The sequence below is a fragment of the Cervus elaphus genome, chromosome 29 (assembly GCF_910594005.1).
Source record: "Cervus elaphus chromosome 29, mCerEla1.1, whole genome shotgun sequence".
Lineage (NCBI taxonomy): Eukaryota > Metazoa > Chordata > Mammalia > Artiodactyla > Cervidae > Cervus > Cervus elaphus.
The window spans coordinates 44,806,832-44,878,920 of record NC_057843.1 but is presented as its reverse complement, the minus strand read 5'-3'; the positions used below and the strand labels follow the sequence as shown (position 1 = coordinate 44,878,920).

General features: G+C 42.7%; 2 protein-coding genes across 2 annotated transcripts in view; one reads left to right on the top strand and one right to left on the bottom strand.

Annotated features, from left to right (window-relative positions):
- Window positions 1–20,729: 20,729 nt before the first annotated feature.
- KLF9 (Kruppel like factor 9) lies at window positions 20,730–49,056 on the top strand. The gene is made up of 2 exons (XM_043891208.1): window positions 20,730–22,530; window positions 45,650–49,056. Exons 1-2 carry the CDS (start codon window positions 22,026–22,028, stop codon window positions 45,877–45,879), a joined length of 735 nt encoding a protein of 244 aa, XP_043747143.1. The 5' UTR covers window positions 20,730–22,025; the 3' UTR covers window positions 45,880–49,056.
- Window positions 49,057–63,796: 14,740 nt separating this feature from the next.
- Window positions 63,797–72,089, bottom strand: part of LOC122686103 (10 kDa heat shock protein, mitochondrial-like) — a 12,515-nt gene continuing 4,222 nt past the window's right edge. The window contains exon 2 of the mRNA XM_043891209.1: window positions 63,797–64,243. Within this exon, the coding sequence (XP_043747144.1) occupies window positions 63,905–64,213 (309 nt within the window). The 5' untranslated portion in view covers window positions 64,214–64,243 and the 3' untranslated portion in view covers window positions 63,797–63,904. The remainder of the gene's footprint in view (window positions 64,244–72,089) is intronic.

Below are 72,089 nucleotides of genomic sequence, written 5' to 3'. Positions count from 1 at the left end.
TCAAGCTAATTCTTGTATGGAGCCTCAAAACACAAAAGCCTTTGTCTACATGGAAAAGTTTAACCCTCATGGAAGGGACAGGGATGTCATTCCAAATGTTGATTCAAAATCTGTGTTTGTAGACCTGAAGCTCTTTTTTTTTTGCCCCATCCCATATGCTCATTAAGAAAAAAAATTTTTTTAATGAAGTATAGTTGATTTACAATGTTGTGCTAATTTCTGCTATGCAGCCAAGTGATTCAGTTATACATTTATATATATTCTTCTTTATGTTCTGTTCCATTGTGATTTATCATAGGATATTGATATAGTTCTTTGTGCTGTACAATAGGACTTTGTTGTTTATCCATCCTATATATAATAGTTTGTATCTACTAACCTCAATCTCCCATTCCATCCTTCCCTCAACTTCCTCCCTCCTTGGCAGCCACAAGTCTGTTCCCTATGACTGTGAATAGTCTGTTTCTATTTTGCAGTTAGGTTCATTTATGTCATATTTTAGATTCCACATTTAAATGGTATCATGTGGTATTTGTCTTTCTCTTTCTGATTTACTTCACTTCGTATGATAATCTCTAGGATCACCCATGTTGGTGTGAATGGCAGTATTTCATTTTTTATGGCTGCGTAGTATTCCATTGTATACATATACATCTTCTTTAGCCATTCATCTACTGATGGACATCTAGGTTGTTTCCATGTCTTGGCTATTGTGAGTAGCGTGGCTATGAACATGGGCAAACATCTATCTTTCTGAATTAGAGTTTTGTCTGGATATGTGCCCCGAAGTGGGATTGCTGGATCATGCAGTGATTCTATGTTTAGTTTTCTGAGGAACCTCTATACTGTTTTCTTGTGGCTATACCAGTTTACATTCCTACCAAAAGTATAAGAGGATTCCCTTTTCTCCACATCCTCTCCAGAAGGTTTTATTTGTAGAGTTTTTAATGATTGGAGGCCCGCAACTTTGAGTGCTGTCCCACATATTCTCCCTAAATTTGGGTGTAGGGGTATGCATTAGCTTAGTCTTGCGGTAATTGTGTTCCTGACCAACAGTGGAAGTGATAGCCATCACAGGGTTTACCCCAGTTGCCCCACTGTTTACTGACCCCTTTGTTTGGTAGAAAAATCCTCCCTTGAAATTTCCAGTCAAAGAGAGTTTGCAAACTGTTGGTAAGTCAACACATGTTTAAATTATTAAAACCCCAAAGATCAATTTACCCTTGAACTCATAAGGATATGCATCCTAGTTAGGAGTATGTGGTCATATGGCAGTGATGGAGGTGTGAACTATACATGAAGCCATTGAATAACTAACTCTACACCCAGTCTTCCTAGGGGGAAAATTTTACCATGACAATTTAGGTAAGAAAAAAACGTACATTTTTATATTAAAATACACATAGATATGTGGCATCAATACAAAATTCCTGTGAGTCATTGTAATACAACACCAGTCTTCAAAGAAATGACAAGAAATTACTTTTCCTTGGAGTCAAGCTCTTAGAATCTCAGAAGTTCACTCTTCTGGTTGGTTAGGATATTTCAGTAGAAAAGTTGGAGAAGAATCATCATAAGTGAATAAAGTAAAATATAAGGTGGCATGAACTGTCCATTCCTTACTCATTCATTCACTTCAGATTCTTTTTTTTTTTTTTAAAGTCGCTCAGTTGTGTCCAACTCTTTGCGACCCCATGGACTGTAGCCTACCAGGCTCCTCTGTCCATGGGATTCTCCAAGCAAGGGTACTGGAGTGGGTTGCCATTTCCTTCTCCAGTCACTTCAGATTCTTATTTTCCTAACTTTTTAACCAAGGAGACCAGGACTTGAGGTAAGAGGTAGTGGTTAGGATGTTGTTTAAAGCCCAAGAGTTTAGTCTTCTTTACTTTAAACATTTCTAGTTAAATCTAAAACAGAAACAAAACCTATGTGCAAAGCAGTAAGGATAACCCAGAGTTAAATATTCTGCTCAAAAGTATGTCAGCCAGCAGTTGTTCCCTTTCTTCTTTCATTCACACCAAAAAATTACTTGCCCTGTCCTAGGTCTGTATAGTCTCCCTTTGAGTGCCATATTTCCCACAGTATGAAACATATGACCTGACAATGAAGCAGAATATCTGAAATTAATACTGTCCTAGAAACGATTTGATTCACTGGAATTGTACTACCAAAAAAAGCCAATGATTGAATAGTATACAGCCTTCCACACAATGACAAGACATGAGAATGAAATCTCAAATGAGATCATTTTGTCACTATACCTAACATGTACTAGATGGTCAATAAATGGTGGCTAGAATTCTCCATATTCTGTTCTCTGCACCAGGTTCCTCTGGGGATTCCTCACTTCTTCCACCATAGTCTGCTCCCCAGTATTCTCAGGCTTATCTTACACAACAAGGGCTCCTACTGAAAGAGGGCCTGACCATTATTCATTTATTCAGTTTTTCAGAGAAGGCACTGGCACCCCACTCCAGTACTCTCGCCTGGAAAATCCCATGGGCAGAGGAGCCTGGTAGGCTGCTGTCCAGGGGGTCACTAAGAGTTGGACATGACTGAGCGGTTTCGCTTTCACTTGTCACTTTCATGCATTGGAGAAGGAAATGGCAACCCGCTCCAGTGTTCTTGCCTGGAGAATCCCAGGGATGGGGTAGCCTGGTGGGTTTCCGTCTATGGGGTCGCACAGAATCAGACACGACTGAAGCGACTTAGCAGCGGCAGCGGCAGCATTCAGTTTTTATGTTTTCCTTTACATGTTAGCAACTTTTCACCATCCCAGCCTTTGAAGAGTTATATCACTTTATTTTTGACATAACTTTTCACTCAAAACTCACAAACAATGAATAAGAAGTAATATTTCTTCATTTGGGTTTCAAGCAAAAAACCTAATCACCAATTTTCTTGACATAGGTTTATTGTAGGAAATATCATTTGGAACCAATTTACATTGTGAGCCATGTTTATATAAACCCCAGACATTTGATTTTGCCCAATGAAAGGACCAAAGAGGTCGCAGCATATATGACCCTTTGACCTGTTGAGTGCATTCACTATTTCCATTTATTTTGAAGCACTCTCAAGCTTAACCTTGATTCTGCCATAAAGGTATTGTTCTGTGCTGTAATTTTATTTTCAGCCCCATGTAAGTGCAAAAGTCACCAAAGTGTTGAAAAAGTGAACAAGAAAGAAAGAAAAAGAACAATAATAGTAAGCCTTTAATACATTCTCTTTTGTATAAATGGTATTGATTTAATTTTTGACTTGCTGCTTATTACTTAATTAAATTTATTTTTATTGTTCAATTGACATGTTATTTTTAACCTGTAGAGTCGTTTGGTATCTTGGGATGGGATACAGCACAATTTTTCCCATTAGAATGAATAGGTTTTTTTTTTTTTTTATGTAACCATTTTTCACACAGCAGAATTTTCAGTAAAAATGACAGTCATGAGTGAGAGATGGGTATACTCTGTTCAGGGCGCCCCACAAGGCATTGGAAATCCAGAGATGAACTGAACACAGATTGTGCCTAAAACTCATAATCTGTTAAAAGACGCTGATGAATCAACATACACCTTAGAAAGCAACGAGATGAATGCTATAGTAAAAATGCAGGGAGAAAAGTTTCAGTCAGCCAGAGGTACGAGGATGAACTCTAAGAGAGCATATGAATTTGAGGCAGGAGATTGTTCAGGACTTTTACTTAGGCCTCGCTCCTTCAGCAAAACAAAAGTATCTTATTCCTTTAGAACTTTACAAATTAACTAGATTGTTAATCTGTAACAAAGTAATTTAAGGTGAGGAGTTAGTGGCTAATAATTACTCAGCTATCTACTAGGCAATTCCTCTGGACTGTCCCACAGACACTGTGAACTGTAAAATATTTTTAAAAAATATTTATTTGGCTGCTCTAGGACTTAGTTGTGGTATGCGGGATCTTTAGTTGCAACATGAGGCATCTAGTTCCCTGACCAGGGATCAAACCTGGGCCCCCTACATTGGGAATGTGGAGTTTTAGCCCTGGACCAAAGACAGATCCCCAAACCTGATTCTATATCCTCACCTACAAATCTATGTTTGCCACAGTTGTTGAACCCAGAAACCTGGGAAACATCCTTAGCCCCTCTGCCCTTCTCCACCAAATCTGATCCCCAACCTTTGTCAGTTTTTCATCCTAACTGTATCTCGGCATACTTCTCTCGACTCTTTTGCCACCATCTTATTCCAAGCTACTTTCACCTCTTCCCTGGATTCTCATTTCCCTTCCTCTAATCTCGGTTCTTTTGATTCATTCTTTAGACTACAGACAGAGTTGTGTTTCTAAAATGCAAGTCTGTATCTCTTTCTTGGATAGAGCCCTGAATGACGTCCTATTGCACTTAGGATAAAGCCATATGGGTATTCACAGCCATTTAAGATCTGCTCCATGCTTGCCTTCCCAGGCTCAGCTCTCTCCACTTCTGCCTTCCCAGGCTACACTTCTTTCAGTTCCTTATATGTAGCCTGGTCTCTTACCTCAGGACCTTTGTACTTGCTATTGCCTCTTCCTCAAACATTCTTCCACCCATTTCCCCTGCTTGCTTGCCTAACTCCTCCTCAGCTTAGCTCTGAGTCCTTCCCTGATGCTCTTATAAGGCAAAAGGACCCCTATTATGTTTTCTTTGTAGCACTGTTTAATTCTCTTGTCACAGCATTAATTATACAGTATTACATTTGATTATCCCTCCCCCCACCCCCACTTCTAGTATATAGGATTGGGAAGACAGTAGTCGTGTGTCTTCTGTTCACCGTTATATCCATTGTGCCATTCTGAGTGAAAGCAAAAGTCACTCAGTCGTGTCCGACTCTTTGCGACCCCATAGGCTATACAGTCAATAGAATTCTCCAGGCCAGAATACTGGAGTGGGTAGCCTTCCCTTCCCCTTCTCTAGGGGATCTTCCCAATCCAGGGATCGAACCCAGGTCTCCTGCATTGCAGGCAGATCCTTTACCAGCTGAGCCACAAGAGAAGCCCAAGAACACTGGAGAGGGTAGCCAATCCCTTCTGTAGCAGATCTTCCTGACCCAGGAATCAAACCAAGGTCTCCTGCATTGCAGACAGATTCTTCACCAACTGAGCTATCAGGGAAGCCTTTCTGAGTAGCGTGATGAAATCTTGTGCTGTCCTGCTCCATCCCACCTGGTTCATGAATTGTGCCTTTGTCCAGAGTATCCTGCCATCTTGGTTATTATGTGTGGTATCTCAGTGCATGTGTTCTTGTCACCCTATTTTACTTACTAAGGGCCCCAAAGTACAAGTTATCCTGGCCATTCGGACATGCCAGAGAAGCCATAAAGTACTTCCTTTAAGGGAAAAGGTGAAAGTTAGAAATTTAATAAGGAAAGAAAAAGTTGTATGCTGAAGTTGCTAAGAGCTGCGGGTGAGAACGAATCTTCTGTTCGTGAAATTGTGAAGGAGGAGAGAGAAGTTTGTGCTAGTTTTGCTGTCACACTTCAAGCTGCAAAAGTTACAGCCGCAGCGCATGATAAATGCTTCCTTAAGATGGAAAAGGACTGATGCTGAAGCTGAAACTCCAGTACTTTGGCCATCTCATGCGAAGAGTTGACTCATTGGAAGGCACCCTGATGCTGGGAAAGATTGAGGGCAGGAGGAGAAGGGGACGACAGAGGATGAGATGGTTGGATGGCATCACCGACTCAGTGGACATGGGTTTGAGTAAACCCCGGGAGTTGGTGATGGACAGGGAGGCCTGGCATGCTGCGATTTATGGGGTCGCAAAGAATCGGACATGACTGAGCGACTGAACTGAACTGAACTGAACTGAAGATGGAAAAAGCATTGAATGTGTATAATAAGATAGTTTGAGAGAAAGAGGCCACATTCACTTGTGTTTTATTAGAGTATATTGTTATCATTGTTAGATTTTTAGTTATTGTTAATCTCTTAGTGTGCCTAATTTATAAATTAAACTTTATCATAGGTATATATGAACAGGAAAATACATATAGGGTCTAGTACTCTCCATGGTTTCAGATATCTACTGCGGTCTTGGAATGTATCCCCTGCAGACAAGGGGTGAGTACTGTATAAAAGAGGTGTATCTGAAAGTGTCTTTTCCCAGAGTGACCTCTTCTTGGTCCCTGAAGGGCTGGAATATTGATTCTAGGTTCCTGTGAGGCCCCTCTAATTCTCTCCACATCACCTGCCCACCTCCTTCAATGACATGGCACTCTCTGTCCTTGCTGTAATGTAGCCACCGTACCAAAATCTCAAGACCCTTCTCTGAACAGCTTCTGCATTCCCAAACTGCTGCTGGGTTATTCAGGGCCTGTGTGCAGACTGGTATCTGCCTCTCGGAGCATGTCCAGTAGCCCTGCATCTGGAAATTGGCCTACTGAGCCTCACAAAACTCCCAAGTGCTGCTGAATATCTGACTCACCATTTTTTCTGCACCAACAAGGCATAGAAAGAAGCATGATAAAAGATAAATATAATGATAGACCAGATATGCAAATACAAAAGCGATTATGTAATGAACTTTATGACAGCTAACACATTCCCCAGTCAGATCTGTTTCCTCCTTGACGGGGTGAGGCAAGAAAATTACATATCAAATCTCATACAGGGTTAAGCTGACTCCCTGAGCTAAGAGGCCAGAGAACTAGTTGGACAACTTTTCTGCTTTTGCTTTTGGAACTGTTAGGCACTGCTTGGGGGAAACTTTAGAAACTTGCTTATCAGTGCTGTAACTAGTTTATGGTTGGGTTCCCAGGCAACTCTTCACTAAATTCAAACTGATATAAATTTTGTGGAGAGCAATTTGGCAACACAGGGCAGTCCTGGCATTTTCCTCTTTGCTCTAAGCTCCGCTTTTGCCCTTCCATGCTCTGCTCTGCAGAACCAAATCCGTATTTGCTGGGTCAGTGCAAAACAAAAATGCTAGACTGTTCAAAAAAAATTTCAAAAGAGTCACAGCAGGGGGCCCTTCTAAGGGTGGGGCCCTTGTGCAGATGGAATGGCCATGAAGCTGGCCTGGCTTCTCTGTATCACAGGGAGCTGGATTCTGCACATTTTCCCCAGCCTTCTTTGCCATTTTGATTCTGATTAGGTTCAGTCAGTTGTGGGTATTGGTGGGGTGGGCGGGACCACCTGAAGGCAGGCAGGAAGGAGGCTTTTGTATCCCTCTAGCCTTCTGGTCTCAGAGGCAGTGGGGTATCCCGTGGTTCCAGCCGCTGCAGTAGTGTGACTGTGGTTCCCACATCCTACAGCAAGCATGAATGGTTTCAACAACAATTCAGTCTTCCCAGTGTCTGCAGTAAGCATGTCCTAGGTCCTGGCAATACAAACTCCTCCTGTTTGCTGCTGTAAGCCTAGGGTTGGTAGTAGCTTCTTGCAGTGACTAATCTAGGGGTTAACTCACCTTTTTGCTCCTTCAGCCCTTCCAACAATAATTTTTCCTTAAATAGTTACCCTGATTGAAACAATTGCCATGGTTTCTATTTTCCTGGTGGGGCACTGGTTGAAAAGTAGCTAAATACTTAAAATCACATCTACCCATTGACCCAGGTAGTCAACTTCTAAGGATTTATATACTAATAATATCATCACAGAGAGGGGAAAGAACTAGCCAAAATACTACTTATTATAGTATTGTCTGGCATGCTGCGATTCATGGGGTCGCAAAGAGTCGGACATGACTGAGTGACTGAACTGAACTGAGCTGAACAGCATTGTCTGGAATAGTGGAATTTTGGAAAAACCTAATTCCCAAATATCCAACAATGCATCCATTAACAATAATGAGGTGGGAAAGACACATATTAATGAAAGAAAATGTAGCATAAAATCCAGAAATGGACTCAAACATTTAGTATATGACTAAAGTGGAATCTCAAATCAATACATAGCAAGGACATTACAAGGAAAGACCAATATGAGGGATACAGACCAAAATCCCTCATGAAAATAATATGAAAATACTTAACAAAGTATTATCAAATAGAACCAAGCAGTATATGAAAAGGTAATAAATTATAACTAAATGTGATTTATTCTAGAAATGCAAGTTGACTTATTAGTCATACGTTAATCAATATAATTAACCACATTAACAGATTAAAGGCCAAAAAAAGCATATGATCACCTCCACAGGTATAGAAAAGGTACTTGTTAAAATTAATGATAAAAACTTTCAATAGGGACTTCCCTGGTGGTCCAGTGGCTAAGACTCCATCTTCCCAATGCAGGGGGCCCAGATTTGGTCCCTCAGGGAACTAGATCCCACATGCCTCAGGTAAGACCTAGTGCAGCCAAATAAATAAATAAATAAATTTAAAAGGGGGGAAAAAACTTTCAACAAACTAGGAATAGAAGGGTACTTTCTCAGTCTGATAAAGTGTATCTACAACTTAGAGCTAACATTGTACTTAATGGTTATGGCTTCCCAGGCAACTCCATACACTGCAAAATTGTTCAAAGTGGCATAAACTTTATGGAGAGCAATTTGGCAACACAGAGCCAGCCTGGGCCTTTACCAGTTTGCTCTCAGGTAAGGTCAAGAAGGAGAAGGGGATGACAGAGGATGAGATGGCTGGATGGCGTCACCAACTTAATGGGCATGAGTTTGAGTAAACTCCGGGAGTTGGTGATAGACAGGGAGGCCTGGCATGCTGCAATTCATGGTGTCGCAAAGAGTCGGACACGACTGAGCAACTGAACTGAACTGAAGGTCAAGAACAAGGCAAAGATGCTCACTCCCCCTAATTGAGCCAACAGTTAACTAGAGGTTTTAGCAAGTACAAGGAAGTAAGAGGGGAAAAAAAAAAAGAGGCACAAAGCTCAAAAAAAAAAGGAAGAAAAACTGTCTTTATTTAGTGGTGACATGATTGTATCTTTAAAAAAATAAAATCAACACATAGGATTAAAATAACTAGATATCATCTGGAAAAAATTTTAATTGGGTACACACTTCCCAAATTATGAAGTACAAAGTGAAGTCGCTCAGTCGTGTCTGACTCTTTGTGATCCCATGGACTGTAGCCTACCAGGTTCCTCTGTCCATGTAATTTTCCAGGCAAGAGTACTGAAGTGAGTTGCCATTTCCTTCTCTATCAGAAATTACACCCCCCAAAAATTTTAAATAGATCACTAAATCATAAGAGGATGGGGGGGTGATGTTTGGGATGGGGAACACATGTTAAAAAAAATACAGTAAATCATAAGAGGACTAGAAGAAGTCATGGGACAATTATAATATGAATGGAGAAGGACTTTCAAATTACAAAATATCTAGAAGTATAAGAAACCGATAAATATAACAATAACAAAAAACACTCGTGCATGACAAAAACTCTAAGCAAAGGTAAAAGGCAAATGACAAATTGGGAAAAAATATTTGTGATTCATATCACAAAGGTCTAATATAGAAAGACTCTAGAGGGGAAGAAGCCCACAGTCTAGAAGAAAATGGGTAATAGCTATGGGTTAAAAAAGGAAATATCCAGAGCTCTCAAACATATGAAAAGATTCTTAACCTCATCTCTAATGAGAGAATGAAAATTTAAAGCACCCTGAAATACCATTTTTATCAATCAAGTTGGCAAAGATCAAACACCTTTTTAACCACCTCATTGATGAAGATGTAGAGAAACAGACACTTTGTTTTTTTCTTTTTAAATTTTTTCTTTTGTACTTGGGTAGAGTTGATTAACAATGTGATAGTTTCAGATGAACAGTGAAGGGACTCAGCAATACATACACATGTATCCACTCTCCCTCAAACTTGTCCAGGCCACCACATAACATTGAGCGAAGTTCCATGTGCTATACAGTAGGGCCTTGTCAGGTATCCATTTCAAATATAGCAGAGTATACAAGTCCATTCCAAACTCCCTAACTATCCATTCTTCCTGTCCTTCCCCTGGCAATCATTCTCTGTGAGTCCGAGAAACAGGCACTTTTATACATTGCTAGTTTATACTTTTATTCATTGCTGTTTGGAGTTTGTACACATGCATGGTACATGGTGCAAACTGTAGGGAAAGCAGTTTGATATCCATAAGATTACAATGGCATGTAGCTTTTAACCCAGCATCACACTTTTAAAAACTTTATCCTTGAAGTATATTGCTCAGAGTAAAAGAAGTTTATTTAAAGTAGTCTTTTCCAAAATCCTAAAAGACCCAAAGTAACATAGATGCCTAGCCGTAGTGAAAAGAAGTGAAGTCACTCAGGTGTGTCTGACTCTTTGCGACCGCATGGACTGTAGCCTACCAGGCTCCTTGGTCCATGGGATTTCCCAGGCAAGAGTACTGGAGTGGGTTGCCACTTCCTTTTCCAGGGGATCTTCCCGACCCAGGGATCGAACCTGAGTCTCCTGCATTGTAGATAGATGCTTTTACAGTCTGATCCACCAGGGAAGTCCTGCTGAGCAGCAGGGGACTCATTAAATAAATCAAGGTACATTTGTATTAGAATTCTATGGCAGCCCTTAGACAGGAGGAAACAGGAGGAAAAGACCCTGATGCTAGGAAAATTTGAGGGCAGGAAGAGAAGGGGACGACAGAGGATGAGATGGTTGGATGGCATCATTGACTCAATGGACATGAGTTTGAGCAAACTCCAGGAGATAGTGAAGGACAGGGAAGCCGGGCATGCTACAGTAGATGGTGCAAAGAGTCGGACATGACTGAGTGAACAACAAAAAACAGGAGGAAACTATATGTTTTCATCTGTAATAGTGATCATGAAGATATATATATATATATATTTTATTTATTTTAAAAAGTGTATTTGGCTGCACACGCAGCATGCAGGATCTAAATTCTACAACCAGGGATTGAATTCAGGCTATGTCCCAACCACTGGACCCACTAGGAAGTTCCCCAAGATATATTATTAACTTGGTAAAGCAAGATGCATAACCGGAGCTTCCCTGATGACTCAGGGGTAAAGAATCTGCCTGCCAATGCAGAAGACACAGGTTTGATCCCTGATCTGGGAATATCCTATATGCCATGAAGCAACTAAGCCCATATGCCACAGCTATTGAGCCCATGCTCTGAAACAAGACACCTCAGTGAGAAACCCCGTACAGCAACTAGAGAGTAGCCCCTCACTCTCTGTAACTAGAGAAAAACCACACAGCGATGAAGACCCAGCACAGCCAAACATAAATAAAATTACTTTTTTAAAAAAGATGTAAAACATTGCTATGATACTAACCATTTATATAAAAATGTGGGCAGTGTTTTTGTATTTCTTGGATATATATAAAATATCTCAGGAAGGATTTACAACAACAACTTCGTTGCTTCTGGAAAGGGTAATTAGATATCTGAAGGATAGAGCTGGGGAAGAGATTTTTCATTATATATCCCTTTAAACTTTTAAAATTGAACCATGTGAATGTTTACTTATTCAGAAGATAATTATTTTAAATAATAAGGTAGAATGTAAAATACTTTCAGCTAGAATTGTTAGCTGAAATTATTCAGCTGACTTATTAACACACTGAAAAAATGATTATAAAAACATATATATGGCCTGATCTCACTTTTTTTTTAAATGTATAGTTGTTCATAAAAAGGATAAGACCAATATATACTGAAATATTAACCATGGTTACCTCCAGGTTTGTGGTATATGATTGATTTTTATTTCTTCTCTTTGGGTTTATCTGTATTTTTTAGCTCTTTTACAATGAAAAGATATTCATTTTGTAACAAGAAATAAGTTATTAAAGAAAGCCCCACAGATACCTGGTTTACCATCTCAGCTGGGCAGCTGTTGCTATTTAATGATCCTGTTACTCATACTGAGTCAATTCACTCTTCCAACAGATAGAAACTGCCATGTGCTAGGCCCAGTGCAAGGAGATATAAATAAGGTGGCTTATTTCAATGACAGGCGTTCCAGACCCTTGCCATGTTCCCCATGGCCTCTGTCACATTCCCCATCATCTCCTTTGCTCCACAAAGAACACTGGCATGAACTCCCCAGGGCTTTCCTCTTTTCTACCTCCAAACTTCTCCATGTTTCAGCCAGATTCACATTGTTCTTTCTGCCTCAAAGGAAGACAGAGCTTTCCATTTTCCTTCTAGGCTCTTGAGACTATGTTGCCCTCTGTACTTTGTTTTATCAGTGATGTCCTCCTTCATATATTACAAATTTCTGCCTAACCTCTAACTTCTCCTCAATGAAACATATTAAAATATTTGCAATCTAGACTGTTCTGAGCATCTTTCCTTCCCTCTATATATCCCTATATCCGCTTTTCCCCTTAACCTCCCAAATTCTTGCAAAACTACCACATAGTGTCTGATATGTGTTTACCTATAGTTCATAGTTCAGCTGATTTGAGTTTGATTAATGTGCCTCTAATCTACTGAAACATTTCTTCCTAAATGTTTCTGTTAGACTGCAAATAATAGAGCATCCAACTGTCAGTGGTCTATACTTTTAAAAGAGCTCTTGAGCAGTTGTGTTGAGAAAAGAAACCAGGTCAGGAGTGGAAGCAGGAAGACCAGCTGAAGACCACTAAAGTTATCCATTTGAGAGACGAAGGTGGTGCAGTAGAGGAGACCAGAAGTGCCAGGTTCTGGCTGTATTTGGAAAATACAGCTAACAGGAGTTCCTGATGGAGAAGCTGTGGGGTATAAATTAAAAAGAGGAATCAAGAATAACTCCTCTGTTTGGGGCCTGAGCAATCAGAGTCCCAGGAATACTGTTCACCTAAGATGGGAAGGACTTTGAATTAAGGAAATAATTAGTAGTTCAACTTCATTTATTTTTATTGATGTATAGTTAATTTACAATGTTGCGTTAACTTCAAGTACAGAGCAAAGTGATTCAGTTATACATATATATGTATTCTTTTGGGGATTATTTTCTAATATAGGTTATTATAAGATACTGAGTATAGTTCCCTATGTTATACTCAGTAGTTCAATTTTAATATGTTAACTTTGAGATTCCTGTGACATCTTCCAAGTGCAGATGAGGAATGGATAGTCAGGCGTGACATTCAAGACAGAGGTCTGACCTGAAGATAAAACTTGGGAGTTGGAACTTCCTTGGTGGTCCAGTGGTTAAGACTCTGCCAGTGCCACAGTGTGGATTTGATCCCTGGTCAGGGAACTAAGATCCCACATGCTGAGTAAGGCAACCAAAAGATTTTTTAAAAAGATCCTGCAGGTCGCAGTGAAGATCAAAGATCCCATGTGCCACACTAAGACCGGGTGAAGCCAAATCAATAAATATATTTTAAAAATAAATAAAGTTTGGGGGAAAAGAAAAGACAGGAGGGAGTACCACATATTTTTGTGCTGAACTGAATTATTTAGCAGAGAAGGACAATTGATTAGCAGGAGATTGAGATAATTTCAGGAACAATCATTAAATAGTCAACAGGGGAGGAGACGATGGTGCCAAGGTCTTGCTTTAGATAAGAACAGAGACACGACATACGTGAGACAGGAGGGAAGGCAGAGAGGCAGGTAGGATGGAAGACATGGTGGGTAGAAGATGAGGAGTTCTTGTGAAATTGCTTTTATTTTTCTCAGTGAAATGAGAAGTAAAGCTTTCAGCTCAGAGTGAGGGAGGGGAGAGGTGTTGGATATTTGGGAAAGGAGGTGCAATGTCGTCATTTCAGAGTGTGGGGAAGTAAACCAACTAGGGAAATGCAGAGGGCAGTGTTGAGAGCCCACTGGAGATTCATGATCATAAATTTAGTGACAACAGCTAGCACCGTTATTTTTGTCTGCTGTGTCAAGCTGGACAGAACCAGGGTTTTGCCTAGCAGGTGGTCCCAGGTACAAGGAAGTGAGGAGTATATACAAAGGGGTGGTATAGTGATAGACTATGAAATGTAATGTAGGTAGGAAAGATGTGAGAATATAAGGGCTGTGATGAATATGGGAAAGTAGATTGGAGGTAAGAATGGGGGCAAAGAAATGTTCAGAAGGGGTTATTAGGGGTTATTATTAAAGAAGCTGGAAGGGAAAGAGGTGTTGATCAAGGAACAGAATGTTTGAAAAGTTCAGCAGTGCTGCTGTTATTTGCTGATGCAAAGGTCCAGGGTACCCGCATGACAGTAGGGTGGAGAGGGATGTGGTTGGAGGGTTTCAATAAGGATACGGAATTCACTGACAATGTTAGCAGGAATGAGGTGGGGGTAGAAGACTGTGTGTCAGGTGCTAGAATCTCCAGGGAGTTGGGGGTGGGGTGGTAACACCAGAGAGATGTGGCAGAAGACAGTAACAAGCAAGCTGTGGTATAGTCTAATGGCAGGTACTTCAGAGCAGCTGGGGGCAGATGGGAGAAGCAGTCTTACTTGGGTAGTAATTCTCCAGGTGTGGGGAGACCTGCTGTGTTAGGAAGTCTACTCTCTAGGGCCTCAATAAGCTCCCTTCTCTCCTTCGCCTCTGAGAGGCCATCCAGGGTGGGATTTATTCAGGGTGATGGAGTCGGAAGGAAACCAGGGAACTGTTGGGACTTTTACTCCCTCTTCTCTGCTATCAAAATACCAGGACAGCATCTGTGCAACATGTGTGCTGCTGAAGGACAGGAAGCTGATAACAGTGGCCGGCCCAGTGGTGGTGAAGAGGTGGTTTTTAAATAGGGTGAACTTCAGGCAGGCGGCACCGGAAGCTCAACTCTCATGGCCTCCTCAGAACTCTGTTCATTCAGCTTCCTTTAGGGGGAGAGGCTGAATTCTTCCTCCACCGCTGGGAAGCAGGCTTGGAAAGGGAAGGTTTTGCCAGATTCCCTATGGAGAGGGTGTGTCCCTGCGAAAACAGGAATCTGCCTGAAAACCTCAGTCAGCAGGGAACTTTGGGCACCCTGTCCGGAAAGGGACAGCCTGTGATGGCGAATAAGCCCGCTCTGTGGCATCCTGGGTGAAGCATTCTCACACGGTCAGCGCTGTCACTACCTGTCGCTGGACAGGTGGCCACTCATGGGGGTGGCCCAGGGCGCTGGCCAAAAACGCAGCCAGGCAGGGCCCCCACAGGATGCTATCTGGTGCCAAGTGGGGAGAGGAGGAAGGAAGGGAGGCAGGCCTCTTCCACATTCCTGGGCGGGGAGCCCCAAGGGCCTTTCCAGGACACAGACGTGCCCCAAGTGGACACAGGGCAGGGCAACCGCAGCCACAGCCGAGTCCAGGGACGTCTCATGACTGCAGTGTTTTGCTGCAGGTTTCCCAGCTGCTCTGGGCGGGAGGCGGCGTGGGGGTGGTGGGGGCGAGGAGGAGGAGGGTGGAGAGGAGGCGGGAAGTCAACACACGACCACAGAGAGAGCCAGTTCCCTGCGTTCAGAGCACACCAGCCGCCTCCGGTCCCGGTGGGTGGCTGTATGTGTGGAAATGAAACTGGGAGGGGACGGGAGAGAGGGAAGAGTAAGCAAGCGGTTCTCGGCTGTTACCCACCCATCTCATGCCTTTCCTGACCCACCAGCCCACTCCTCTCTGGGGTGAGGGGGTGGGAAGGAGACGGTTCACGAAGCGCCCACCCCCAAGTACTCGTAGCTAGTTCAGCTGTCGGTGAATCAGACAGTCTGAGCAGCTGTCACCTGCGCTCAGGAGGGGAGCAGGGGGGCGGCCTTGGGAAGGGGGAGGATGGGTGAGTGGCAGATGCTGTACTGGCCTGGGCGTGGGTGCCGCCTGGGGCTGGGAAGAAGGGGTGTCTACCTTTCAACACCTACACCGGGACCCGGTCCCAAGGACACTGGGATATCTGGGGTGGATCGAGGGCATGGGGGCACAACTTAAGTGGGAACTGGAAGCGAGGTAGGGGGTGGAAGGCGGGGAGAGTCTGTCTACTGCGGCGGGAAGCGCTGGGGAGCAGGGCTGGCCGGGGCCGCGGGGCAGGCTGCTGCCCGCCGCCTGCCCGCGCGGGGTTATGCGAGGTAACGGCGAACCGGGAGGAGGAGGGAGGCTGCGGGGGCCGCGGGCCGGGGTGTCTGGCGCTCGTTGGACAAAGAGATGATGAAACGTGAGCGCTATATTTACCAAGGGGGTGGAGATCGGGCGGGGGGCGGGGAGTAAAAAGGACAAACTGTTCCACAACAACCGCAGGAAACACAGCCCATCTGACTCACCGGGAGGGCCGCGCCGACCCCCTCTCAGGCTTAGCCTGGAGGCAGGCGCGGGGCTAGAGGGCGCGGAGGGTCTCCGAACTGACCTAACTGGGCGCTACAGCTATGGCTGGGGGGTGGGTCGATTTATATAAATAAAGGCACTTTAGAGTCAAGGGCTGCGCAGACGTGTGTGTGGCTTTTGTGGGGCAGGGGAGAGCGCGGAATGGCGCGAATGTTTCCTAACCCTGTGGCCCGACCATTGCGGGAGAGGTTTGCCTGCAAACTCTTCAAGCTTGATTCCTGCAAAGTCATCTCCTCCCGCACAGCCCGGCCAGTCGGCCCGGCCCTCCCCGCCCGCGGCCAGCAGCACGCGCTTCCCCCGCTCCCCCGCCCGAGTCCAGCACTCGGCGCTCAGAGTTGGGGTGCGGTGCGTGCTATGTTTAGAAGCTGATGTCATCCGACACCCTACTCTGCAGTGTTCCCAGGGGGACCGCAGGGCAGGTTTTCCTCTTCCTCACAGGCGTGGGTGATGGAGAAGGTACCTCCTCCTCCCAACCCCTCCCCCCAACACCTATCTTACCCCGGGGATTTTTTTTTTTTTTAATGCAATCCCGCCAGAGTTACGAAACAGGGTGGTGGGGGCCGTACGCGCACGCAGAGGGCGCAAACCCTAGAGCTTGGGCCACGAAGGGCCAACCAGCGGCCCCCGCCCACTCCCACCCTCTCCCGACCGGGTGAAGGGGCTAATTTCAAGGTTAGTTCACGTGGGCGCGGGCGCCCGGAGCTTCTTGCACGAGTTTGGGGCGGGTTCCTCATCCCCCAATCTAGGGCAGTTTGTTCAACTGCAGTAAAGGGAGCTTGATGTTCCAGCAGGGAAGGGATTTCTGAGAACTAGGACTGTCCTCAGATGAACTCGCCTCCTCCGGCTGCTGCTGCGGCGGCCGCCCGCGGAAGACTTTTTAAAAGGGCGATGCCAGGCCGGGGCGCGCGGCCCGCGAGTGGCTGTGCCGCCCGCCAGTCTGCGGCCCGAGCGGAGCGCCCGCCCCCGAGCTCGGGTGATTCAGCGTGCGCGGCGCGGGGCTCCTTAGAGCGCAGGGGGCTGCGAGCTAAACTTATCCTCCTGCATATGCATGAACGGGTGGCCTTTCTGCTTGGCAAAGGAGAGGCCTGGAGTTTTGCGGAAGGCTGCTAAGTGGAGCGAGAGCAAAGTAGGGCGTCGTGCAATTTTTCGCTGGGCCGGATCCCCCCACCCCCCCTGCGTGTTAACTGTCATTATGGCCGCGGGCGTTTCACCAGATAGGGGTTTACCTGATTGCATTTCAAATCCGGGCACACCGCCATTGTTGGAAGCCCGATTCTTTCAGCTTCTCCTCCGTCTTCCCCAAACTCCCACCTTCCCCTAATTCCTCAGCTCTTAACTAAGACGAAAACTGTGCTTCTCCCACCGCACCTCCCCCCCGTCCCCCAAATACCCTCTGTGCCTTGATGGGATCGCTGAAGTCGAAGGGCCTGGGTCCTGAAAGAAGTTTTGGATCCAGCCCAGAGTGAGGTCCGACACGTGATTCCCTACCCCCAGTGGGCCATCTGTTCTCCTTCCTTCCCGCCTGGAGGCTGGCAGCTCTGCCCAGCACCGTCCACGCCTCCCAGCAGGAAAGAAGGAAAGAGTGAGAAAAGCCAGCGTTGGCGGAACCCACTACCTACAGAGTGCAATTTTAACCTAAACCTCTCTGAGCCTTGGGCATGGGTGAGACTGGGCAATGTGTATATTAGACTAAGCTTCAGGTGATTAGCTCCCCGGGAATTGCTTTGGGCTCCTTTGCTTTGGATTAAAACCAACAGGGAATGCGCCTGGGAATGGGCTGAATTTGCCTGGAAATAACTCACTTGAAGCTCGGGTGGGAAACTTGTCTAGGAAAAGGGATGGGATTCTGTGACACCTCTCTGACCCCAGGCCACTTCGCACAAACTAATTTGAAGAAAGAAAAAGAACAAGAAATTGAGGAATAAAGGATTTAGGTGATCTTGGATGAATTTATATTTGTGCCTGCTCTCCAATTAAATATTGATTTAAGGTATTCTGACCTTTACTGCCCTAAAGAACTGTATTTGTAAATGCACAGCAGAAGAGTTGGTGTTTAAAAAACCCAAGTATTAGGCTTTTTTGGTTGGGGCATGAGGGGGGCCCAGAGACTATGTAGATGTATTAGTCTAGTCTCACTAATTCACAGATAAGGAAATAGCTCTAAGAGGTTGCGTAAGGTCACACAGCCCCTCTCAGGCCCAGGAGGCCAGTTTCCTACCCCATGGTGATTTAAACACCTGCTGAAAATCAGCTCACTGTAGGTACTGCCTCTGAGGAGGGGTGATAATGATAATTACTTTAGGAAGCACAGAAAATCAGACTTCTTGCTACAGGCATTGTTCTTGAGAACTTGGAAAATAAAGCCAAGACTTAGACAGGAATTAGGGAGGAAAATGCATACTTTAAAACGATAAGCACAGTTCTAGTCTCTGAATGCTTGTGCTTCTCTCAGTTGGCTTGTGTAATTTTGAAATGTATGTTTACAAAGATTAACTTGGGGGAAAACAGAGTTCTTATATTTATGTGGCATAATGTATACTTTACTAGTAAATTATTCATTGTAATTAGGGATGATTCACATTAATCTGGGATAATTTATTTTGCCAGAATTTTAATTGGGACAATTGCATACTGGCAAAAAAGCATAAATTAGTTTAAATCATAAAACTATTATAATATGCACCCTAGCACAGAAAGGAAACCCTATTGTTGAAAATACAAGAAAAAAATCCTGATGTAGGAATTACTAGTTGTTGTGAGACATCTGTAACTGTATCTATATTTGTTTTTAATGTCATGCCTCATTGAGGATAGATCCTCTTTTCATTTCTCTATTTACCCTTGCCTAACTCATTAGCAGAAACAAATATCTGGAGAGGGAATGAGTGGAAAAGGAGGAAAAAGAGAAAGCATTCTACAATTGTGGAATTATTGGCTTTAAAAAGATTGTAAATCAAGTAGCATTTATGTTTGTAAATGTGAGAGAAATTCATGTGAATGAAATCTCAGTTGTATTTTATTACTTCTTGTATAATTCTGAAATGAATGGGTTGGAAGAGTTTAGGGTTTATGTCCAGTCCAAACAAAATTAAAGGGAGTTAAAGAGAGCAAGAAGTAAATGTATACTTTAAAAAAAAACCTATGATGATTGACTTATTCAAGTTCCTAGATACAGTCTTCAAGAAAAGATACAGACTTTGTTTTTTATAATAACCCCACATTAACTCTAGAACTGTCTGCTATGAAGATACCTGGTGCAATGACAGTTACAATGCAAATCTGAGAGAGTAACAGGCCTTGATCATAGTAGTCCTAGAGAGATCCTGCTGGTATTTGTACTGGACCTTAGAGGGGCAAGCAAATGTAGAATTTCTAAGTGGTTATGTAGCCTTGGGGACAGAGTCTGTCCCAGAAAAATCATGAAGTAGGCAAATTTCTTTGGGCTTCAGTGAATTATTTTCTAAAATTAAGGGGATTGGAATACAAGAACTCGAAGATGACTTCACTTTACATGTACCTACCTTACTATGTTGGTAGTGGTGGTGATGATATTCTTAGTTGACCAGCACCCCCTTTCTAAACTTCCCTTTCCTGTGTAGTCACCTACTGCAATATCTTTCTGTGCCATTTTAAAAGCAAAAGTCAAACTACACTAGCCTTCAAACTAGGAGGGTAAATTTGAGACCGCTCCTTTAGAGACCAGAACCTTTTCCAAACCTTAACAAAGGCTAATAGCCAGGGGGGGGGGGGGGGGGTTATGGTTGGACCTCATTGCATCTGTGTCACATAAAAGCAGGTACCTCTCACACCCACTTAGGAAAGTAAATGCATTTTTAATCCTGTGGACAGTACACCTCCTGCAAGAAACATTGGCCCTAGATTCCTTTTTCAGCTATCAAGATGAATAACAACCACATCATTCTTTCAGAGAGAGATGCAAACCTAGTTAATCAGACTCTCAAGAGCCATACTAATTGTTGATCAAGTAATGCCACAATATTCAATGGCTTTGGCTGGTTCCAGTTCTTAAGAATCTGTTAAGCAAAGTTAATACTTCACAAAACCAGAGTTCAGTTCTGAAGCCCAAAGAGCTAGGAATCAGATTTATGTTTTCCATGGAGTTCTCTACCTGATAAGGTAGACAAGTCACTTCTTTGCATCTTAATGTTAATATGTGTTAAGTGAGGGAAGGGATACATACACACCCTAACATCCCACAGGAGCTGTGGAAAGAAAATGAATTAAAAATGTTTTTGAAGTTTTAAAAGTTATACAGGGATTTTTTAGCTCCATTTATTTGAGGGAGATTAAAATAGCGTCAAAACAAAACGAAAACAGCTTACTTAGAATAAACTGCAGGAGGGAAAAAGAGGAATTAAAGACGCATCACAAAAGCAAAGATGAAGTGTTCAAAGTAAGTATAGTCAGAACAAAAACAAGCTTTAAAACAGAACTTTTGTCAGCTCTGCATTTTCGAGATGAATTAGTCATAGTTAATGCACTGGGTGGAAGAATTATTAAAAATCTACCTAAAAGTATGCTGCTTCCCAAAACGGAAGAAAACGAATTGATGCTTTCTCATTTGTGTTTATTCTTGGGCAACTTGGCCTGATAATATTTAGTTGTTTTCTTTAATTATAGACTCACTTTGCGTTTATTCATCACCCCTGCCCTCCCATACATATCTCCATTTTACTATCAGCAACACAAAGTACAAGGATATATTCAGTTTCACTACAGCTCTTCCCGTTTACAAGAGTGGAGCGCTTGTCTTCGGAACGCCCTTCTGATTGGCTAAGCCAATGTCAGTGACATCAACCAACTTACTTTTGATTGGAAGGTTGGTTGCTGGGACTGTAGCGTTTGCAGGAAGTCACTTAACTGTTTGCGAGCTGGAAAACCGAAACGGACGTTATCTTTTTGTCATAAGAAAGAACGCAGCTGAGTAGGGAAGGTGTATCCTACAACTCCGCTAGCTGGAACGTGAGCCAGGAAGCCTGGACCGCCTAAGGGATTGAGGGGACTCCCAAAGACGTCCAGCTGCTCCTTTCCAGCCTCCCGGCTGTTACCCTTTTAAATGTCAGCGTTCGAGGCTGTAGGGGTAGCACGAGGCATCGAAACGGAACAGTCGGATTGGCCGCGCGCCTCAGTTCTAGACGCACCTCTCCACCGAAAGGCCGTTCTGACTGGCAGCGGGAGAAAGTAAACAGAGTTGAATCACCCTCCCCACTGGCCAATTGGAGGGGGTTCGGATTGTGACGTGATGGGATTCTGCGAAATTGTTACTGTGCGAGAGAATGCCGGCACGGTGCGGACCGGCAAGAGCAGGGGCTCAGAAGCTGTCAGTGGACTGGGGGAAAAGTGTCTCTTAGACCTGGCGCTTCGTCTGGCGCTTGCCACCTGCGTCCGGGTGGTTGGGTGAATGTCCTGGGGCTTCGGCTCGACGGAGAGGCGGCCGAGGGCGTGTACCTCTCTGGCAGTTTCCTCTCCCAGCGCCTCGGGGGCGTTTTCGGTCGAATAAACTTGCGACCGCCACGTGTGGCACCTTTCCAAGGGAGCGAGCTCGGAGTGGCGGGCGCGCCCGTCGGCGGGGATCTCTCCCGGCTCTGGGCATCGGCGGCGGCGAGAGGAGGCAGCGCGGCGGAGACCGGGGCCGTGGATGCTGCGTGCGGAGGCGCTGCCGGTTACGTAAAGATGAGGGGCTGAGGTCGCCTCGGCGCTCCTGCGAGTCGGAAGCGCCCCGCGCCCCCGCCCCCTTGGCCACCGCGCGGCGCAGCGCTCGTAGTCCGAGGCCAGGGCACGGCGAGCCGAACCTCCGCAGCCACCGCCAAGTTTGGCCGCGCCGCCGGGGCTGCTGCCGCCCGCACCATGTCCGCGGCCGCCTACATGGACTTCGTGGCTGCCCAGTGTCTGGTTTCCATTTCGAACCGCGCTGCGGTGCCGGAGCATGGGGGCGCTCCCGACGCCGAGCGGCTGCGACTACCTGAGCGCGAGGTGACCAAGGAACATGGTGACCCGGGGGATACCTGGAAGGATTACTGCACGCTGGTCACCATCGCCAAGAGCTTGTTGGACCTGAACAAATACCGACCCATCCAGACCCCCTCGGTGTGCAGCGACAGCCTGGAGAGCCCGGATGAGGACATGGGATCCGACAGCGACGTGACCACCGAATCTGGGTCGAGTCCTTCCCACAGCCCGGAGGAGAGACAGGATCCTGGCAGCGCGCCCAGCCCGCTCTCCCTCCTCCACCCTGGAGTGGCTGCGAAGGGGAAACACGCCTCCGAAAAGAGGCACAAGTGCCCCTACAGTGGCTGTGGGAAAGTCTATGGAAAATCCTCCCATCTCAAAGCCCATTACAGAGTGCATACAGGTTAGCGGCGGCGTCTCCCTCTCCCACCCAACTCTGGGGTTAGTTAACCTTTGGCCAGGCAGTGTTCCTGGGTGTTAAGGACTCCATATTCGGCCGAAAGGGTGCAAAATTTTGGATGAGGTGCTGTTTAAGTCTTTAAAATGATTGAACCTGGTAGAGACGGAGAGCTCACTCTCTTTGATCGTCCCCAGCCTCTAGAAGCCATGGAGAGCCTTAACCTGGGGGCCAGAGCGAGTGCTGAGTGCCAGCCCTTGTGCGTGGCTTCGTGGGGAGTGGTGCCGCCCCTCCCCTGTCCTGCCCCGCCCCCCCCCCCCCCCAGGACTCCCGCACCGGGCGACTATGGGGCCACCCAACCTGGGCAGACGCTGGCGGGGGCTTGGGGGGACAGAGTCAAATGGCGTATCTTTTATTTTACTCTCCTGTGGGATTGCAGCGAAGTGGCCGAAACCTGGGAAGAAGCGGCGCACTTTACATGGAACCTTTTAGGGATGACTAAGGGCTCGGTTAGCTGTATGCCTGCTACTTTTCAGGGCTTGCCAAGGTGGTTTTAAATATGGCCAAGAGTCCTCAGAGAGGTTTAAAATAACACTGCTTCGGGCAGCAAAGGAGTTTGATCAAGTGATGGTTGGTTAACTTTACGACTAGTTAGCCTTTTTAATGAGATTTCAGAGCGGATTTTTCCCCACGTAATTTAGATCACACCTTCCACCCTGAATAGAGCACTTAGCGAGGAGGTGTGGTCCTTGCCGGAGGTCAAGGCTGATAGTGAAGGTTGGGATGTTTTGGAGGCCCCGTGGGAGGGGGTCTACCGGGGGAGAGCAAAAGGCAGGTCTGATCACTGATGCATGTGGCTGGTAAGACATCTGCAGTATAAAACAGGCTTTGGAGACTTACAGGAACATTGGTCAGTCAATTCTGTTGGTTCTGTTTAACATATTCAGAAAAAGTCGGGAAGCTTTCATGCTTGACCATGCCCTCTCACCACGTTTAGTGTCAGGGTCCTTTATCACTGCTGTTTGATAAGGAAGCACTGTGCCTGGTCCTCTCCTGAAACTCCTTTTCCATCTGTCCTATGACACCATGTTTAAGAGGAGGTTGTCAGAGTTCCTTGGAAAGTATTACCGGTTTTTGGTGTAATTGTTAGTACTTTTAAGGTGAGGTCCTGGGCCTGTGGTTTCAAAATGATCTTTGGTTGGTTTGATTTGGTTTTGCTTTTTTGAAAAAGGCTACGTAATTGCATCTCATATTTTATTTCCTTTGGAAAGTGCTTCTTGTGGAGGTGGCTGCTGGCACAGGAGTAAAGCTGAATTTCCTCCACCGTTAATGTAAAATCAGGTTCTGTTTGGGGTTGTCATCTAGGTTGCCAAAAAATAGCACATTTTACAGTTTGTATCTTCTTGTGCCTGACTTGGGGGATGTGACCTTTAGCATGGCTCCCGGGGTGAAGTAGGGGTGTACTAACCAGGGGGTGTTACTCACCGACAGCTGTTGGGCGGGCCTGGCTGTGTCAGCCATGTTCCCGGAGTTCAGCTCACAGGGACACCCTCTGCCACCTTGAGCAAAGGCACTTTCTCCTTCAGGGAGCTGCCCAGTCCTGCAGCTGAGGAGGCCTGCAGAGCTTCTTTGCGAGCTCCCTGAGTCTGCCCAACTCAGAAAGGCATTCAGGACCATTCCGTTGAGTGATTTCTCTCAGGCATTTACAGAAATGGCTGCTTGTGTGTGCGTGCATGCGTGCTGCTCTTTAATACTCCATGAGGCAGGTCAGCTCAGAAGAACCTTTTACACAGCCCAGAGTGGAAAACGAAGTGAGATGTTAATCCCATTTTAAATGCTACAGTCGGTCCTTTGAAACTAGTGATGTGGTAATTGCAGTTGTCTTATTTAAGTCTGGGGGCTCTGTGATAATACTAGGACATGGTCAGACAAAAACCACTGCCTCTGTAAAGACCGTCAGAAGCATACTCCTGCTGGAGAAGGCACTCTTTCTCCTGTGCAAAGGCTACTCTAAATAAAAGACTGGTAGGAGGTCTCATGCATTTGGAAGTTTCTGATTCAGCTTCCAGTTAGATTATTTTTGGTGTGGGGTAGCAGCTTCTTGATTTTTTAAATTATTGGCTGGTATTAAACCCAGAAGATGGCTAGGAAATAGCAACTGGCGTGTCTGTATTTTGTGGAGACTTTAAAAACTAAAATTCCAGCCACACCCCCTGCTCTGTGTGGCCCGACCAGAATCCCTCCTGCTGCTGGCTCTCCTCCTCCTGAGCCCCGCAAAACTGCCACTTGTGCAGAACCTGTGGCTTTAAAAGCTGAGCCACTTAAGCAAAATTGTGGTTTAGTTCGGTGCAGTTCCTTCTAGAATCCCCGAAGAGAGAAGATCCTTTTGAGGTGGACCGAGCTGCATTCTGACTTGTCCTACCCTTTCTGAGTTGTGAGGCCTTAACCTAGTTCCTTGCATTCAGAGTTTGTAAACTGGAGGTCTGCTGCTCAATTTGCTTTGCAAAATTTTTGGTTTGGTCAGCGCAGGGTTTATAAACATTTCGTTACTAACGTGGAAAAATAAGGATTTCCGCACAAATCCAGATTTCTGGCTTCTCTGAAAAAATCAAACAATCTGGCAGTATGGGGCCTGAATTCCTGCCCAGCAGCAATTGGCTTGAACTGACCATTCTTTGTAAGGGGCATGTCCTTTATTTTAATCATTTACATGGTCTCTGTTGGCATTTAAGTTTTCAATCTCTTCTCTGTTTGAGCCTCAGTTTCTTAATCCCAAGATACGATACTATCTCTGAACTTAGGTTTTTGTGTAAAGATAATAGTTTGTGTGTGATAGGCAGAGCTTAAAATCAGCAAACATAGGAGAAACTTACTTTTAAGTAGTACTGTACTTTATGTTTTTTTCTAATACTTTGTTCAGTTTGTTTTTCTTTACCCTCTAGATCAGATATCTTCTCATCTGATATACCTCTAAAGTTTAAGCAGTAAATCCATGTTAATCTGAAAAAAAAGTAAAACAAATATGAACTTTTCTATCTCCAGACTCTTAGGAGAGTGTTATTGTTTTGAATAAGTATTAGACCCACTGGAGTACGTACTTTGCCTGAAAACATATTGGGCTTATTATTTGAAAATGCAACCAACTTTTATCTTGGCACACCCCACATCCACACCAACACGCTCCCCCCGCCTCGGAGCATACACCCCAAATTGGGCCTCCACAAGCCCTCACCCAAACCCACTGATTCCCCAACTCTCTCCCACGTGCCCTCAATCTCTCTGTAAGCACACACAAAAAAAGAGTATCCCAAGTTCCCTGACTTTGTGGTCACCCTGCACACACACCCACACCCATGGGAGTAACTTTTGGAGAAGTAAACAACTACATCCAAATTCCAGCTCAGAAGTCATCAGAACCAGCTGATACAGAGTCATCCTAGGGTTGACATTCCAATGATAGACACCCTAAGCCTTATTTCCATGCCAGGTGCAATTTTACTATCATTTTGGAGGGACTTAAATCAACTGTCCCCAAGTGGTGACAGTAGGTTGAGCCTAAGGGCACTGGTTACAGGATTCTGAGAACCAGAAAGCCCTAAATCCCAGTTATCACACCCCACTTCTGTAGAAAAAGAATTTTAATAATTTTTTCAATAGGGCAGAAGGGACATTCATTAAAAACAAGGAGAGACAAGAGCTGCAAAGGGCTCAACAGTGGCTGCTCCTGTTTCTCTTTATCCTGTTTGAACATTTCCCTGGGCTACTTAGAATATGTGGTGGAGGGGACCTGGGGAGTTCCCATCCTGGAAGTTATCATCCAAACAGGAAATAATAGCTGAGACTTCTTTTACATTTTAAGATCCAGTTTTTGCCCTATGGGGGCAATTTTTTGGCTTCTCTAGGAATGTCCATCACTGGCTAGCTTTCACTCGGGTCTATTTCCTTCCCTAAGACTAAAGTTTTAAAATTTTGGTCATATAAAATGAGCCAGGCCTGCTCTGTGCCTCATGAACTCTTCTTCCTTAATTGCTCCAAAAAGCTTTGGAGTCAATTTTTTGGTTCAGGAGACTCTAGTACCATCAGAGGTATGAGAAGGACCCACTTCTGTCACCCAGACAGCAGGGGTTTGGGGACAGGGCAGGGTCTTGAAGTGGCCTCTAGGCAGTCCATAAATTAACCCCTGCTCAGTAATGGCAACCCACTCCAGTATTCTTGCCTGGAAGATCCCATGGACAGAGGAGCCTGGTAGGCTACAGTCCGTGGGGTTGCAAAGAGTCGGACACGACTGAGCAACTTCACTTTTCAGTCTTTTCCACTTACTCTTCTCTAGTAGAAGGGAGGCCTTGTGCCTTGATCCTTAAGGAAACATTCTCTCTCCCCTGTTCTTCTGTTCATAAGGCTCCCCAAAGTGATGTAGAATAGTGTTTCATAGCCTGACATGCTTCATTAAGTGTAACTAGACTTAATATGGTGGTGGTTTAGTTGCTTAGTTGTGTCTGACTCTTGTGACCCCCGTGGACTGTATCCTGCCAGGCTCCTCTGTCCATGGGATTCTCCAAGCAAGAATACTGGAGTGGGCTGCCATTTCGTTCTCCAGAGGATCTTCCTGGCCCAGGAATCAAACCTAGGTCTCCTGCACTACAGACAGATTCATACTTAATATATGTCAGTGTAAATATACACTTAAATCTGAGTGGAATCTGCAGAGATAATTGTTTCCCTACCCTTTATTCCCACTTTGTCTCCCCTAAGGAGATTAGCCCTTTTCCCCCCCATAACTGCCCTCCCCCATGACGTTTTGATACTGTAGAGCTGTTTATGTACTGTGCCCCTTTTGAAGGCTAGAAACATTGAAAGAGCTAAAACTTTTCCCACCTGCCCAAGATCCAATTTTTGCCCTATGGGGGCAATTTTAGCCCCATTTCCACCCCCAGTGAGACTGTCCAGACACAAGCTCATGTATCCTGTCAGGAAGAAATGAGAGCAAAGGACAGCAAATGGGCTCTAGCTGTGGAGGATGATAGGATTCTAAGGACTACAAGGATGTCCTGTTGGGTTTGCTTCTGAGTTTCAGGCAAACTAGAAACTCCCCTGATTCCAAGGAAAGATGGCCCACAGCTGCTTGAGTCCCAGCTCACTGTTGGAATCTCATCCCGGGGGCTAAAACCTGTGAGGGGACCTGAGAGTTCTTTATTCCTGGTCCCTGAGATAGGAAGGACCAGTTGCTTCTTCCTCACTGCCCTCCATCCTTCATCACCCTCCATGTAGCTGACCTAACAAGACAGAGTGGAGTTGCCTTAGGAGAGCTGCTGTTGCTGGCAGGATTACTGTGTTACAACAGAAAATACAAGAGGAGTAGCATTACAGAGTAAAACCATTGTCTCCTGTGATTGTCCTCTCAAATCTTCTGTGAGTGGTGAGGAGAGGGGACGCACGTGGGGCCTCGGTCAGCGAGGGAGGTACCAGAGTACATTTCGCTCTGTTTTGATGGTAACACCTCATTACCTTCAGCAAAGATGTAACCTGAGGAAAATGAGTTCTTAGGACACTGAACGTAAGGGTCAGATTTACATTCCTGGCCCAATTGTTGATGTTTATCCCAAGAACTAGTCATTCTGCAACGTCTGTGGGAAATTCCCAGATTGAACTTCCCAGGGAGAAACATCATATGACATATTGGGAAAGTGGCTGACAATGGTCTTCCTTAATACGCTCATTGAGAAAAAAAAGTGGGCGGGTAATTTCCCAGTATTCAATCCTTCAGGAGCCCCTAAAACAACCTGATGTTGTACCCTGGTTTAAGTCGGATTTCTTGACCATCATTTTGATTTCTGCATGCCTTATGATCATGAGCATTCTTGATTCTTTTTTTTTTTTTTTAAGCTAGCTTTGCCATTTTTGTTAGTCTCGGCTACCAAAAATTTTTTCCTGTTTTTTTTTTTTTTTTTCCCCTTTCTTCCCTTTGGCTGCTCTCAGGCTTGGAGAAAAAGCTTGCAGCATTCCAGGCCTCTGCTGCTTGAATCCTCCCCCACATCCGACCCTCCCACCTTTTCCTAATGTTTCTCCAGCAAGCCCAGCGCCCACTGAAGAACGTAAATTAGTGCCTAGTAATTGGTACAAAGGCACTTTCTGTTTCTATGCAACAGACGCAAAAAGGAGGGGCAAAGGGAAGGATAAAACCTCACAGATGGTTAAAAAGGGAAAGAAATGGTATCCTCTGCAGTGGTCTTTGAGCAGTCCTGTCTCTCGCTCCGCCTTACTTTTTGTTAGGAAGTTAGTAACAGGCCTAAGCCCAACTCAGGGCCCTTGGTGGCAGTTGTTAGTACCAAAAGAATAGAATTTGGAGGTTGGAAGTGACCTTGAGAGGTCATCGCATCCATCATCTTGTCTGTAAAAAAGTACACTTTTTTACACTTTCAGATGGACAGTGATCGTTCCGTAGAGGCACTGGGGGGCTATGGAGGGTTTGGAAAAACAGCACCAAGGTTCAAAGGCTGGCTTAGCAGGCACCTGGAGCCTCAGCTTGCTCAGCAACACAGTGAGGGCACCAGGCCCTCTGAAGGTGAAGTTCTCCAAGCCAGAGCTTAGCCAAAAGGAGATCTTCCTTCACTGAATTCTTGGCAGTTCTTAGACTTGATTCCTTTCCCCCAGGGTCTCCTGAAGATTTCAATCTGCTTAAATCTGGTAAACTTAAAACACACACACACACAAAAAACCCTGGATTTAAAGAGCGGCTTTGCATTAACCAGATTAACAATGGAGTGAAAGGGCAGAGGTGGAGTCAGCCCGAGGGACCTCTCCCCTTTTATTATGGGAGCAGCACTCTGAAACAGCCCAAGGCCAGCGCCTGTGAGATTTCCTACTCCTCCCTTCCTGGAGTCCTCCTGAAACCTTAATACCTTTTTGGTGCATTAAGGCCAAGAGTAAACATTTGTCTTATCCTAGCCTCTAGCAGCACCCTCAGCAAATAATAGAACTAACATTATCATTCTTTGAGAATGCCTTTCCCACTAAGGGAGTGAGATGCATCTATTTTTTATGCATGGGATCTTCCATGGCATCTTTCCATTTATGATTAAAGCCCATGCTTATGATGGTGCACCTGTAGGCTTCCCTTGTAATATCAGCCTTTGTAGTTCGGACGTGAGAATTGAACATCTGGATCTGAAATCTAGAGGTTCTGGAGCTGCAGAAACTAGTAAATTCACCATCCTAAATCCAGGACCACTGGGCATTTGAATTTTTTTTTTTTTTAGCTGAAATTGATCGAAAATTCGAACAGCAGAATGGAATTCATCCCTGATTGCGTACCCCCTCTTTTTTTTAATTGAGGACTTTATTTAAATTAAAGAGATGGGAGCTTAAGCCATACAAAATTAATGACAAGGATTTGAAAGGCAGGCAGCAGTATTTTGTATTAAACGAAGTATGAACATTTTTCCAAGGTGAGTCTCTATTGTTTTGGAAGTGAGTCCCTCCCAGAGGACCTGACTTGAACCAAAGTGGGGACCAGTGAGGTAGGCAATAGACAGAAGCCCAGAAATTCTGCTTGAGAATTACAGATATTTCAGAACTGGAAGGAATCCTTTAGATCCTCTTTTTTCAAAGACACAGAGATGGGGCTAGGTTTCACCCTCTCTCCCTTCCACAGAGCCAGCTTTGATGGGACAGTGGCAGTCAGAAAAGCAGAGTAAGGCCTATGAAGAGGAAACCAGCCCACCCTTAGGAACTTGAACATGAGGGGTCTCCAGAGAGGTCTTTACCTTCAGCAAAAAGGCAGTAAGTAGGTAGAGCCAGTAGAACATGGGCTTTGGGGGTCCCTCACACACCTGTGTTTGAATCATGCCTATGCCACTTTCTAATTGTGAGAACTCTCTGAGCCTCAGTTTTCCCATCTGTAAAATGGGAATTCAGTAATTACATCCCTAAGGAGTTTTTATAAGACTTAATTCAGTTGAGGTATTTAATGCACTTAGGACAGTGTCTCCATATAGTATTACACTTAAAAATAATTTACATGTGTTGCCCAGAAGCCCTTACAGTTCCCAGAATTTTTGTTTACAGTTCCACATTAATCCAGCAGCTTATTCATTTAAATAATACTTACTATTGAGTACTCTTACATGCAAAGAATGGTGCTAGATGTCAAAAGCAGGCACTGTGAATGTTGTGAGTAATAATAATAATAGTAATAATTATAAATTATTAATATTAGTAGTAATGCTATTAATAGTAATAATGATAACATCCAGCATATATTACACGCCAAGTTCCAAGCCAAATGGTTTACACACATTGTCACATTTCTACTCCCAGAAGGCCTGTGAGATAGGGTGGTACCCGCTCCGGTATTCTCGCCTGGAGAATTCCAGGGACAGAGGAGCCTGGTGGGCTACAGTTCATGGGGTCACAAAGACTTGGACACTACTGAGCAACTAACACTTTTGTCATTTTATAGAAGCAAACTGGAGATAGTAAACTTAGTCCAAAGTTACTCTTAAGTTTTCCTTGGATATTTCTAGGTGTTTGGAGTTGTGCCATGATGGCTGTTGACAAGGACCCCTTGGGTTTTTGCCAGTGGGAAGAGACCCTGTGTTTTGCGTGGCTCTCTTGGATTTGGCCACAAAGCACCGTTGTCTCTACTCTTGGGTTCTAGCTCTGGCTTGTGGTTGGTTTTTATGAAGCTTGGTGAGAGATACCTGCAGAAATCATGGAGCTGGCCAAACCTATCCTATATTTTCCAATAGCTATCCAGAACCTGCATCCTTCCAATTGAAAAAGACCCCAGTTCTGAGCCCACAGCTGATTTAATCAAGCTTCTTGGTTGGAAGGGAAGAACCCAAACTTGGACTGGCTTAGTAAAAATGAGAACTTTATTGGTTTCCATTACCAACTCCTTTGGGGGTAGCGCTAGTGTCAGCATCTCTGGACACAGGTGATCAGCGTCTGCCCCTCTCCCTGGCCCAGCCTTGCTCTCCTCTGCTTTGGCTTTGCTTACAGGCAGGCTGTCTCTGAATGGTGGCAAGATGGCTCCCAGCAGTTCAGTCTCCCTTCCTGCCAATTCAGCAAGCCCAGTGGAAAGACAGCTCCCCTTTCCTAATGATTCCAGCAAAAGTCCCTGGCTTCAAGCTGCATAACCGAGTTAGAACTTTGTGCCTGTCCGTGAACTTAGTCACTGTGGCACAGCTGGGTCACATCCAGCCTCTGGGCCTGGCGTGTGGGGTTGCCTACCTGGAATTACGTAAACTCAGAGTGAGGAAGGGGTGGTTTCCAAAAGGAAATGCTAGGTGTGCTGTTCACTACCCCCAAAGAGGCAATAGGTGCCAGACAGGCAGCACCAACAGCTCTCCACTCTGTCCACCCATTTGTAACTACAGACAGGGTATTCCAAAAAGCAGAGTTTGACAAAATGAGAGACAGTAGTATGACATTTTCCCCCCATATTTTTCTCCTCTTTGAAGAGAAAGAGCCCTGAACTCTGGAGTTCAACCTGTAAGATCGCTACCAGGGCATATGCTAAGTGGTCTTTGTAGAAGACAGATTATTTCAACATGTATTTCTCGTGGTCAGGCTCAGCTCCATAGGCCCTCCTCAGTGGATGTTCTAGAAGCCAGAACCCAGAGACTCACATGGGATACGTGTAGCCGCAGCAATGTGATCAGCAGCGCCGTTCACTTGGTCTCAATTCCAGGCGTCTATTTTAATGCCCAGAGGAATGAATTATGTTTGCCTGAATGTTTGTCACCTTGTGTGTTATTAGGTAGAGACCTTGTCTATACAAAGATGAGCTATTTATATGGTGGTTCCCACTGGGATTCAGAAGTCTATTCAGTGTATGTAATGCCCAATAAGAACACCGTAATAAATCATAAGAGGCAAAAATTAGACCTTAAAAATAACTTACAAAAACACATAAAAATGACTTAAACCCCTACGCTGCCATAATTCTACAGTAGTTTTGTACCATTGCTGTTTTAATGAAAATAGGCAGAATGACGAACAGCTGTTTTCCCTCTTCAGTGTTGCAAATCACCCATGGCCAGCCACAAGATGCCTGTCTGCTGAGCATCACCCACTGAAGCAGGGGTTCCCAGTGTGAAAGAAACCACCAGCTGCTCCTCTGACCTGACTCATTTCTTCTCAATGCCCTGCTTGCTCTCAAACTTCAAAGCCCTGTCCAGGAATGCCTGCCCCAGGAGGGCTGGGGGAGTCAGGAGGGGGCTATTTGGTAAGAGCTGGACAGCTCAACCCTGTCGTTCTTCTTGGTCTTTGGTGACAAACACCAGACTGTATGAATTAGTGGCTCACTCTGTTGAAGCTGGAAAAACTATTTGATGGTGGCACATGTGGCATGCATGAGTGGGATCTGTGGTCATTGCAGCCTCACTCTCGTGCCAGCAGTATACAGAGGTTGAGCCCGGAGAGAAACAGCTGGAAATCTGGTGCTGTAGCAGCATCACTGATAGTCACCGTGGGTCACTGCGAGCGCTGTGACCTGGGAGGCCGGAGGAGGAAGCCTTCACTTACCAGACAGCAGTCTCCTGTGTTTCCTGGTGTTACCCATTGTCTTTTGAGCCAATGGCTTCAGCCCTCTGGGTAGCCCTTGCCCCCAGACTGGAAGCTGTAGGCGCGACATAAAATTTTACCTAAAGGCACACATGGAGAGGTTTCCCTTGCGTTTGCAAAGGATGCCAGAAATCTTGGTGGCCCTCAGAAAGCAGCTATGTCCTTGGGCAAGAATCCCCCAGTCACGAGCGTGGGAAGCACAAAAAGGGAAGTATTCATAACCAGAGCTGAGTTCTCTGGAGCCCCGCTCCCTTCCCCACTGTTTCTGCTGTTGGGTGGGCAAACTTTCTTTTGGTAATTTGGAGTCTCCCACTCTACTCTTTGTTAAGTTTTATTCTCTTTTGGGTATGTGCTCACAAAATCAGAGTTCTCGCTCCCTTTCCTTTTGCCTTTCTTTCTCTTGGGAGTGACTTCTTTGGTGGGCAAGAGCCTTGTCTCTTCTGGCATCATGGGAGGGCTGTCCACATGGCGTGACCTCCTCTGACTTCCGGTCTCCCCCAGGGTGGCATGCCCCAGCTCGGGTCGCATTCCTCGCGGGCGGGTGTCCTCTGCTGAGGAGGGCCTCTGCATAGTGTTTCCTCTCACCCGTGCCTTGTCCTCCCCTGGCGTCCTCCCCAGTGCTTGGATTTAGACTTGGGAACACACAGTCTCTTCCCCGACCCGACATTTGAAGGGGTGGAAACTCAGGCAGGCCCTTGAGACCCTTTTCTCGGCGTGGCTGCCCAACTCCTTAGGCGCCCCGATGAGTGTCGGGGGCTTCCCTAGAGGGGCTCGGACAGGCTCCGGGCATGCAGTGGGCCACTACTCTGAGAACGCCCAAGCCTGTTTCTAACAGGAGAGTCCAGAATGCCTGCCCTCCTCAGAGACCTCTGCGTCTGTTCCCTAAACACAGCCCCTCTGATTTCTCTCTCTCTGCAGCTCAGTCAGGTCTTGCTAGGAAGCTTTGGAAAATTAAGGGAACTTAAGGGTTTCAGCGTCTGCTTTACATTTTTCAAACTCTATTTTGAAACCTCAAGCTCAGCAGCAGCTTACTTGTTTTAACTGTCTCTCTCTCCCTGAGGCAGTGCCTCTTGAAAGGAGGGCCTGGGAGTAGGGGAATTAGAAAGACACGGAAGAGGCGCGCTCTGCGTTTAGTTAAGGCCTGTGTTCTTCTTTCACCTCTAATCTTGTTCTGTGCTCAAAACAGAAAAAGGGATTTGAAAACTGGTTCTAATCTAACCGTGTCCTTGGTCGAGTCACTGGCCCTCTGAGTTGGCTTCACGTGCAAAGATACAAAGAATCGCTGTTCTCAGCTTCGTTTTGCCATCAAGCTTACATATCCTTTTCAGTTACATATCCTTATCAGTTCCTGATACGTAATTGTTATTTATTTATTATTATTTTTTTCCCACAAAAACTGTGCAAAGGCAGCACACCACAGTCTGGGATGTGAGGAAGAATGCACTTGTGGGAATTGACTAATCTGGGCCTAGACCTAGCTGTGTGGACGTGGGACAATCACTGCACCTCTCTGCCATTTCAGAGTTGCTGAGCCAGGGCCAGGTAGCGTTGACATGAAGACATAATGACATATCTCTTGCTGGTTTGAGCACCTAAAGAGTCAAGGCCCTAGTCTGTCATCTTCATTTCTGAGGTCCTGGCACACGCGCCCTCGCATGAGTCAGTTGAGGTTAGGGATGTGCAAGCAGTGTTCAGACAGGCTGACTTGCTTCCGTACACCTAGACACCAGCTTCCAGTGAGGAAGTATGCGTGACAGATGTTACAGACGCCCACTTCCCAGTTCAGAACCCCAAATCTGGGGACAGGCTGCTCTCCACAGATAAACACAGGGACCAGGAAGTAAAATCTCACATCCAGACTGTATCATAACTCTTTTGTATCAACAAATGAAATGTAAAAGGAAACCAAATCACAAGAAGGATTCAGACAGAGAGAGGCCAGGAGCAAACCTTAATGTGATGGGATGGCATTCAAGCAGGATTATCCTTCTAATGCTATCAAGAATTTTTATTTTTCAGGACATCTACCTGTGGAGATAGTAGCAATATTTTTGGCAAACACGAGTCTCATAATTTCTTGATTTTTGAGTTTGGTACTAATTGGAATGATTTATGCAGGAAACTGTAGAATTGGCTATATCCAGACAATGTACACCTCTTCTTAAGTGTATGGGCGTGTCAGCACTTGAGGAATAGAAATGAAAAGCAGTAAAGCCTTATGTACCTCACATTGTGTACCTGCAGTTAGCATTACTCTCCTGTGGGGAATGAGGATTGATGATAGTGACAGTGAGGTGTCAATGGCCTGGGGTCAGTGCAGGGACCCGCCCCGGGCTCTGGGCTTCGGGCTTCCTGTCTTTGCCCGTCTGTCTCCCCCTGCTTCCTAAGGAGCCTATTTCTTGGTGGGGCAGGCCTACCGTCACTGCCTGTGTCAGTGTCTGAAGGGAGAGTCCTGTCTCTCCTTGCAGGGGCCATTTTCCTTTCACGTATGAGAGGAGAAGGTGGGGGAGGGGTGAGAAAACAGAATAAAACCGTTTATTCTGAAAGTTTCTCACTTTCTAACAATTTGAGAAGGAAGCAGAACAACTCTTCACCTTTCTTCAGTTTTGGACACTTGAGTCTATTTCTCAATAAAGTGTAAATCCTCCCCTGCCCCTGGAATCTTGATCAATCTGTTGGTGGAAAAATTTGAACTCATACTCATTATTGTTATGTAAGACGCTTCTGAAAAAAAGAAAAAAAAAGACTCTTCTGACTTCTCATTATGGAAGAAACAGTACTTAAAAAAAAATAAGAAAACATAGGGGGAAATTACACCCAAAAAAAGTAGAGGTTACCCCCTCACCTGTAGATGACTATTTTTCATATTTTGTGTATATTCTTCCAAGATGTTTCCTCTCCGTAAATGTTTACACATATACACAGCAGATCATGCACTACTCTCTTGATTTAGCTGTGAATTGCTAACATCTATACAGAAACATCTGTATAGGACCTGTGTAACAGGCACATATTATTCCTTTATGTGGAACACTGAAGTGTTCAACTAGATCTTCTTGGTTTGACATTTTTAGGTTGTTATCAAGTTTTACCTTTTATGAACAATGCTGGTATCCCTGTATATTTTCGTATTCCTCTCTTATTGTTACCACAGATAATTCCTGGACAAATGTATTACCAGAAGGTCCTGGAACAATTATAAGTTTCACCCATTCCTATTTTCTCATGCCACCATCAGTGATTGGTATATGAACATACTTTTTAACATTTTTACCATCCTGGTGTTCTTGATTGGCATGTTTTGGTTACTTATGAGATTGAATATATTTTCATATATTTATTAATTGGTTGTTAGTATTTCTTTTTTTTCTTAGATTATTCTGTTTGCATCCTTGCCTACTTCCCTGGTGGCTCAGACGTTAAAGAATCTGCCTGTAATGCAACAGACCTGGGTTCGATCCCTAGGTCAGAAAGGTCCCCTGGAGAAAGGGAATGGCTACCCACTCCAGTATTCTTGCCTGGGAAATCCCATGAACAGAGGCTACAGTCCATGTGGTTGCAAATAGTCAGACACAACTGAGCCACTAACACTTTCTAGCTTTATTAAATTGGGCTATGTTGATTTGCTAGTGACCTTTTTGTACCATAGATTTTAACCTTTTGTCTTATGCTGCATTTTCCTTTATTAGTTCACTGTTTTGGTTATATATATATATACACACACACACACATATATATATATATATAAAGTTCTTAAATTCTCTTTCCTCTCTATGTATTATTTCCTCATTCCATCCTTTCTTAGGTTCAAAGCATGTGTCTTTTTTCAGATACCTTAATATGTGTCTATCATTAACTAACATGCAGAAGTGCATCCCATGTAGGTTGTATGCAATCTCTCCACCAGATTCAAGAGGTGGATTATTTCAAAGAGCTGCAAATGCAAACATTTTAACATTTTTACGTATTTCAGACTGTCTTTCAAATAGGATATTGCCTTTGGTTTCATGTTTAGAAAATCTCTCCCTACTCCAGGATTCTAAAAATATTCACCTATATTTTCTTTTACCTTTGTGGTTTATATTTTACATTTATGTGTATAGTCCATTTGGAACTTGAATGAAATGTGTAAGGGTAGGGATTCAGGTTTAATTTTTTTTTTTTTTTTACCAAATATCTATGCCATTTATTGAATTAAGTATTCTTTTCTTCAGTGATTTGAAATGAAGTTTCAGTTTATTTTCAGACTTGACTCTGCTCCACTGATTTGTCTTCTCCTATGCTGGTATTACAGTATCTTAATTATTACAGCTTTAATCATACATTTTAATAACTGGTATTGCAAGTGCTCATTTGTTACTGTTCTATTACAAAATTTTCTTGGCAAGTTGAGTGTATTTATTCTTCCCAGTGAACTTTAAAATAATTTTGTCAAGTTCAAGAAGAATTTCTTTAGTGTGTATTAGTTTTATAGATTAATTTGTACAGAATAGCCATACTGACACCATTGGGTCTTAACCATCCAAGATCATGGGAAATGTCCCATTTATTCATTCTTGTCATATCATAGTTATGATTTTCTTTGTGCAGGGCCTGAACTTTATTTTAGGCTTATTCTGACTAACTATGGTTAGCATATAAGAAAACCACTGCTCTTTGGTATATTTATACCTATGAATGCATTTTTTCTTCAGATTTTTTTATTGAAGTATAGTTGATTTCAGGCTTTCTTGGTGGCTCAGTGGTAAAGAATCCACCTGCCAATGAAGGAGATGTGGTCTGGATCCCTGGGTTGGGAAGATACCCTGGATAAGGAAACAGCAATCCACTTCAGTATTCTTGCCTGGGAAATCCCTTGGACAGAGGAGCCTTTTAATTTGTCCAAAAAGAAAGTTGTGTCAGTTGCAAGTAATTCTTATTTCGCCTCCTCCGTCCCACAATTTACTTCTCAATTTGTTATCTAATTGCATTCAGAAGCATTTCCTGAACAACATTTAAATAACTGTGATGATTGGGGCAGGAGTCTATTCCTGCCTTGAGCTTAACTTTAGTGGGAATGCTACCTTCTTTTACTATTGACCTTGCTGGGGAAAGGTTTGTATCTATATTTTTTATTCTTTAAGGAGCCATTTTGTTTTCCTAAAAAAAAAAGGATAGATGTTGAATTTTATCAAATACTGCTCTACATTTTTGAAGGCAAGATGTGTGTGTGTGCGGGTGAGGGTAAGTGGGGGTGAATTTAGCCTGTTAAAATGAGGAATAATATTATTATGATTTCCCAATATCAAATTATCTTTTTATCTCTGGAATCCTAGTTGCTTTTTTGTAATTATGAAAAACACTATTTTTCCTCAAGAAACAGCCTTGATTTTGTACATCTGTGTGATGCTGCGATTATTAATTGGCATTTTTAGAATTCTGTTTTGAAAAAGAGGCCTAAATTCCCTTAGATTTGTTTTACTAGACTGAGTTACTTTTGCTCAAAGCAGTGGAAGTATCAGGGTGTTTTTAACCCTCTTGTGTCAATTAAGTTTAGCCCATTTTCGGCTCTTCATGGAATTGTGGAAGGAGAGCCAGAGAGGGGAGGGTTGAGAATCCAGGCTGGGACCTCAGTGGCTGCCCGTCTGAGCTCAGGGGAGCCTGGACAGGGTTAGATGTATCCAGTTAGCAATCTCCAAGCTTGTCCTCTTTTTCATTCTATGCAGAACACTTAGCACTGTTCATTTCACAACTTTACACAGAAGAATAAGCCTCACTTGGCATTGTCAGCCAATCACCAGGTAGGGTAGAGGTTCTTTTCTTAAAAGCAACGAGCCATCAAGTTGGCAAGTGCATAGCCAGCAGGCCCTACTTCATTTCTCTTGAACTTATTGGAGGCCCAGAAGACTTCTAGAGGCCTGACCTGTCTCTGTAAAGAAAATCTTTTACACGTTTGGTGCAGTGTTCAGTAGCCGCTTCGATCCAGTTTATATACTCAGAGCTGAGTCTGTCAGTGATAAGCACTTAGCTTGTTGCTGAAAGGGGAGGGGAGGGGAGTGGTGTATAAATAAGGAGAACACACAGAAACTTGTGCTGTTAACAGCTCTGCTTCAGTAAAGCAGACTTCATTGTGTCGCTGCCTCTGGGTGTGTTTTCCTGTGAAGGCCAGAAATAAAGCACCAGTCTTGTACATGTCTTTTATTTTTTTTTCCCCCAGGAGGATGGTGACTCTCTCATTAATATGAAAGATAAGTTTAAATATTGTTTAATTAGTTGTTACTTTACCATATGATTTTTTTTTTTCTATATAAAGAAGGCTACCCATTCTTCTGGCATCTTAGACTTGAGCTAAAAGGAAGGGCCTGACTTGATCTACCCCCAGCTGCAGGTTGCAGGCAAATCCCAGCCCCTCTGAGGCCCATCCTTCCCTCTCTGCACATCATCTCCCGTCTCATTCAGCCTTAAATTCTCTTTCCTCTCTATGTATGATTTCCTCATTCCATACTTTCTTAGGTTCAAAACATGTGTATTTTTCCAGATACCTTAACAAGTGTCTATCATTAACTAACATGTGGGAATGCATCCCGTAGAAGATTGTATACAAACTCTCCACCAGGTTCAAGAGGTGGATGATTTCAAAGGGCTGCAAATTGCAAATCACCAAGAAGAAGTCAAGTCCCCTGCCTGCTTACTGCTTGGCTGGCACAGTGTTTTATCAGAGGTGGAATTTGAATGCCTTTCTGTGTGGAAAGCATTCCCCAGTTGGCTCCAGATTCCTCTACAGTCTATGATGCAGTCTAATATACTGGGCATTTCACCCACTTTTATTTTGTGTCTGATTCCTGAAGACATTTAAATTTACAAATTCTGGTGTGTACCAGATAGAGAATCAGGCCTGCAGGTTGAGATGAAGGGCAGCCAATTTTTTATAAAGGACCAGATAGTAAATATCTAAGGTTTTGTGGTCCATACGGTCTCTGTCACAACCACTCAGCACTGCCCAGTCAGGCTCCTCTGTCCATGGGGTTTCTCCAGGCAAGGATACTGGAGTGAGTTGCCGCCATACCCTCATCCAGGGAATCTTTCCAACCCAGGGATCGAACCCAGGTCTCCTGCATTGCAGGTGGATTCTTCACCAGCCGAGCCACCAGGGAAGCTCAAATAAAAAGTCAGCCATAGATAATACATAAATAATGAGCATAATTTGTGTTCCAATGAAACTTTTATGGGGACATGAAAACTTGAATTTCATATGACTTTTTCTTGTCACAAAATATTTGTTTTGATTTTTTTTTTCAACCATTTCGTAAAAGCTAAGTATAAGGATAGTGTTTATTCCAGCAGGTCAAACTTGACCTATGGGTTGAAGTTTGCTAACTCCTGATTTAGATCATCGACCAAAAGCCCCTAATGCTTTTCCAAAGGATCCAAGAAAAATCAAAACAATCCTAGAGCTTTTAGACTAGCAACTCACTTCCAAGTAGATCTATTTTTAAATGCTTGGAAACTGTAAGCTTGAATTATACACATTACATGAATCTAACAAAGGCTACTATTGGCTCTGATTTGCTCTGCGCCCTGTGGGTGGCTTTCTCCTCTCTTAAGCGCTCAAGGAAAAGGATGTTAGGGCAAAGACTGTACCTGGGTTAGAAGCAATGAGAACAATCACATGACAACTGTAAGGGGCAGTGAAGAGAGAACAGCCAGAAGCTAGAACGAAAGTGAAGGCAGTGGGAACGGACCCTGATTACACTTGGAATGTTTGTAAAGCAATAAACATATATACTTAGTAGTTTTCCAGTACACACAGCTGATTCAGGCTTCATGACAATTTTCCACTGACTATCACTTCCATCTTGCTGAAACAGGGAATGCCTTTATTTCTTTTCCAATCTTAGCAGATGCTGGAGTGGTCTTCTGACCCATTTTTCCCACAGTGGACACAGATTCATTCAAATAAATTAATCCCTCCTCATGACGCACTTGAAAGAAACACGTGCCAGTGAATAACTAAACCACATTACCACACCCTCAAGGAAACTGCCTCTGATGTGCATTTGTCCTTACAAGCATAGAGAAAACACGGAGCTTTTCCTTGTCATCACTTCCCTCCCACCAGATCATCAAGCAGTGGAGAGAGGGCTCCAGTAAAGGGAGAACAGCGAGGGGTTTCCGGTCTGTTATGGGCTTTTTTGTTGTTTGTTTGTTTTACAGCTTTTCATGCTGTGAATTCTAACCATTCATTATATTTTTTAATGTAACACGTTTAAAAGAACACTTCTCCATAGAGTCTTCATTGGGGTTAGAGAAGACTTTGCTGCTGCCTGATTCTGAAATAGCCCAGAAATCTTTACGTGTTCTGGGAAATTCTGAACAGGATTTGGTCTTATGAGAGACCTGGAGGATGAGCAGACTCGGTGCACGTACGCACACGCACACAGTAGAGGCATTTACTAAAAGCTTGGCAGCGCAGGTAGCACAGAAGTCAGACATGACATTGTCCTTGCCCCAGGAGGCTCAGACTTTTTGGGTTTTGATAAAACCTGCATTTTGCCTTTTGCTCAAAAGTTCTGCTGAACTGGGTACAAATGCTTTTTAATCCAACAGAAGTTACAAAACTGTCATTATAACTCCATGTCGTTGGCGTTTTCAGAGGGTTCAGCTTGAAGCCCCTTCCTTGCACATTATCTGCCTTGGGAATTCACTGGCTTGCTGTATTGCCTTTGGCTGCTGTGGCTTTTCAGCTTAGAGCTCAGGGAGGAAGTATTTATACTTCGACCTTTGTATAGTGAATCTGTGTATAAAAATTCATTTTGCCCACATCGGGTTTCCCATAAGAGCAGGTAGGTTGTACATGGCGTGGTCACTGTTGCTCTGCTTAGACAGCAGCAAATAAAATCTTGGTCATGTATAGATTGTCACAGAGGTGATAGCGGTATTTTGGTTTTATTCTCATTATTTTCACATCTCTGGCACAGGTTCGGAGAAGCTGGGGGAAAGAATCATTTTTGGATGACTCAGCTGCACCACACTGGGCAGCTCCCAGCCCTTTGAGCCTCTCTCTGGGTTTCAAGAAGGTGGGGACAGGAGTGAGACAATATTCACTCCTCACACCTACCTAAGGAGTGTCTGGAGACTTTTGTGGAAACCAGAGTTTGTGCCCTGAGTCTGTGAAGCAGCTGCTTTGGGCTGTGCTTGGAAAGGCGTGAGGAGCAGGGACACACATACCCAGAGCTGGGGGCTAACAGTCACAAGAAGAGCAAACGATTCTCATCTGAAGCAGCTCCTTCTGCCTTTCTGCTTGTGTGGATCCCTCACAAACATGGACAAGGACTCTCCCCTGCCAGTCTAGGGGGCAGGAGGCCCCCAGTGCTGCCCTGATCATGTCTGGAGGGCGAGGATTAGCTGCATTTTAAGTGGGACAAGGAAACAGAGCATGAATCTGAGGAGAGCAACCATAATGGAAAGGATGTGGAAACACTGACGAGCGTTAAGCCGGTTTCCTCATTTGTAAAATGGGCCACTTTCATGGGGTGTCACTTAAGAATTCAATGAGATAATACATGTGAAACCATTAGTCTGTACATGCGCTTTTGTCATTCAGTTGTCGCTCAGTCGTGTCCAACTCTTTGCAACCCCCTGAACCGCAGCACACCAGGCCCCCCTGTCCATCACCAACCCTTGGAGTCCACCCAAACCCATGTCCGTTGAGTCGGTGATGCCATCCAACCATCTCATCCTCCATTGTCCCCTTCTCCTCCTGCCCTCAATCTTTCCAGCATGAGGGTATTTTCCAATGAGTCAGCTCTTCGCATCAGGTGGCCAAAGTACTGGAGTATCAGCTTCAACATCAGTCCTTCCAACATCCTAAAGGACTGATTTCCTTTAGGATGGACTGGTTGGATCTTGGAGTCCAAGGGACTCTCAAGAGTCTTCTCCAACACCACAGTTTAAAAGCATCAACTCTTCTGAGCTCAGCTTTCTTTACAGTCCAACTCTCACATCCATATATGACTACTGGAAAAACCATAGCCTTGACTAGATGGACCTTTGTTGACAAAGTAATGTCTCTGCTTTTTAATATGCTGTCTAGGTTGGTCATAACTTTCCTTCCAAGGAGTAAGCGTCTTTTAATTTCATGACTGCAGTCACCATCTGCAGTGATTTTGGAGCCCAGAAAAATAGTCAGCCACTCTTTCCACTGTTTCCCCATCTATGTGCCATGAAGTGATGGGACCAGATGCCATGATGTTAGTTTTCTGAATGTTGAGCTTTAAGCCAACTTTTTCACTCTCCTCTTTCACTTTCATCAAGAGGCTCTTCAGTTCTTCTTCACTTCTGCCATAAGGGTGGTGTCATCTGCATATCTGAGGTTATTGATATTTCTCCCAGCAATCTTGATTCCAGCTTGTGCTTCTTCCAGCCCAGTGTTTCTCATGATGTACTCTGCATATAAGCTAAATAAGCAGGGTGATAATATACAGGCTTGACGTACTCCTTTCCTATTTGGAACCAGTCTGTTGTTCCATGTCCAGTTCTAACTGTTGCTTCCTGACCTGTATACAGGTTTCTCAAGAAGCCGGTCAGGTAGTCTGGTATTGCCATCTCTCTCAGAATTTTCCACACTTTATTGTGATCCACACAGTCAAAGGCTTTGGCATAGTCAATAAAGCAGAAATAGATGTTTTCCTGCAACTCTCTTGCTTTTTCAATGATCCAGCGGATGTTGACAGTTTGATCTCTGGTTCCTCTGCCTTTTCTAAAACCAGCTTGAACATCTGGAAATTCACAGTTCACGTATTGCTAAAGCCTGGCTTGGAGAATTTTGAGCATTACTTTACTAGTGTGTGAGATGAGTGCAATTGTGTGGTAGTTTGAGCATTCTTTGGCATTGCCTTTCTTTGGGATTGGAATGAAAACTGACCTTTTGTAGTCCTGTGGCCACTGCTGAGTTTTCCAAATTTGCTGACATATTGAATGCAGCACTTTCACAGCATCATCTTTTAGGATTTGAAATAGCTCAACTGGAATTCCATCACCTCCACTAGCTTTGTTTGTAGTAATGCTTTTGTCATTATTTTAGTTTATTTTAAAATTTTTATTTATTTATTTTTGACTGGGTGTTTCCTCAATTCTAGGGGCTATTAATGAACTGGATCTTCATTGCGGTGCATGGGCTTCTTGTTGCAATGGCTTGTGGAGCACAAGCTCTTAGGCATGTAGGCTTCAGTACTTGTGGGCTTATTAGCCTCTTGGCATGTGGGATCTTCCCAGACCAGGGATTGAACCTGTGTCTTCTGCATTGGCAGATGGATTCTCAACCACTGGACCACCAGAGAATCCCTGCCATTATTTTAGAATAATGTGAGTTCTTCTTTTATGAGAAATATAGAAGAACCTGGGATTATTTCATCCAGATAAGAAAAGAGAAAGGCATGATGGCAGTCTTCAGATAGTTAAGGGACTATTATGTGGCAGAGGGAACAAACTAATTCTTAGGGTTAAAATATAGCCTTCACAGGGAGGCGGGTTCATATTAGTAAGAAGTTTATTACAGGGATGCTCAGAAACAAGCAGGCTTCCTTGGCAAATATGGGGCTCTGCCACCAGACTTGTTCAGGCAGAAGCTGGATGGCCAGGCCCTCAGACACTTGAGGGGAGATACCAGCCCCTGGCAGGAGGTTGGTTGGATTAAATGCTCAGTTCTCTTCCATCTCTACAATGCCAGGAGACTTAGCAAGGGCTAAGGTTTGACTCCTCAGAGAGAACTCATGAAACCAGCAACAGCATTAAAAAAAACCTGGAAAATGTAGTTTCCAAGGCTCTTTGGGGATCCATTGGGTATAAAACAGCCAGCTCACTCATTTACCTAACAGAGATGAGTCTCAGCAGTTTCTTCATGGTATTACTTTGTTAGGGCTGCCATGACAAAGTTCCACAGACTGAGTGGCCTACTAGCCATCCCCAACCTTGGCACCAGGGACTGGTTTCATGAAGGACAATTTTTCCATGGATGAGATGGTGGGGATGGTTTCAGGATGATTCAAGTGCATTACATTTATTGTGCCCTTTAATGCCACCACTGATCTGACAGGAGGTATTGGTCCATGGCCTAGAAGTTGGGGGCCCCAGGCTTTTAACAACAGAAATTTATTGCTCACGGTTTTGGAGGCCAGGAGTCCAAGATGAAGATGGTGGCAGAGTCAGTTTCTTCTGAGGTCCATCTCCTTGGCTGGTAGATGGCCACCTTCTCCCAGCATCTTCACATAGCCTTTCCCGTGTGAGGCAGTGACCTGATCTCCTCTTCTCATGAGGACACCAGTCACTGGATTAGGGCCCATCCTGATGACCTCATTCATGTAACCTCAGTCAACTCTTTAAATACCCTGTCTCCAAATACAGCTACATTCTGACTGAAGTGCTGGGTGTTAGGACTTTGATCTCTGACTAGGGGCAGACAGTTCCGGGAACATAGAGGCGTTATCCTTTTGCGTCATGGTGATAAGGTCGTCCACCAGGACCAGCCTGGAGAGTCTGGTGACAGGTCCTTTAACCTCTGTCCCTGATTCCCTCCTCTTAGGTGAACGGCCCTTCCCCTGCACATGGCCAGACTGCCTTAAAAAGTTCTCCCGCTCCGACGAGCTGACTCGCCACTACCGAACCCACACAGGGGAGAAGCAGTTCCGCTGTCCGCTCTGCGAGAAGCGCTTCATGCGGAGCGACCACCTGACCAAGCACGCGCGGCGGCACACAGAATTCCACCCCAGCATGATCAAGCGATCCAAAAAGGCGCTGGCCAGCCCTTTGTGAGGCGCCGCCCCCTCGGCCGGGAGGGACAGACCTGGAAGGACGAACTACTCCCAGCGAACGGACGGACGCGTGCGAACCACGGCCCCCAGGAGGCGTGCTGCCCGCCTCGGAAGTTGCTGTTCTTTGGTCTCTAGTCTAATTTTCCTCTCCCCGCGTTGTTTTTAAAAGCACATGGTAGCCTGAGATCAAAGTCAACACTTGGTCCCCTTGCAGAGGCAACTCTGAACTGTTGTCTCTGACTGTTGGAGGGAAGGCAAATGCTTTTTTTTTTTTTTCCCTCTCCTTAATTTTTTTGGGGGGTGGTGGTGGGTGGGGGGAGGGAGTCAGGCCAAGACTGGGGTAGAATTTTAAAGATACAACACTGGTGTACATATGTCTGACTGGGTGAGTTGAACTGTGGCATCACACAGTGATTCTGGGCCCTTTCTGCTTGCTGTCTTTCAGAATTGTTTTCTTACCTTTTAATGTAATGACGAGTGTGCTTCGGTTTCTTTAGCAAAACCACTCTCTTGAATCACGTTACCTTTTGAGATACAAAACGCCATAGCACAGCTGTCTTTATGCAAGCAAGAGCACATCTACTCCAGCATGATCTGTCATCTAAAGACTTGAAAACAAAAAAGTTACTTATAGTCAATGGGTAAGCAGTCTGAATTTATACTAACCAAGACAAACCTTTGAAAGGTTACACTGAGTACAGAACTTTCAAACCTTGCTTTGTATGAATTGTACTTTTTGAACATAAGCTGCACTTTTATTTTCTAATGCAGAGGATGAATAAGTTAAGTACATGCTTTAAGGATAGAAGCAGACATTCTGTTTGGAAACGCATTATAATCTGCTTATTTTACAGTACATGTTTCCCTGTGAAATGGCAAAGATGTGAGGGCAGAATATATACAACAGATGCTGAAGGAGAAGGAGGGTAGTACTTTTTTTTTTTAATTTAAAAAAACAAACAGAATTTTAGCTCTATTAACTTTTCAAAATTTTCCAATCCTTTTAATTAACCTCATCTTATTGTACCATAATGCCACGAACAGGAGGGCTTTGACTCTGTTGGGTTTTATTTGAATGAGTGCATAATGGTAACTAGCTCTGGGAACGTCTGCTTTCTGGGGAAAAGCATTGTTGGTTACCATCTCATATTCCTACAAAACTCCCACTAACAGGTGCAAGAGTTATGTAAAAAGAAAAGGGGGGTGAAATGTGAAAAGAAAAGTAATACATCCCTGTAAGTAGCGAGTGCTAAGGGAAAATACCACAATGATTTCAGAGGAGACTGCAGAGTCGTCTCTTTTGGAAAAGGAAGGCACATGGAATATGTAGGGATGAAAATGCATCACTGTATCTTTTACATTTTACATCAGTAGCCTCACCACTATAGATCTTGTATCCAGGTGTCTAAAATGGCCTCAACCACTACATCCATAATATGCCATTTATCTGATAACATAATTTTGGCCTTTATGTGGTCGGAAAAATGAACTGAGTTTTCATCATTAAGAAGAAACCTCAAATAAGGGAGTCAGCAGTGATGGTGGGGGAAATGTTTACATTTTTTTTTTCATCAGAAACATTTTCTGACAATTTTATCTGATATTTAAAACAGGGAGCTATGGTGCACTCTAGTTTATACGTGTGCTATGAGATGTGTTGTGTAAACCTGGGGTGCCCACCTGTTGGTGAACTCATCATTTCACCTGACACATGCTTATTTCCAGTTCAGAACCAGTGTGGGCTCCTGCAGCAAGCATGGGTCACAGCTGATTCCAACTTCCAATACAATAGCCATCACCTGCATGGTGTTTTTCTTTTATTTGTTTAACCAATGTAGTTGTATTAGTAGTTCTATAAAAAGAACTGCTTTTAACATTAGGGACTGGGAGCAGTCCATGGGATAAAAAGGAGAGTGTTTTCTCACGGGAAAACATGTCAGGAAAAATAAAGAACACTTTCTACCTCTGTTTCAGATTTTTGAAACGCTTATTTTAAACCAAATTTTAATTTCTGTGTCCAAAATAAGTTTTAAGGACATCTGTTCTTCCATACGAAATAGGTTAGGCTGCCTATTTCTTACTGAACTCATGGAATGGTTCTGCTTGTGATCCTCTGCACGCTGCCTTTTAATGAGTGAGGAGTTTGGGGTTGCCTAGCAACCCACTAACTTGTACAAACTCATCTTTCCCTCACAGAATGAAATGAAGGAAAACCAAGCAAAGTCAGTGAAAGACAATCTTTATAGTTTCAGGAGTAAATCTATACATGGCTTTTGTCCAGCACTTAGATGGATGTAAATGCAGCAACTTGTTTAAAAAAAAAAATGCACAATTTACTTCCCAAAAAAAAAAGTTGTACTTGCCTTTTCAAGTTGTTGAAGAACTCACATTTGATATTCTCTTATATGTTATAATAATATAACGTATAAACTCAAGGCTTTTTATTCTTTGTGATAACTCCTGTTTTAACACGTCACAAAACAGGAACCAGCATTCTAATTAGATTTACTCTATCAAGATATGGTTCAAATAGGACTACTAGAGTTCGTTGAACACTAAAACTATGAAACAGTTACTTTTTATATTAAAAAGACCATGGATTTAACTTTAAAAAATCCAAATGCAGGATAGTAATTTTTGTTTACTTTTTTAACCAAACTGAATTTTTTGAAAGACTATTGCAGGTGTTTAAAAAGAAAGAGAAATTGTTTTATCTAATACTGTAAGTAGTTGTCATATTCTGGAAAATTTAATAGTTTTAGAGTTAAGAGAACTCCTCTCCTTGGTTAGGGAAGAAGAAAGCCCTTCGCCACTGTGGAACGATGCCCTGGCTTTAAGGTGTAGCCCTACATCATGCTTCTTTTGAGAATTATATTTGGTAGTTATAATTACAGAAACTGATTAGTTGTCAGTTTGCAGGTAGATTTAGCACAGTACTCATCACTCTGGATAGATTGAGATGTTCTTTCACAACAGATAAATGATCTGTAACACTGTAAGATACTGATCTTTACAACTGTTTAATCAGTTTTATTTTTGTACAGTATTAGTGACCTAAGTTATTTTGCTGTCCCATTTTTGTAAATCAAATGAAATTATAAGAGGATTCTGACAGTAGGTATTTTGTACATATGTATATAAGTTGTCCAAATAAAAATAATAAATGATAAAGATCAAATTGTTCCAGCCATTTGTGTTCTAAAAGGGGTGTGTTTTTGTCATACTGGAGGTTACTTTTTTAACCAGTGCTCACAGGGTTTTATGATGAGTACACAGATGATTTACTCTAGGCCTTTCAACATGTGAGATATTTGTGTAGACCTGTCTGTATTTACTATTCACAGACCTCTGAGGAAGGAGATGGAATGGAGGCTGTGTGAAACTACTGTATTATACTGAAGGGGAATATTTATATTTTCAGGTAAATCACTTAAAGAGATCTATAAAGCTTATAACTGTTCTGGGGTAAACTAGGAACTAGAGAACATGACTCAGATTATTCTCTTGAGATATGGTATTGATAAGAACTCACAAATTGAAGTCTCAAAGGCAAAACAGTAAAACCATAAAACCAAGTGAAGATGAATACCAAAGTGTGTGTGTGTGTGTGTAATTTCGTCTAGATAATCTAAAACCTATAACCACAGTATAATCTAGTATAAGTAGATACTAGCTAGCTAGTATTTATTAAGCTTTTATTGTGCGTCACAGTGCCAAGCGTTCAGTACTTTTTTCTCATTTTATCTTTACAGCAGCTCTGTACAGCTCCTCACAGAAGATACCACTGTTATCCACATATTTCAGATGCGGAAATTACTAACTTGCTAACACGTTCTAGTAAGTAGTGTAGACCATATTTAAATCTGGATCTGCTGACCTGAAGCCTCCATCTTTCTATGCTTACTACATCAGGTTATTTGCATTTGATCCATGTTATTGAGCAGCTGTTAGGGCCACGCATTTTCACTGAGGACACAAATGTGACAAGAACACACAAACTCTCTTCATTCAAGGAGTTTATATGTTAGGGGATGAAAACCCATAAACAAGTAAACAAAGTATCCATATAATTTCAGACGGTGATAAGCAGTGTGATGAAAATAGAGTTGGGTGACTTGGGTGTTGGTTGGGGAAAGCCTACTGTAGGTTGAGTCTCCCTGAGGGGACTTACACATACGAGCTGAGAGCTGGGTGACACGGAGGAGCCAGGCCTGCAGATACGGAAGAAGTGAGAAGAGCCAGTGCGAGGAGTTTGGCAGGAGGGTGATCAGGATTTTGGAGGAACTCAAGGAAGGGGCGGCTGGAGTATAAACAACAAAGATGAGAGTGGATGGGGTGGTTGGCACAGGCCAGATCATGAGGCCTGTATTGCAGGTTACAGTGTAATGTTTGATTTTGATTCTAAGAGGGGGCCATCTCATGGAAGGACAAGCAGAAGACAGTTATGATCAGATATACATTTTCCAAGAAGCTCTTTCTGGGTGCTGTGTAGAGAATGGATTTTAGAGGGGCAAGAATAGAAGCAGGGAGACTGGTATTAGTCCAGGCAAGAGGTGATGATTACTTGGATCAGTGGAGGTAGGTAGAAGTGAATAGTTCCAAAAGTGCCTCATTTAGACTTGAAGATGGTAGGATGTCAGGGGTGAATGATAAAAAGCTCCAGTCATGGCCCTCAGGTTATTACGGCCTGAGCAACAGGTTAATGCAGTTGGATGAGGTGGAGGAAAGGAGATGGCTGGTGTGAAGGAAAGTTGTGGACTCATCTGTGGACATATTGCCCGTCAGACATCACAGGGACGTGTTGAGAAAACAACAATTATACATACTAGTTTAGAACTCTTAGAAGTGTGGGCTGGAGATTTGGAAGTCACAGGCATTTTTTATATAACTGAAGCCACAGGAATGGGTGGGATCACCTGTGGTAGAATAGAGAGAGAGAGTCTAGAACAGAGGAGGAGGGAGGGGTGACAGAAAGGTAGCTGAAGAAATAACAAAACTTAGAAAACTGCAGGGTCCTAGAATAAGGCACTGGGGTTCCAAGGTGGCTCAGTGGTAAAGAACCCGCTTGCCAAACAGGAGATGCGGGTTCGATCCCTAGGTCAGAAAGATCCCTTGGAGAAGAAAATGGCAATCCACTCCAGTATTCTTGCCTGGGAAATCCCATTGACAGAGGAGCTTGGTGGGCAACAGTCCATGGGGTCTCAAGAGTCGGACATGACTTTGAGACTAAACAACAACAGAATAACGGTTGGGGTGGGGGTGGGGGAAGATTAATCAATTATGTTGAATGTCACTGGGGGCTGTAGTAAGACTAGTGCTAAAATGTGTCCATGGTACTCAGGTGAGGTATTTGAGGTGATTGGTGAAACTTATTAGTGCTGCATTAGAATAGTGGAAACAGACATCTGGTTGGGGAGGGGGAAGAGTAATTAGAAGGTAGAAAATCATAAAATAGTTGTTTCTTGTACAATTTGCAGGAAATTTAAAAAGCAGAAAGAGCCTTGATCAATACATAGCACAAGATAGGAAAAAGAAAGGAGACACAGAAATAGACAAAAATAAGGAAAGTAGAATCCACATGGCACCAAAATTTCCTTATTTAAAGTTATATTTTCAGTTGAATCAAAATATGAAATTGTGTGTGTGCATATTTCACAAGAGCTTCACTTAAAATGAAATAACAAGGATTATCTTTATCCAGTAAAAATAAATTATTTTTTTGTTGGCCTCTTCCTTGTTTGAGTTGTCAAATTGAAATCAGAAAAGAATAGAATTTAATGGAAAAAATGGATGAAAGAAGGGATTACTTTATATGGGTACATTCTATATTGAAGATGTAACAGTGGCTAGTAACATTCCATCAACATATATGACACAAAAAAAAAGCCAGAAGAATTTCATGAAAACTATAGAATTGCAATCTTATCTAAATAGGAGACGACTTTGGTAATATGCATCTTTTCAAATATTCATGAAACATGTTCAAAAATATAAGATACAAGATAATAAGTAACAGAGATTATACTTTCTGACCAGCAGGCAGTAAAGGGAACAATTCATAACAAGTTGTCACTCACCTAGAGCCAGATATCTGAGAGTGTGAATTCAAGTGATCATTACTATGATCAAAGCTAGAGGTGGTGATGGAATTCCAGTTGAGCTATTTCAAATCCTAAAAGATGATGCTGTTTAAATGCTGCAGTCAATATGCCATCTTATTTGGAAAACTCAGCAGTGGCCACAGGACTAGGAAAAGGTCAGTTTTCATTCCAATCTCAAAGAAAGGCAATGCCAAAGAGCATTCAAATTACAGTTGCACTCATTTCAGATGCTAGCAAGATTATGCTCAAAATCCTTCAAGCTAGACTTCAACAGCGCATGAACCGAGAACTTCCAGATGTACAAGCTGTATTTAGAAAAGGCAGAAGAACCAGAGATCAAATTGCCAATGTCCGCTGGATCATAGAAAAATCTAGGGAATTTCAAAAAATCATCTGCTTCATTGAGTATACGAAAGCTTTTGCTGTGTGGATCTCAACAAACTGGTAAATTCTAAGAGAGATGGGAATACCAGACCACCTTATGTGTCTCCTGAGAAACCTGTATGCAGGATAAGAAACAACAGTTAGAACTGGACATGGAACAAAGGACTGATTCAGAATTGGGAAAGGAGCACCTCAAGGCTGTATATTGTCACCCTGCTTATCTAACTTATATGCAGAGTACATCATGTCGAAATGCTGGGATGGATGACTCACAAGCTGGAATCAAGATTGCTGGGAGAAATGTCAACAACCTCAGATATGCAGATGATACCACTTTAATGGCAAAGAGAGAGCAAAGAGGAACTAAAGAGCCTCTTTATGAAGGTGAAAGAGGAGAGAAAAAACTGGCCTAAAACTGAACATTCAAAAAATGAAGAACATAGTATCCAGTTCCATCACTTCATGGGGAATAGAAGGGGAAATCGTGACAGATTTTATTTTCTTGGGCTCCAAAATGAGTATGGACAGTGACTGCAGCCATGAAATTAAAAGATGCTTGTTCATGGAAAGAAAAGCCATGACAAACCTAGACAGCATATTAAAAAGCAGAAAATAGCTTTGCCAACAGAGGTCCATAGAGCCAAAGGTATGGTTTTTTCAGTAGTCATGTATGGATGTGAGAGTTGAACCATAAAGAACGCTGAGCGCCAAAGAATTGTTGCTTTTGAACTTGTGGTGCTGGAGAAGACTCTTGAGAGTCCATTGGACAACAGGGAGATCAAACCAGTGTCAATCCTAAAGGAAATCAACTCTGAATATTTATTGGAAGGACTGATGCTGAAGCTGAAGTTCCAATACTTCGGCCACCTGATGTGAAGAGTCAGTTCATTGGAAAAGACCCTGATGCTGGGAAAGATTGAGGGCAGGAAGAGAAGGGGGCAACAGGATGAGATGGTTGGATAGTGTCACTGACTCAATGGACATGAGTTTGAGCAAACTCAGGGAGATACCGAAGGACAGGGAAGCCAGGAGTGGTGTAGTTCGTGGGGTTGCAAGGAGTAGGACACGACTTAGCAGCTGAACAACCACAGCAATATCTTAATTCTTAATGAAAGAGAAAATACAAATTATAATCAGTTTAAGTCAATAAAAATAAGAGAAAAACTATATATCCAAAATATACCCAAAAGCTTTACGTAGAAGAAAAATTCAGAGCCTTTGTTGTTGTTTAGTCACTAAGTCATGTCTGACTCTTTGTGACCCCATGGACTGTAGCACACCAGGCTTCCCTATCCTTCAACCATTTCCTGGAGTTTTTTTTATATGTTTTTATTATTATCCATTAAAAATAAACCAAACAATCAGTTCAAGAAGCAAGAAAGTGAATAAAATCTGGGAAAAGCATGAAGAAAGAACAGATTAAACCTAAGAGGTGGATCTTTGAAAAGACCAAAAGATGTCCCTCTTGATAAAGCTAAATGGCAAAAATAGAAAATCTAAATAAATGCATGACACTACAAATAAAAAGAGAGATTAGCTATAGATATTATAAAATAATAGTTTGGGGTATTTTGATTAAATGGCTTTCTTAGGAAAATAACAATTTTGATGAATAGTACAGTATAGACCAAAAACTATAAACAAAGTTAACAAATGTCAGAGAATTTCAGCACCTACATAATTTTATAGGCAAAATCTTTCAAATCTTTAAGGAACCAATATCTTCTTTAGAATTTAAACTGTTAGAACATAAAGCATAGAAAATGATGGGAAACATTTCAATTCATTTAGGGAGCTAGTTTAACCCTGACTTAAAAGAATCATCAAGAATATTTTGTAAAAGAAAAATAATGTAGGAGAATTTGCTCTACCAGGAATTACAGCCCATTTTAAAGACATAAGAATTTAATATATAAGAGTGACATTCCAAGTCAATGGGGAAAGCATGAATTATCCATTGTGTTTAGCCAGTTAATTATCTAAAAACTATATACCAAATTAACTCCTATCTTAATTAAATATTTAAATAGAATTATTAAAGCACTTGAAGAAAATATAGGTGAAGATTCACAAATCATGCTTTGAGGAAGAACTCAAATATACAAATCTAAGAGTAAAAGTCAATAACAGAAAATTAGTAGATTTAACTATTTAATAATGTGAAGCTGTTATTAAAAAATTAACCTAAACAAAATTGAAAGGTACAGATATAGAAAAGTGCACCTCAAAAGGGTTAGTATCTTTAATATATATCTTCTTACAGATCAGTATTAAAAAAATTTAGAAAAATTCAAATAATATGAATTGACACTTTAAAAAATGATAAAAATAGTCAAACATTTAAAAACCACTTTCAGGCAAAACCACAATATAAAAAAAAATGAGTTAGTTATATTTTGGAGAAGGAAATGGCAAACCACTCCAGTATTCTTGCTTGAAAAATCCATGGGCAGAGGAGTCTGGCAGTTTATAGTTCATGGGATTGCAGAGAGTTGGACATGACCGAGTGACTGAGCAGACACAGTTGTATTTGCCTAGGCAATTAGTGAAGATTTAAAAAATAAAGCACCCATTTTGTCAGAAATTAGGAGAGATGGACACATTGTTAGTGGGAATCCAGACTGGCACATGTTTTCTAGGAGACAATTGGGCCACAGAATTTAAAAACTATAAAAATGTTCTGAAGACTTAAAGAAGCAGTGTCTGGAAGGGAGGTTGATACGGGGCATCTACGCTCCTTATATTGTCCCTCTTCCCCTTCACTCCAGTTCACTCAGGCTCCCATCATGTCCCACCTATATTCCTCGAATAGCCTCTTAACTAGTATAGTTTCCTCCATATTTTCTTTTAACATGATCATCTGCTTTGCCATGTCAGCGTTCTAAATATAAACCATCCATGTTGTTCTGTTTTGCCAGTACCTCCCATGTTCCCCTCACTTAAAGGATTCAGGTCAGTCGTCTTGGTATGGCTTACAAGGTTCTCCATGTCCTGGCCCCTGCCAAATTCTCTAGGCATACCTTTTACCCCCACTGTTTTGCTGTCCGTTCATAATATGCATCTGCTGATAATTTTTACAGATGTGTTACTTCTGTTCACATCCTCTCAGTTAGTTCAGTCCTGCCCTCCCCGTCCACATCACTCTGTTTCTTTGCAGAGAAGGCTCTGCATGCATGCTTGCTAAGTTGCTTCAGTTGTGTCCGACTCTGCGATCCTATGGACTGTAGCCTGCCAGGCTTCTCTGTCCACGGGATTCTCCAGGCAGGAATACTGGAGTGGGGTGCCTTTCCCTCCTCCAGAGGATCTTCCCGACCCAGGGATCGAACCTGCATCTCTTACTTCACCTGCAGTGGCAGGTGGGTTCTTTACCACTAGTGCCACCTGGGAAGCCCTAGTGAAGGTTGTACCTTCCTTTAGAAAGCTTTCTGTGACTTCCTGGGCTGGATTAAGTACCCCTCCATTTGCTCCCACAAAACACATTATCTACTCCCCCACATTATTTTTGTGAAATTCATTCATGTCACTGTAAGTAGTTGTAGCTTGTTCACTCTCATTTCTCTATTCAATCATCAAAATATTTCACAATTTTCACAATTGTTATTAAATAATTACTCCAGATACAGGTTAATATGTGTGGTGCTTCTGTTAGCGTTCTTGTGCCTGTGTTTTGGTAAACATGCACTCATTTCTGTTGGGTATATATCTAGGACTGTAACTGTTCAATCATAGGAGGAGGTAGGCAGAATAATAAAAGCAGCCATTTAGAATCCTTGCCCTAATGATAGGTTTTCCAGGTGGGCTTAGTAATAGGGAGATAACCAGGTGGGCCTAATATAATCACAACTTCTTTCAAAGCAAGCGCTTTCTTCATCTGGGAGCAGACGAGGGAGTCAGACATGAAGCACAAGGAATACTTGCTGCATTGTTGAGGGCTTGAGGATACAGGGGTCCACATTGCAAGGACTGGAAAGTGGCCTGTAGAAGCAGAGGGTGGCCTCAACTGGCCCCCAGCAAGGAAACAGGGCATCAGCCCTACAACATCAAGGTTCTGAATTTTGCCAACAGTGAGTTAGGGATATGGGGTTCTCCCCAAAGCCTCTAGTTGAAGACTCATCCTCCCCAACGCCTTGATTTCAGCCTTGTGATATTCTGAGTAGATCACCCAGCCACGCTGTGATGGACTTCTGATCTACAGAATTGTAAGCTAAAAATAATTCTGTTCTTAAGTTTGTGGTAATTTGTTATATAGCTAGTAGAATACTAATATGTAAAATTTCCATGTATTCATTGTAGAAGATGCTGCCAATAGCCATGTATGAGAGTTTCAGTTGCTCTATAAAATCAATACATGTTGCTTTTAGCATAGTCACAAAATACAAAGCATCTAGTAAAAATTTGCCTGATTATTGAACCTAAGTATTAATCATTAGCGAAACAATTAAAAGTGAAATATAGCATTCAGTATCTCGTCTGGAGTAAAAGATCATATAAATTATAATATTCGTTTCTTAAAAACTGTAAGAATATTCATATCCTTGACCAAGCAATTGCATGTTCAAGGAATTATCATGAATGTCTGTGAAGGTTGAGTTGCAAAAATCTACCTGGTGGTATATATTGTTTATAATAGTGAAAACTTGAAAACAATCTCCATATTTAGTTCTAATGAACCCTTTAACAATGGAATATGGTGCATCCATTACAAATGATATAGAACGGCTTTACACCAAAGATATTCTGTAGAATGTTAATTTTCCAAATGTTCTAGAAAGATTCCATGATTAAATAGGTTAAATGAGAGATACTCTGGGCAAAGTGACCCAGGTTTCTCTACTGGCGCTGTTTGCAAGCCTTTGCTCTAATCAAACAGCCATTGTTAACGTCTGAGGCTGGGACAGTATAGCATTGCACAAATCTATTTGATTATGGTCAGTTTGCTTTGTTTTTCTGGGACATTTTGCAAATTAGATTTTGGGAAATGACACAAAAGCATGTTCATGATATATATATTTGGTGCAAAAAGTGGTATGAATAACATAGTCCTACTTTAACATGTAGAATGTAAAGGATATTATACAAAAATGTCAAATGTGATTATGTTGATGGAGGGTTTTTATATCCCTTATCTGTCTTTTTCTCAAGTTTCTATAAAATTAATATAAGCTACAATTGTAAAAAAAGAGGAAAAAGGAAATACCAGAAGTCAATCTAACTACCATTTCTTGGAACAGCAGTATTAAAGCCGTAGCTCTTGCACTGGGATTAACCTGCTCTGTGGTCTGGCTGAATTAAATTCATTAATGACCTACTGCTGGGCTGCCTGTCTTGACCATGGCAGGCCAATCTGGGAGTCAAACGCTCCAGTCAGTTTGGGTTGATTTGGGGTGGCCTCTGGGACTGTTGGGCATTCCCTCCTCTGTGCTCTAATTCAGGCACGCCTGGTTGCCCTGGCACCAAAGGTCTGTCTTCCTGAGTTTCATCTCTTCCAAGTACGGCTTCTACTCCTCCATGTTTCACTGTCAACTCAGGTCTTCCCACGTTGCAGTACCACATTGAAGGGTTACTGAAAAGACCAACCCATGTTCAAACCCTACCTGCGGACCAGGTGGAGGCACTTCATCTTTGAGTCTCACTTTTCCTCAACTATGAAAAGTGTACATATATATGTAATACTGTAGTATTAGTAATATGTTATTACTTAGACACATTGTAATAGTACTGTTGTGAGGAGTAAATCGAGATTTAAAACACAGTACTAGGTTTTCAAGAAATGTTCTTTCCATCTCTCACTCCTAGAGTTAACATGACCGTCCGTTAGCAGTAAGAGCTATCACCTGGTTTCTTTCTCGTGGGTGGGTCCTGTTTTCTTACATCAGCCTTTGTTTATGAAAGAGCTTGAAGTAGGGTGAGCAGGTGTTGTTGATACTGTTGTCAGCAAACGATGGCCCCTGGTCAAATCTGGTCCGTAGATCATTTTTATAGTCCGCAAGTTAAGAATAGCTGCTGCAGTTTTAAATGGTTGAAGAAACCAAAGAGAATTTTATATCAGACACTTGAAAATGATATAAAATTCAAATTTCAGTGTTTGTAAATTTTCATTGGAACACAAGCCCTCACTCACTTGCATGTTGTCTATGCTGTCATACAATGTCAGTTGAGTATGCATGACAGAGACTGTACCGCCTACAAAGCCATGTTTACCATCTGATTCTTTGCAGGAAAAAAAATCTACTGACCTGTACCCTAGGCTCTTTCTTTCTTTTGTTCTTTTTTTAAAAAGTAATGTTTACTTTTTTGGCTGTGCTGGGTCTTCGCAGCAGCTAGGCTTCCTCTAGTTATGTTGCTTGGACTTCTCATGGCAGTGGTTCTCTTCTTGCAGAGAATGGGCTCTAGGGCTCACGGGCTCAGTAGTTGTGGCTCACAGGCTTAGTTGCTCCACAGTACGTGGCATCTTCCCAGATCAGGGATCAAACCCATGTCTTCTGCATCAGCAAGCGATTTCTTTAGCAGTGAGCTACCAGGGTCCTTAGGCTGCTTCTTATCAGGTATTTCTTACAGACAAGCTTTGAGAGACATGGTGCTCATTCAGTTCAGTTCAGTCGCGTCTGACTCTTTGTGACCCCATGAACCACAGCACACCAGGCCTTCTTGTCCCTCACCAACTCCCGGAGCTTGCTCAGACTCATGTCAATTGAGTCGGTGATGCCATCCAACCATCTCATCCTCTGTTGTCCCCTTCTCCTCCCGCCTTCAATCTTTCCCAGCATCAGGGTCTTTTCAAATGAGTCAGCTCTTCGCATCAGGTGGCCACAAGTATTGGAGTTGCAGGTTCAGCATCAGTCCTTCCAATGAATATTCAGGACTGATCTCCTTTAGGATGGACTGGTTTGATATCCTTGCAGTCCAAGGGACTCTCAAGAGTCTTCAACAACACAACAGTTCAAAAGCATCAATTCTTCAGCGCTCAGCTTTCTTTATAGTCCAACTCTTACATCCATACGTGAATACTGGCAGAACCATAGCCTTGACTAGATGGACCTTTGTTGGCAAAGTAATGTCTCTGCTTTTTAATATGCTGTCTAGGTTGGTCATAACTTTCCTTCCAAGGAGTAAGCGTCTTTTAATTTCATGGCTGCAGTCACGATCTGCAGTGATTTTGGAGGCCAAAAGAATAAGGCCAGCCACTGTTTCCCCATTTATTTGTCATGAAGTGGTGGGACCGCTTGCCATGATCTTAGTTTTCTGAATGTTGAGCTTTAAGCCAACTTTTTCACTCTCCTCTTTCACTTTCATCAAGAGGCTCTTTAGTTCTTCACTTTCTGCCATAAGGGTGGTGTCATCTGCATATCTGAGGTTATTGATATTTCTCCCAGCAATTCTTGATTCCAGCTTGTGCTTCTTCCAGCCCAGCGTTTTTCATGATGTACTCTGCATATAAGTTAAATAAGCAGGGTGACTGTATACAGCCTTGATGTACTTTTGTTCCATGTCCAGTTCTAACTGTTGCTTCCTGACCTGCATACAGGTTTCTCAAGAGGCAGGTCAGGTGGTCTGGTATTCCCATCTCTTTCAGAATTTTCTACAGTTTATGGTGATCCACACAGTCAAAGGCTTTGGCATAGTCAATAAAGCAGAAATAGATGTTTTTCTGGAACTCTCTTGCTTTTTCGATGATCCAGCGGATGTTGGCCTTTTCTAAAACCAGCTTGAATATCTGGAAGTTTACAGTTCATGTATTGCTTGAAGCCTGGCTTGGAGAATTTTGAGCATTACTTGCGTGTGAATGAGTGCAATTATGCAGTAGTTTGAGCATTCTTTGGCATTGCCTTTCTTTGGGATTGGAATGAAAACTGACTTTTCCAGTCCTGTGGCCACTGCTGAGTTTTCCAAATTTGCTGGCATATTGAGTGCAGCACTTTAACAGCATCATCTTTCAGGATTTGAAATAGCTCAACAGGAATTCCATCACCTCCACTAGCTTTGTTCATAGTGTTGCTTTCTAAGGCCCACTTGACTTCACATTCCAGGATGTCTGGCTCTAGGTGAGTGATCACACCATCGTGATTATCTGGGTCGTGAAGATCTTTTTTGTACAGTTCTTCTGTGTATTCTTGCCACCTCTTCTTCATGTCTTCTGCTTCTGTTAGGTCCATACCATTTCTGTCCTTTATTGAGCCTATCTTTGCACAAAATATTCCCTTGGTATCTCTAATTTTCTTGAAAAGATCTCTAGTCTTCCCCATTCTATTGGTTTCCTCTATTTCTTTGCACTGATCACTGAGGAAGGCTTTCTTATCTCTCCTGGCTATTCTTTGGAACTCTGCATTCAAATGGGCATATCTTTCCTTTTCTCCTTTGCTTTTCGCTTCTCTTCTTTTCACAGTTATTTGTAAGGCCTCCTCAGACAGTCATTTTGCCTTTTTGCATTTCTTTTTCTTGGGGATGATCTTGATCCCTGTCTCCTGTTCAATGTCACGAACCTCCGTCCATAGTCCACCAGGCAGTCTGTATCAGATCTAGTCCCTTAAATCTGTTTCTCACTTCCACTGTATAATCATAAGGGATTTGATTTAGGTCATACCTGAGTGGTGTAGTGGTTTTTCCTACTTTCTTCTATTTAAGTCTGAATTTGGCAATAAGGAGTTCATGATCTGAGCCACAGTCAGATCCTGGTCTTGGTTTTGCTGACTGTTCTTCATCTTTGGCCGCAAAGAATATAATCCATCTGATTTTGGTGTTGACTATCTGGTGATGTCCATGTGTAGGGTCTTCTCTTGTGTTGTTGGAAGAGGGTGTTTGCTATGACCAGTGCATTCTCTTAGCAGAACTCTTATTAGCCTTTGCCCTGCTTCATTCTGTACTCCAAAGCCAAATTTGCCTGTTACTCCAGGTGTTTCTTGACTTCCTTCTTTGGCATTCCAGTCCCCTATAATGAAAAGGACATCTTTTTTTGGGTGTTAATTCTAGAAGACCTTGTAGGTCTTTGTAGAACCAGTCAACTTCAGCTTCTTCACCATTACTGGTCAGGGCATGGACTTGCATTACCATGAATGGTTTGCCTTGGAAATGAACAAAGATCATTCTGTCGTTTTTGAGTCTGCATCCAAGTACTGCATTTCAGACTCTCTTGTTGACTATGATGGCTACTCCATTTCTTCAAAGGGATTCTTGCCCTCAGTAGTAAATATAATGGTCATCTGAGTTAAATTCACCCATTCCAGTCCATTAGGTTCGCTGATTCCTAAAATGTCAACGTTCACTCTTGCCATCTCCTGTTCGATCACTTCCAATTTTCCTTGACTCATGGACCGAACATTCCAGGTTCCTATGTATGCAATATTGCTCTTTACAGCATTGGACCTTGTTTCCATCACCAGTCACATCCACAGCTGGGTGGTGTTTTTGCTTTGGCTCCTTCTCTTCTATCTTTCTAGAGTTATTTCTCCACTGATCTCCAATAGCATATTGGGCACCTACCGACCTCGGGAGTTCATCTTTCAGTGTCCTATCTTTTTGCCTTTTCGTACTGTTCATGGGGTTCTCAAGGCAAGAATACTGAAATGGTTTGTCGTTCCCTTCTTCAGTGGACCACGTTTTGTCATTCCCTTCTCCAGTGGACCACGTTTTGTCACAACTCTTTACCATGACTGATCCGTCTTGTGGTGGCCCTACACAGCATGGCTCATAGATTCATTGTTTTGTATCCATATACACCCTAATATAAATATATATATATAATACATGTATATAATTTTTAAACTAATTACTACAGATTTATCATTGGTTTTAATTGGTAGTTAACCAGCAATGCCTTAGAAGACTGTCTGTTATTGCCCCCCGCCTTGTTATTTATAAACAAGCATCTGAGAAGATGCTGCTTCAAAAAGACCCTGTGATCCATTTGTCATTTGAGGATTCCTGTGCAGTGCAGCCCCTGCCACCTTCATGTTTTTCTGTAGGTGAGATGTTCAGATACTAATGGTAAGTATTCTGTTGCATGGTGCAAAGGGCAGTCTCCTAACAGGGACAGTAGGATATCTTAGGTAAAGCCTCTGCAGATTTTCTTTTCTCCTCTGAGAATGGGTATTTTGGTAGAGACTCTCTGCAACCAATGCAGGAGACGTGGGTTTGATCCCTGGATTGGGAAGATCCCCTGGAGAAGGAAATGGCAACCCACTCCAATATTTTTCTTGCATTACCATGAAACTCCAAGTTTTCTTGCCTGGAAAACTCCATGGGCAGAGGAGCCTGGTGGGCTACAGTCTATGGAGTTGCAAGGAGTCAGACATGACTTAGCAAGTGAACAAAAACAACAAATCTGCAACCTGGCCAGCTCTGGCTGCGTAAATTATAGCTGAACTGGGCTTAAGTAATAGGAGGGCGGGTCCAGTGTATTGTCCATTTTGTTTATAGTTCTATGAAGGTAAAAATCTGTTAAATGCAACTAACTCAAAGCAAAACAGTATACATATGAGCAGTATTTAATGGCCAATGCCTGGTTTTGAGTGATAATAAAGCCAAACTGAATTCGATTTTGCTTATTCTAAAAGAGACCTTTCTGTTGTTTTCAGACAGAAAAAACCACACGCAGAGCATGCAGGTTTTCTTCTGATGCCAGCTCTCAACAACCATATTTGCCCAGTTTTAGAATATGTTTGCTTTCTGTTAGTCTTTTCTGTTTCTCCAGTTGCAGCGAACAGGGGCTACTCTTTGTGCTGTGCTGGGGCCTCTCTCGTTGTGGAGCATGGGCTCTGGGTACGTAGGCTTCAGTAGCTGCGGTTTGTTGGGCCCTAGAGCATGTAGGCTCCAGCAGTTGTGGCTCACAGACTTAGTTGCTTTGCAGTATGGGGGATCTTCCCAGACCAGGGATAGAACCTGTGTCTTCTGCATTATCAGGCAGATTTTTTTTTTTAACCACTTAGCCACCAGGGAAACCCCCTTCTTTGCATTTTTACGAGCTGTGAACCATCAGTACTTTGCAGAATTTCCTCATTTTCCTAAAGCATCAGGATAACAGTCCTTCCTGACTCCCTTCAGCTCCCTGATTTCAGTGTTTGTCTCTACTAGCCTGTTTCCTTAGTAGCCTCCTGCCTAGGTCAGACTTTTAACTCTTTTGCATCAAAGTTCTAAATAGACAGGAATCTCCCACAGAGGAAATGCTGAGTTATCTATAGCTTCTCCAAGCTTTCATTATTTTCTAGGATCAGTTCAGTTGCTCAGTCGTGTCCGACTCTTTGCGACCCCATGGACTGCAGCACACCAGGCTTCCCTGGCCATCACCAACTCCCGGAGCTTGCTCAAACTCAAAGTTTGAGTCAGTAATGCCATCAACTCTAGGATACATTCAGTAATTTTTCTAGGATACATTCAGTAATTTCGTTATATAGTGTTTATGGTGCCCAAAATTCCAGCTAACTTTTTTTTTTTATATCCTTAGTTTATTATAAAAGAGAAACATGGAGATTATTTACATGATGAAAGATTTCAGAACTTCAGTGGAATGGGCGGCTTCACGTGATGCCATTTCAATAGTGACTTATTTCAGTCAACATATTTCCCAAGAATGTCACCATCTCTAAATAAGAAATAATCCTTGTCGTCTAGAACTACTTTGGTGCCTCCATATTCGGGGAGAAGAACTTTATCTCCAAGTTTCACACTAACTGGTTCAATCTCTCCACCCTTTCCTTTAGAGCCTGATCCAACAGCTACCACCGTTGCTTGCAATACTTTTCCTTGTGATTTTTCTGGAAGCATAATGCCTCCTTTGGTTACAGTTTCGGCTGCACTTCTTTCAACTAATACTCGGTCAAAGAGGGGAAGAAACTTTCTAAATGCCTGTCCTGCCATGACTCCGGCTGCCGCAGCTCGTATTCTGCACTCACGCCGCAGGCAAAAGGACTCCAGCTAACTTTAAGGGAGCCATGGATAAAGGCATTGTAAATGGCTTGTTTACCTTTCTGGGTTGAGATAAACATTGACATGCAATGTATTGTTCCTAAGCACCTCTGGCAATGTCTAAAAATGTTTTCTTTTTCTATAGAAATCAAAGTCACTTTTTAAAAGCCTACCGTCACTTTCTATGTTTCTCTGCTGGTCTTAGGAAATCAGCTTTGGGCATCCTAAAACTAATTTTGTTATCACCACCCATGGAAATGCCAGTTAGGCTCTGAGGAATTTACCTAAATGAGTCAACCTTTATGCATGCTTCACTTCTGGTTATTTTTATTATCAAGTTTTATCATTTATATTTTGTTTTCTCTTCAGAATCCTATGAAGAAATGTCTCAACATTTAAATATTGACTTTTTAAGTGTCCTTCAATTTAAATATCTGAGATTTTACATATATTCCAAACGGCATTTCAGAATGAGGCTGCCTGAAGTTTACTTTTTTGTTGTTCAGTTGCTGGGTCATGTCTGACTCTCTGCAACCCCATGGACTGCAGCACACCAGGCTCCTCTGACCTCCATCTCCTGGAGTTTGCTCAAATTCATCTCCATTGAGCTACCTAACCGTTTCATCCTCTGCCTCCCCCTTCTCCTTTTGCCTTCAGTCTTTTCCCAGCATCAGGGTCTTTTCCAGTGAGTCAGTTCTTTGCATCAAGTGGCCAAAGTGTTGGAGATTCACCCTCAGCATGAGTCCTTCCAATGAATATTCAGGGTTGGTTTCCTTTAGGGTTCACTGGTTTGATCTCCTTGCAGTCCAAGGGATTCTCCAGAGTCTTTTCCAGCATCACAATTCAAAAGCATCGATTACTTTCACCACTAGACACATGAACAACTGAGTGTCGTTTCTGCGTTGGCCCAGCTACTTCATTCTTTCTGGAGCTATTAGTAATTGCCCTCCATTCTTCCCTGGTAGCATATTGGACACCTTCCAATCTGGTAGGGGCTCATCTTCCGGTGTCATTTTTGTTTTTTTGCTTTTCATACTGTTCATGTGGTTCTCCAGGCAAGAATACTAAAGTAGGTTGCCATTTCCTTCTCCAGTGGACCACATTTTATCAGAACTCTCCACTCTGACCCATCTGTCCTGAGTGGCCCTACACAGCAATGCTCACAGTGTCTTGGAGTTATACAAGCCCCTTTTGCCAAAACAAGGCTATGATCCATGAAAGGGGAAGTTTACTTTAGAAACTGGCATTTATTTAATTTTTCTGGTGCTTCTGTGCTCCCCTGTCCCCCGCAAATACTATTTGAAATCTTAATGGATGACAATGTATACAGAAACACAAATGAAAAAAAATAAGCTTGGCATATCTGGGAAAATAGACTAGAAAACGTTGCTCATTTGAAAGTCAGAATAAGCTTCTTTTATCTTGAGATTAGGGTCATGGTAGATGGGAGGAAGGTAGGGGAAGAGGGCTGAGTAAGCTACTATACAGTTTTGCATGAGAAAATGTTGTACTTAACAGAAATGAAGTATAAAGTTCAAGTACTATGCATGTACTCAGATGAGGCAACGTTGATATTAACCATGGAAGGTTGAATCCATTTTTAAAAACAAAGATTTGGGTGCTCGGTCTTCTGAGCACAATGTCACAAAACTACAGCTTTCTGTTTACTCTTGTCTTTCCCATGAGGCTGTTAGTTCCTTAACTGTGTAACTTAGCTGTATGTGTGTATATAATATATGTATGTATCATCCCTCCAACCCTGTCCTTTGGGGGCTCTCATACCCTGTGTCTCTGAGATACTCTGGCCCAACCAAAATTGAGAAGGAGAAGTAATTTTGTCTGCTGCATTTGCTAGGTTGGACTGTATTATGAGTCTGGTCCTATAAAGGGCCATCTTTCCTGGCTGTATGAAAAAACTGTGTACAGGAGAAAAGGAGAAAACATACCAAGGCCGGAGAGCTCAGAAGTCAAACCGGAGTGAGCCCCGAGGATACGTGAAACCTTGAATACAGCTGAGCCAGTTTCACACTGTACTTCCTAGTTGTGTGTGAGTGAATTTCCTGATTTGTCTCAGCTGGTTTAAATTTGGCATCTATAACTTTGTTAACGGAGATAAACTAAGGCAAGCATGAATTATCAGAAATTAAGTCAGGAATAGCAGAGGAACTGTGATTTGAAAACAAGTGCTCCAGCAAGCTGCAGGCCAATCTACTGAGGGCTGTTTTTACTGGCAGGGAGTGCAAAGAGGGGGATGTCCAACAACCATCCAAGCGGTGAGTTCATTGCCTTGAGGATGGAGAGAAATTCTTGGCGGATATTCATTGGTTAGGAGATAAATCTTGGTTCTGTGAATCAAGTGTTTATGGGAAACGAATCTCCCAGTTCTTCGGAGGGCACATTGATGAGATTCTCTGTTCGCTCTTTTTCCAGGTATATTTCACATTTTCTTAGACTGTGATATTTAGCTATCTTTTATAAGTCAGATAACATTGCTGTGTTCCGTTGACCAGTGGTTCTTTGGGGACTGTTTTTTTCAAAATGAGAGGAGGTGTGGGACCCAGGTGATAATTTTAATGAACCAAGGATTCTCTCCCAGATGTTTTTGTTCCTCTCAATCTGAAATATTTGAGTTGTTTTAAATTGCTTAAACCTATTCTGCTATGTAAGCAATACTTTCATTGTTTAAAATTTTTCATCTTTTAATTCCTAGTAAATTGTTCAAGAGCAAACTGGTGAACAAGCACAGCGTCTTACAGTCAATTCACAGATAACATCTGTTCATTCCTGGGAGATTTGGCAGATTTAAAAAAATTTAAGTGACCACTTTGTTCTAAAATACTTATTTTTTTTTTTCAGTCAGGGATGCCACTTTGGCTGTTTGTCAATGAGTGCCACACTTTTTACTGGTTATTTCATGTTTAAGCAACTTGAATAGGTTTTCTTCAAAATAGAAAACCCCAAATTGTAATAGGATGATCAATTTTTATGGCATATTCCTTAAAAAAAAAATTATAAGCATCAGAGTGTAAAAGCAACATGTGAGAAGCATTGTGTGTTATTCTCATTAATTTAGTCTGCTAAGAGAAAAGGTCAGAAAGAACCTAAATGTTCATCACACAGCCTCAATTAAATACATTATGACAAATTGAGAAAATGGAGGAAAATTTGCTGTTAAAAGAATGAGGTAGAACGTGTACGTGATATGGGACACAGAATTTAAGATAGACAAGGTCTCTGACATTCTCATGTCCACATTAGGATCACATATTTCTATTTGTGAAGTTTATTAAAGTGTTTCTCTAAGTATATATAAAAGTATAATTTTAAAATATGCTTGGGCTTCCTTGGTGGCTCAGCGGCAAAGAATTTGCCTGCCAATGCAGGAGACACAGGTTCGATATTTGAGGAGCAGCTAAGTCTGAGTGCCACAATTATTGAACCGGTGATCTAAGGAGCCCGGGGACCAAAACTACTGAGCCCGTGAGCTGTAGCTACTGGAGCCCACGCCCAGAGCCTGTGCTTCCCTGTAAGAGGAGGAGGCCGCCACAGTGAGAAGCCCGCCCACTGCAGCTAGAGAGTAGCCCCTGCTCCCTGCAACTAGAGAAAAGCCAACACAACCAAAAATAAAATCTTAATTTAAAAAATTTTAATGCTTATGTATGTATATGTACATATATACACATATATATACACGTATATATAAACACTCATTTATATGTGTATATATAAAATGTTTGCTTTACAATCTTCTTGAAGTATACCAATAAAGTGCTATAGTGACTGCCTCTGGGGAAGGGGAGGGGAGTCTGAAGTAAGTCGGAGCCTTCCTTGTCTACCATTTGGGTACCATACACATATATTATCTTTTCATCCAAAATAAATTAGTTTTCACCAAAAATAAATTACTTTTAAAATAACTTTCCAATAATTATAGCCAGTATTTGTAACTTTCACTAAATATATAATCACTGTTAAGGTAGAAGAGTCATTGTGGTTGAAAAATTGTGGGACCATGACTAGAAATACTCATTTCCCAATAAATCTGTTTGCTTCTGTATGATCATATCTGGCATTTGATAATACTCAAAGTGAATAAAGAGTGCCCTGTAGAACTGGAGCAAGAAGTAATCCAAATTAAAATCATGAACACAGAAGGAAGGGGAATGTTATTAATATTAAAGAAGTACAAATAAAGATAGGCAGGTGAGAATTTTTGGTCCTCACCAATAAAGCCAAAAAAAAAGGGAAATACAGTGAGTTCAAAGGAGATTTAGGAGTCAGCATTGGAATAGTGGTCAGGTGGTCGAGCAATTTCTGGTACCAAATATTATAAGATCACAAACGCAGAAAGCAATTTATGAGAGGAAGAAGAACAAGGCTTCCTTCAGCATCAGGCACTATGGAGCCTCTGCAGGAACAGAATGGACCCTCCACCCCAAATTTGGTTCTGATGTCAAGATTAGTGCCACCTCCATGACACCAAGAGGTGTGAAAGATTTATTATTCTTCTAACAAGACTTTCTGGAGAGAGCAGAGGAGGCTCCCAAGTTGATTCAAAATGGCTTGAGAACAAGCAGAGGAGTGGTGTGGGTTTTATCATGGTTAGGGGTGAGGTCAGGGTGAAGCTTCCTGCAGTGAGATTTGAACTTCCTGCTGGCGCCAAGGAGGGAGCGCCCGAGCTGTCCATCAGCTTGCCCAAGTGTGGGACACAGGAGTAGGCTTACAGGCCTCAGAAGTCAAACATCATCAACCAAGTCAGACTCTACTGCACAAGGTCCAAAGACTTTAGCATCATTTTCCATTACTCCATTTTCATGTGGAAAAGATGGAATGGAACAGAAAATCCTGAATCTCTCCTGCCTTATGTTTTAAGATTGGTAAAAAGGAACTATGGCTCTGGAGAGAAAGAAGATAGGCAGTGGGCAGTGTGGAAAAGGCGTGGGGAAATGAGACAATTTGAAATGCCGGGCACTCTCAAACATGACCTAAGGGATCTATGAATTTGCAAGCAAGGTTGCTACTATGTCAGAAAGTGGCTACAAAATTTGAAGTTTGAGACAAAGATGGAAACTCATAGGAGAGGTTTTATACCAAAAAATAAAAATAAAGCACCCTGTTCATTTCAGTATTAAATTTGTTAACTTATATCCATTTTGCTTGGTAAATATTTGAGATGATAAAATCATTATAAAATCAAAGCTAGAAAATGTCTCTTGAACAAGAAGGGAAACATGGTCTCTCTAGAAGAAGAGTAGGGAGGTCAACGGTCAGTCAGATACAGAAATTCAGCAAGAAGGCAGTCAGTACACCAGGGCTCATGCTCCCAAACAAGACAGGGCACATGCGGATCTCTTGTCTTGCCACTTATCCCCTGAGTAACTTTGAGTCAACAAGTAACTTGATTTTTTTTTTTTTCTTTTTTAAGCCTTAGTTACCTCCTCTGCAAGCTGGACACAATACTAGGACTTATACAGTGGTTGTAAGGATTAAATTAGATAGTATATATAACCTACTTAGCATAGGGTATGGTATTCAACCAGTGCTGGTATTAATGTTAATATAAAAAGATTTTGAGAGTACTTAGCAAAAAGTGGAGAGTGAGGGTGGCTCTGTTTTGGAACATACATCATCTCATTTAATCCCCATGACAACACTGCAAGGCAGATACCATTACTATCTCCACTTTACAGATGCTGAAAGAGAAACAAAGGTGTTCTATCACTGCTCCAAGATAGGTACTGGTACCAGCATCCAAGTCCAGGTCTTCATGGCTCCAAAGCCTCCAGGCTGTCCCACACCAAGATGCTTTTCTTTGCTACTCATTAATGGATACGTTTCAAGTGAGACAGAAGAGGAAGAACAATGGCCCTTAGAAAGAATAGAAATGTGAAAGTTTACAAATGTGTATAGTCAGAAGAATGGAACCAGAATGTAAAATACATTCGAGAATTTTTTTTTAAAAAAGGATGGAAAAATAATGGCCATAAGTATATTGTGTTTTTTTAAAAAAACTGCAATGCTTTTGGAAATTTCTTGGCTAGGTGATGGAGGAAACTGTAAATGTGTAAAATGTTAAGGACAGCTTTTATAATTAAAACCTGTGAGAAAGAGATACGAAATGGCTTTAATAAAATTAAAGGCACTTTATCATGAAGATAGTATTAGAAATGAAGTATCCTTTAAATGCTTCTTGATAAACTTGTAACTAAAGCAGGTTTTAATTGCCATAATCTTTTAACTGTTTTTTTTTTTTTTAAAGACGAGGTTGGTACACAATAAATGGAAAGAAGGCATTTACCCAAACAACTCCACTTACCTCATTTCCGCATTCTTGTTGTTTTTGTTGATTTCGTTGGTGGCGGGGGAGGGGAGTGGTCTCTTCAAATGACTTTTCCAAGACAATCTCAAAGGACATCATTGTTATTTGGATATACATACAAAATTTACACCAATAGCAACTAACCTTGATCCTAGTTTTTAATATTCCATGCATCTCACAGCTTGCTCCTCACTTTAAATTCCTCAACATTTAGTTTCTAAAGAGCCACCATGTTTGGAATTGAGCTGCAGAAAGAATGTGATGAGAATACAAGATGAAAACAGTAATTGTGTACTGCAATTCCAGAATATTATAAAGGCCAGTCAAATAGCAAAGTCCAAGCAAGAGAACAAGTCTTGGTGTCCTGTCCTCTGGTTCACCTGCTTTTCATGATGCTCCCTGAGACATAACCCAGCCCTCTCTGCATACTCCTCCCCTGTGTTCTTAGACTTACATCCAACAGAGAACTGTACTCCATGGTAACACAGGCTCTCTGTAAAGACTTTTCATCCATTTGGAAGCTATGGCTGAGGTAGGAGGATAAGTAAAGAACAGAATTTTTCCACCTGACTTCTGTGGATGCTGGAGGCTTCCTGCTTATTTCTGTAAAATGAATCCAGATTTATACAGAGTAGTTTTATACTGGGTTGGCCAAAAGGTTTGTTTGGGTTTTACCATAACATCTTACAGAAAAACACAAATGAACCTTTTGGCCAATCTAGTATTTCCACATTAGAATATAAAAGTAGAATAGACTTAATCTTCCTCAGAGACACAATTTAATCAATTTGTCAAGCTGGGTATCCTACTTGTTTATGTACTATTCAGTTCAGTCACTCAGTCGTGTCTGACTCTTTGCAACCCCATGGACTGCAGCACACCAGGCTTTCCTGTCCATCAGCAACTCTTGGAGCCTACTCAAACTCATGTCCATTGCGTCAGTGATGCCATTCAACCATCTCATCCTCTGTCGTCCCCTTCTCCTCCCACCTTCAATCTTTCCCAGCATCAGGGTCTTTTCAAATGAGTCAGTTCTTGCATCACGTGGCCAAAGTATTGGAGTTTCAGCTTCAGCATCAATCCTTCCAATGAATACTCAAGACTGATTTCCTTTAGGATGGACTCCAATACTGAAACTCCAATACTCTGGCTACCTGATGCAAAGAGCTGACTCATTTGAAAAGACCCTGATGCTGGGAAAGATTGAAGGCGGGAGGAGAAGGGGACAACAGAGGATGAGATGGTTGGATGGCATCACTGACGCGATGGACATGAGTTTGAGTAGGCTCTGGGAGTTGGTGATGGACAGGGAAGCCTGGCGTGCTGCAGTCCGTGGGGTTGCAGAGTTAGACATGACTGAGTGACTGAACTGAACACAGTCAAAGGCTTTCGCATAGTCAATGAAGCATAAGCAGATTATTTTTGGAATTCTCTTGCTTTTTCTGTGATCCAGCGGATGTTGGCAATTTGATTTCTGGTTTCTCTGCCTTTTCTAAATCCAGCTTGTAC

Bases quoted from the DNA above. Each gene is read 5' to 3' on its own strand.
- KLF9 (XM_043891208.1), top strand. From the start codon at position 22,026: ATGTCCGCGGCCGCCTACATGGACTTCGTGGCTGCCCAGTGTCTGGTT. The intron at 22,531-45,649 runs GTTAGCGGCGGC...CCCTCCTCTTAG, and splicing joins CCATTACAGAGTGCATACAG to GTGAACGGCCCTTCCCCTGC.